Source organism: Marmota monax, unplaced genomic scaffold, assembly GCF_021218885.2.
Source record: "Marmota monax isolate L192 unplaced genomic scaffold, Marmota_monax_Labrador192_F-V1.1 WCK01_AAM20220418_F8-fsc00001, whole genome shotgun sequence".
NCBI classification, from domain to species: Eukaryota; Metazoa; Chordata; class Mammalia; order Rodentia; family Sciuridae; genus Marmota; species Marmota monax.
The window spans coordinates 25,595,037-25,655,984 of record NW_026693777.1 but is presented as its reverse complement, the minus strand read 5'-3'; the positions used below and the strand labels follow the sequence as shown (position 1 = coordinate 25,655,984).

General features: G+C 38.8%; 1 protein-coding gene across 2 annotated transcripts; it reads left to right on the top strand.

The window, feature by feature from the left end:
- Positions 1 to 401: 401 nt before the first annotated feature.
- Positions 402 to 27,543, top strand: LOC124104106 (dehydrogenase/reductase SDR family member 7-like). Of its 2 annotated transcripts, XR_009228412.1 has the most exons (4): positions 402 to 513; positions 863 to 1,015; positions 24,403 to 24,478; positions 26,405 to 27,543. XR_009228412.1 is itself a non-coding variant. In XM_046460745.2 (3 exons), exons 1-3 carry the CDS (start codon positions 501 to 503, stop codon positions 26,566 to 26,568), a joined length of 330 nt encoding a protein of 109 aa, XP_046316701.1. In that variant the 5' UTR covers positions 402 to 500; the 3' UTR covers positions 26,569 to 27,543. The 2 variants fall into 2 exon arrangements, 1 of the variants encoding a protein (XP_046316701.1); XM_046460745.2 differs by lacking the exon at positions 24,403 to 24,478.
- The last annotated feature ends 33,405 nt before the right edge of the window (positions 27,544 to 60,948 follow it).

The following is a 60,948-nucleotide window of genomic DNA, read 5'->3' as shown; positions in this document are numbered from 1 at the left end:
TCAGGGCCATGAAAATTTTGTATAAGTTGCTTCTTTAAAATACATGTTGAGGGGCTGGGATTGTGGCTCAGAGGAAGAGCGCTTGCCTTGCATGCGTGAGGCACTGGATTCGATCCTCAGCACCACATAAAGTAAAATAAAGACATTGTGTCCACCTATAACTAAAAAATAAATATTAAAAAAATAAATAAAATACATGTTGAGAATTAGCATAGAGGCTCAGTCTACAAAATTAACCTGTCATTTTCCATGTTCCCACATCCTATGTCTACCTGTTCCTTATCACTATTACAAAATCACATTAGCTGGCAGAAACCCAGTACAAGTGGCAATTGGAGAAAGTATTTTAAAAAATAAACATAGGATGATTAGTTCTTATCATACAGCAGCACTCGGAATATTGGCATTCCTCATCAATAGCTCAGTTTCAGAAAGTTAGAAGAACTGATTGAAAACAGGCTGGGATCTTTAGGGATCATCTAATCTGAATTCACCATTATATGAAGAAGGAAAGTGAGTCTGGAAAATGAATTTCTGTTTACTTAGCTTTAGTTTTCTTTTTGATACATGTAGATAAACTTTGGAGTGAACTATGAAGTTCTAAGGCCTACCTGAAAGTGAAGCTGGAAAAATTACCAACATTCTGAAATATACAAAATTACTGTTAATAATATAGCTTGTATTCATTTATTGAAAAAATTAGATATAAGGCAATTCCTTAGAAATTTTTAAATTTTAAACTCCATTAAATTAGGTCTTAATATTTTAGTGGTATTGTTTGAAATTTGTTTATTCCAGTCTTTGTTATGGATATAATCCATCACTTATTTTCTGCCTTCCAACCCTATTCCTTCCTCAATAGAACAGGAGCTGACGGACCTGGTGGTGTGGGTGACTGGAGCGTCCAGTGGGATTGGCGAGGAGCTGGCTTACCAGCTGTCTAAACTGGGAGTTTCTCTTGTGTTGTCAGCCAGAAGAATGCATGAGCTGGAGAGGGTGAAAAGAAAATGCCTAGGTAAGTGAACCTAAAATAGCAGCTGTGCTTCCTAGACTTGAGGTAGACTGCAAACTCAAGTGCAGCCTGGGAATTGCAGAGGGGAGATGGGCTTCTCCAGCCAGTGCACCCTGGCTCCAAACACTCCAAGTGCCTGGCCCCTGGCCCTTTTCTCCTGTCGCATCTTAGTTGGCTTCCCTTCACCTTTTCTGCCTCATTTTGTCAGCTTTCTACTCTTTTTTGCACTGACTCTTGGCATTAGGAAGTGACTGTCTATTCTGTCCAGTGCTGGTGCCTTTTTAGTGACAATATGACTTATATTTTTGCCTTCCGGAAAGAACAACTTGTTCCTTATTCCATGACATTCATATATGTGACCACTGAAACTGGGTAGGATGGATCCTTACTCATTTTGCTAAAATGTCAGATATTAATGCAATAAGGGAGCATATAACATTTTTATCATAAGATTTAAAAAAGGATTGAAATTAGGTGTAAAAAAATGCAACCAGAGCAAACAACTTTCACATTCTTATAAAGGGTGGCTGTGTTAATATTTTTTAATATTTATTTTTTAGTTGTAGGTAGACACAATACCTTTATTTCATTTTTATGTGGTGAGGATTGAAGCCAGTACCTCATGTGTGCTAGGTGAGCGCTCTACCACTGAGCCACAACTCCAGCCCCTGTGTTAGTATCTTTGCTGGTTTGGGTTTGGTGTTATGCTCACACTGAAATCAGCCTCAAGTAGAAGAGCTGTTCTTTCTCATAGGGTGCTTAGTACCTAAACTGAGACAATGTTGAATTTTCTACCACAAAGTATTTTTTGGTCATCTCTCTTTTTATTCTTTTTTTAGTCTTTCTTTTACTTTGCTGATTGAGCTAAACACCCTGTAATGAGAATTAATTGCCTGATTAAACGCTTTGCAAGCCACACAAGCCACAGGTCTCTTTGATGATGTTGCTTCCAAAGGCCTCTAGGGGTACTGGGTCATTTTTTTTCCCATTTATTTTTAAAATTTTAATTTGTTATATATGACAGAAGAATGCATTGCAATTCATATTACACATATAGAACACAATTTTTCATAGATCTGGTTGTACACAAAGTAGAGTCAAACCGTTTGTGTCTTCTTACATGTACTTAGGGTAATGATGTCCATCTCATTCCACCGTCTTTCCTACCCCCATGTCCCCTCTCTTCCCCTCCCTCCCCTTTGCCCTATGTAGAGCTCATCTAATCCTCCCATGCCCCACAACCCCCAACCCCATTATGAATCAGCCTCCTTAAATCAGAGAAAACATTCAGCATTTGGTTTCTTGGGATTGACTAACTTCATTTAGTATTATATTATCCAACTCCATCCTTTTACCTGCAAATGCCATGGTTTTATTCTCTTTTAATGCTGAATAATATTCCATTGTGTATATATGCCACATTTTCTTTATCAGTTCATCTATTGAAGGACATCTAAGTTGGTTCCACAGTTTAGCTACTGTGAATTGTGCTGCTACAAAAACATTGATGTGGCTGTGTCCCTGTGGTAAGTCCTTTGGATATAAAACAAGGAATGGGATAGCTGGGTCAAATGATGGTTCCATTCCCAGTTTTCCAAGGAATCTCCATACTGCTTTCCAGATTGGTTGTACCAATTTACAGTCCCATCAGCAATGCATAAGTGTTCCTTTTTCCCCACATCCTCACAAACACTTATTGTTTGTATTCTTAATAGCTGCCATTCTGATTGGAGTGGGATGAAATCTTTGAGTAGTTTTGGTTTGCATTTCTCTAATTGCTAGAGATGTTGAACATTTTTTCATATATTTCTTGATTTATTGTATATCTTCTTGTGAGAAGTGTCTTTTCAGTTCCTTGACCCATTTATTGATTGGGTATTTGTTTTTGTGTGTGTGTGTGTGTGTTAAGTTTTTTGAGTTCTTTATATATCCTAGAGATTAGTGCTCTATCTGATGTGCTCTATTTGTTCCCAAAATGTAGACTCTCTATTCACCTCACTGATTGTTTCTTTTGCTGAGAAGAAGCTTTTTAGTTTGAATCCATGCCATTTATTATTGATTTTTTATTTTAATTCTTGCACTATAGGAATCTTATTAAGGAAGTCGGGGCCTAATCCGACATGATGGAAATTTGGGCCTACTTTTTATTCTATTATGTGCAGTGATTCTGGCTTAATTCCTAGGTCCTTGATCCACTTTGGGTTGAGTTTTGTGCATGGTGAGAGATAGGGGTGTAATTTCATTTTGTTGCAAATGGATTTCTAGTTTTCCCAGCACCATTTGTTGAAGAGGCTAGTTTTTCTCCAATGTATATTTTGGCACCTTTGTCTAACATAAGATAATTGTAATTATGTGAGTTAGTCTCTGTGTCCTCTATTCTGTACCATTGGTCTACCAGTCTATTTTGGTGCCAATACCATGCTGTTTTTGTTACTATTGCTCTGTAATATAGTTTAAGGTCTGGTATTGTGATGCCACTTACTTCACTCTTCTTGCTAAGGATTTCTTTAGCTATCCTGGGTCTCTTTTTTTTTTTTTCCAGTTGAATTTCATGACTGCTTTTTCTATTTCTATGAGGAATGTCCTTGGGATTTTGATTGGAATTGCATTGAATCTGTATAGTGCTTTTAGTAGTATGGTCATTTTGACAATATTAACTTTGCCTATCCAAGAACAAGGTAGATCTTTCCATTTCTAAAGTCTTCTTTAATTTCTTTCTTCAGCATTCTGTGGGTTTTGTTGTAGAGGTCTTTTACCTCTTTTGTTAAGTTGATTTCCAAGGTTTTTGTTTTGTTTTATTTTGTTTTTGAGGCTACTATAAAGGAGGTAGTTTTCCTTGTTTCCCTTTCAGAGGATTTGTCAGTGATGTACAGAAATGCCTTTGATTTATGGGTGCTGATATTATATCCTTCTACTGTGCTGAATTAATTTACTACTTCTAGAAGTTTTCTGGTGGAAGTTTTTGGTCTTCTAGGTACAGAATTGTATCGTCAGCAAATAGTGCTAATTTGAGTTCTTCTTTTCCTATCCTTTAATTTCTTTCATCTGTCTAATTGCTCTGGCCAGTGTTTTCAGAACTATGCTAAATAGAAGTAGTGAAAGAGGGCATTGCTGTCTTGTTTCTCTTTTAGAGAAAATGCTTTTACTTTTTCTCCATTTAGAATGATGTTGGCTGGAGCTTAGCATAGATAGCTTTTATGATATTGAGATATGTTCCTGTTATCCCTAGTTTTTCTAGTGTTTAGATCATGCATGGGTGCTGCATTTTGTCGAATGCTTTTTCTGCATCAATATAGATGATCATATGGTTCTTATCCTTAAGTCTATTAATGTGATGCATTACATTTATTAATTTCCATAGGTTTAAATAGCCATGCATTCCTGGGATAAACCCTACTTGATTGTGGTACACTATCTTTTTGATATGTTTTTGTATTTGATTTTGATTTGCCAGAATTTTATTGAGAATTTTTGCATCTATGTTCATTAGCAATATTGGTCTGAAGTTTTCTTTCTTTGATGTGTCTTTGCTGGTTTTGGAATTAGGGTAATATTGGCTTATAGAATGAGTTTAGAAGTGCTCCCTCTTTTTCTATTTTACAAAATAATTTGAAGATATTGATATTTGTTTTTCTTTAAAGGTCTTGTAGAACTCAGCTGTGTATCCATCAGGTCCTGGGCTATTCTTGGTTGGTAGACTTCTGATGGCATCTTCTATTTCCTTTCTTGAAATTGATCTTTTTAAGTTGTGTATATCATCCTAATTCAATTTGGGCAAATCATATGACTCTAGAAATGTATCGATACCTTTGATATTTCTACTTTATTGGAGTACACATTGTCAAAATAATTTCTAATTATGTTCTGTATTTCTGTAGTGTCTGTTGTGATATTTCCTTTTTCATCATGTGTGTTAGTAATTGAGTTTTCTCTCTCCTTCTCTTTGTTAGCATGGCTCAGGGTTTGTTAATTTTATTTATTTTTTCAAAGAACCAACTTTTTGTTTTATCAATTTTTTTCAATTTTTTTGTTTCAATTTCATTGATATCAGCTCTGATTTTAATTATTTCCTGTTTTCTACTGCTTTTGGTGTTGATTTATTCTTCTTTTTCTAGAGCTTTGAGATATAATGTTAGGTCATTTATTTGTTGATTTTTTCTTCTTTCAAGGAATGAACTCCATGCAATGAACTTTCTTCTAAGTACTGCCTTCATAGGGTCCCAGAGATTTTGATATGTTGTATCTGTGTTCTCATTCACCTCTAAGAATTTTTTTATCTCCTTCTCAATGTTTTTTGCAACCCATTGTTCATTCAGTAGCATATTATTTAGTCTCCAGGTGTTGGAGTAGCTTTTATTTTTTTATTTTATCATTGATTTCTAATTTCATTCCATTGTGATCTGATAGAATACAGGGTAGTATCTTTACTTTTTCTATTTGCTGTTTAATATAATATATGGTTTGTTTTAGAGAAGGATCCATGTACTGCTGACAAGAAAGTGAATTCACTGGTTGAAGGATGAAATATTCTATTTATGTCTGTAAGTCTAAATTATTGATTGTATCGTTCAGTTCCATAGTTTCTTTGTTCAGCTTTTGTTTGGAAGATCTATCTAGTGGTGAAAGAGGTGTGTTCAAGTCACCCAGAAGACCACCCCACCCAGAGAAGGGGCCCAGCCGCCGTTGGCCCATGGCACACCCAGAGGAGAGGCTGGCGTGGGGCGCTGGGGTGCAGACCAGGGGAGGCACAGAATGTAGATGCTTGACTTGCGGGTCACTGGACCAAGCTCTGGACAAACATAAGGTCTCCCCAACACCCCCCACCTCATCAAACACCTTACGAGAAAAACTGATGGAACTCATCTTGGAAAATCCCACCAACCCTTAAAACCCATCAACTGGTGGGCGTTGGTACCAGCTCGGTTCTGCAGCGGATCAGGCACCTGGTTTCAATCACAGAGACTAAGAGTAGAGATGCTACAGGTGGAAGCTCAAGTCCTCTCACAATGGCTACCTCCACCACCCTGAACGCAGAGACTCAAGCTAGGAATAGACAACGCCACCTACTGGAGGAAAAGAAAACAGAGTTCTGAGAGACTTTTTTTTTCTTTCTCTTCTCTCTCTCTCTTTTCATCCATTCATCCAGTCTCCTCTACCCTTTCCCCCTCTGGTCTTCACAACCTCAACATGTGTGAAACCAAGAACTGTACATGAAAAAGGTCTTTAACAACTGAATCCCCAGAATAATATGATATAGAGGAATTTCATATGCCCCACCTCCCTCCCTCCCCCTTTTATTTCTTTTATTTTTTCTCTTATTTTCTTTTTCCTGCTCTCTTTTTTCTCTTTCCTTCCTTGTTAATTTTTTTCTCCTTCTTACTCGCTCTATCCCACTTGCAACCCCCTAAATTTTACTATTTATAAGTAGGGTAATCTTATAAATACAGATAGGAGTTTGAATCTATACATTCTTCCATAAATTACCCATCTATTGGTTAGAGCTCTCCAAAGTATTAAGTAAGATTAACCACATACTCCTTTCCCCCTAAACATAACATCCTACACCTGAAATTCAGTTTTCTTCATGCTACCAGAAATGATATGCCTTTCATGAAACTAATGACTATATATTTAAATGATAATTGAAACCAACATTTGTAGACATAGAGTCTAGCTATAAATATAGTAATATGCAAAACGTGTGCTTAGATGATGTACTATTGGTATTGGGAACTGTTAACATTGTCTTTCTCCACAAAAGAAAGACTTTGGAACTATACAAGAGCAATATAAATATATAGGGGGAAAATCAATAACACAACAGTTTCACAAAACAGAAAGAAACGTGAGCAGTATGAAAAGACAAGGAAAGAAAGGACCACAAGCAATGCAGGTCAATTCAACATTAGAAGAGGTAATATCTACAGCAGATGGAATATCAGATAAAGAGTTCGGGATATACATGCTTCAGATGATCTGGTGTCTCAAGGAAGACATTAGACAGCAAAATCAGACAATGAAAGATCACTTTGACAATGAATTACATAAACAAATCCAAGAAGCAAAAGATCAACTCTACAAGGAGATAGAGGTTATAAAACAAAAACAAACAGAAATCCTGGAAATGCAGGAAACAATAAACCAAATTAAAAACTCAAATGAGAGTATTACCAGCAGAGTAGAACACTTAGAAGATAGAACAACAGACAATGAAGTTGAAACTATATTTCAACTTGAAAAGAACATAGACAGCTCAGTGAGACTCTTAAGAAACCATGAGCAGAACATCCAAGAAATATGGGATAACATAAAGAGACCAAACTTAAGAGTTATTGGGATACAGGAAGGTATAGAGGTCCAAACCAAAGGAATGAGCAATCTGTTCAATGAAATAATATTAGAAAACTTCCCAGACTTGAAGAATGGAACAGAATTCCAAATCCTAGAAGCCTACAGGACGCTGAATGTGCAAAATCACAAGAGATCCACACCAAGACACATAATAATGAAGATGCCCAACATACAGAATAAGGAGAGAATCTTAAAAGCCACAAGAGAGAGGAAGCAGATTACATTTAGGGGTAAACCAATCAGGATAACTGCTGATCTTTCAACACAGACTCTGAAAGCTAGAAGATCCTGGAACAACATATTTCAAACACTGAAAGAAAATGGGTTCCAACCAAGAACCGTGTATCCAGCAAAATTAAGCTTCAGGATGGAAGATGAAATTAAAACCTTCCATGATAAACAAAAGTTAAAAGAATTTGCAGCTAGAAAACCAGCACTTCAAAACATCCTTTGCAAAACATTACATGAAGAGGAAATGAAAATAACAATGAAAACTAACAGTGGGAGGTAGTACAGAAAAGGAAAAACTAACCAAAGAGGAAAAAACAAATCATGTTAAGTAACAAAAATAAACAAATATGGCTGGAAGTACAAACCATATCTCAGTGGTAACCCTAAATGTTAATGGCTTAAACACACCAATCAAAAGACACAGGCTAGTAGAATGGATCAAAAAAAAAAAAGATCCAACAATATGCTGCCTACAGGAGACACATCTGATAGGAAAAGACATACACAGACTGAAGGTGAAAGGTTGGGAAAAATCATATCACTCATATGGACCTCAGAAGCAAGCAGGAGTGTCCATACTCATATTAAATAAAATAGACTTCAAGCCAAAGTTGATCAAAAGGGATAAAGAAGGACACTACATACTGTCGAGGGAACCATACACCAACAAGACATAACAATCATACATATATATGCCCCAAACAATGGTGCAGCTATGTTCATCAAACAAACTCTTCTCAAGTTCAAGAGTCAAATAGAATAATTATGGGAGACTTCAACACACCTCTCTCACCACTGAACAAATCTTCCAAACAAAAGTTGAATAAAGAAACTATAGATCTCAATAATAAAATTAATAACCTAGACTTAATTGACATATATAGAATACATCACCCAACATCAAGTGGTTACACTTTTTTCTCAGCAGCACATGGATCCCTCTCAAAAATAGACCATATATTATGTCACAGGGCAACTCTTAGAAATTATAAAGGAGTAGAGATAATACCATGCATCTTATCTGATCATAATGGAATGAAACTAGAAATCAATGATAAAAGAAGGAAGGAAAAATCCTATATCACTTGGAGAATGAACAATATGTTACTGAATGATCAATGGGTTACAGAAGACATCAAGGAGGAAATTAAAAAATTCTTAGAGATATATGAAAACACAGACACAACATATTGGAATCTATGAGACACAATGAAAGCAGTTCTAAAGGGAAAATTCATTGCTTGGAGTTCATTCCTCAAAAAAAGAAAAAAACAACAACAAATAAATGATCTCACAATTCATCTCAAAACCCTAGAAAAAGAAGAGCAAAACAACAGTAAAAGTAGTAGAAGGCAAGAAATAATTAAAATCAGAGCTGAAATCAATGAAATTAAAACAAAAGAAACAATTGAAAAAATGGACTGGGGCTGGGGATGTGGCTCAAGCAGTAGCGCGCTTGCCTGGCATGCGTGCGGCCCGGGTTCAATCCTCAGCACCACATACAAACAAAGATGTTGTGTCCGCTGAAAAACTAAAAAATAAAAAAAAATGGACAAAACTAAAAGTTGGTTCTTTGGAAAAATAAATAAGATCGACAGACCCTTAGCCATGCTAACAAAGAGAATAAGAGAGAGAACTCAAATTACTAGCATACAGGATGAAAAAGGCAATATCATAACAGACACTACAGAAATACAGAAGATAATTAGAAATTATTTTGAAACCTTATACTCCAATAAAATAGAAGATAATGAAGGCATCGATAAATTTCTTAAGTCATATGATCTGCCCAGATTGAGTCAGGAGGATATACACAACCTAAACAGACCAATATCAATTGAGGAAATAGAAGAAGCCATCAAAAGACTACCAACCAAGAAAAGCCCTGGGACGGATGGGTATACAGCAGAGTTTTACAAAACCTTAAAAGAAAAACTAATACCAATACTTTTCAAGCTATTTCAGGAAATAGAAAAAGAGAGAGAGCTTCCAAATTCATTCTACGAGGCCAACATCACCCCGATTCCTAAACCAGACAAAGACACTTCAAAGAAAGAAAACTATAGACCAATATCTCTAATGAACATAGATGCAAAAATCCTCAATAAAATTCTGGCAAATCGGATACAAAAACATATCAAAAAGATTGTGCATCATGATCAAGTAGGATTCATCCCTGGGATGCAAGGCTGGTTCAATATACGGACATAAATAAATGTTATTCACCACATCGATAGACTTAAAGATAAGAACCATATGATCATCTTGATAGATGCAGAAAAGGCATTTGACAAAGTACAGCATCCCTTTATGTTCAAAACACTAGAATAACTAGGGATAACAGGAACATACCTCAATATTGTAAAAGCTATCTATGATAAGCCTCAGGCTAGCATCATTCTAAATGGAGAAAAATTAAAGGCATTCCCTCTAAAATCTGGAACAAGACAGGGATGCCCTCTCTCACCACTTCTGTTCAACATAGTTTTTGAAACACTGGCCAGAGCAATTAGACAGACGAAAGAAATTAAAGGCATAAAGATAGGAAAAGAAGAACTTAAATTATCACTATTTGCAGATGACACAATCCTATTCCTAGCAGACCCAAAAGGTTCTACCAAGAAACTTCTAGAGTAGTAAATGAATTCAGCAAAGTGGCAGGATATAAAATCAACACATATAAATCAAAGGCATTCCTGTATATCAGTGACAAATCCTCTGAAATGGTAATGAGAAAAACCACCCCATTCACAATATCCTCAAAAAAATAAAATAAAATACTTGGGAATCAACCTAAAAAAAAGAGGTGAAAGAACTATACAACGAAAACTATAGAACCCTAAAGAGAGAAATAGAAGAAGACCTTAGAAGATGGAAAGATATACCTTGTTCATGGATAGGCAGAACTAATATCATTAAAATGGCCATATTACCAAAAGTACTCTATAGGTTTAATGCAATGCCAATTAAAATCCCAACAGCATTCCTCACATAAATAGAAAAAGCAATCATGAAATTCATCTGGAAAAATAAAAGACCAAGAATAGCAAAAGCAATTCTAAGCAGGAAGAGTGAAACTGGCGGTATAGCGATGCCAGATTTTAAACTATACTACAGAGCAATAGTAACAAAAACAGCATGGTACTGGTACCAAAACAGGCAGGTGGACCAATGGTACAGAATAGAGGACACAGAGACCAATCCACAAAATTACAACTACCTTATATTAGACAAAGGTGCCAAAAGCATGCAATGGAGAAAGGATAGCATCTTCAACAAATGGTGCTGGGAGAACTGGAAATCCATATGCAACAAAATGAAATTGAATCCCTTTCTCTCACCTTGCTCAAAAGTTAATTCAAAATGGATCAAGAAGCTAGGAATCAAACCAGAAACTCTGCATCTAATAGAAGAAAAAGTTGGCCCTAATCTCCATCTTGTGGGGTCGGGCTCCAAATTCCTTAATAAGACACCTATAGCACAAGAGTTAAAATCAAGCATCAACAAATGGGACATATTCAAACTAAAAAGTTTTTGTTCTCAGCAAGAGAAACAATAAGAGAGGTAAATAGGGGGCCTACATCCTGGGAACAAATATTTACCCCTCACACTTCAGATAGAGCTCTGATCTCCAGAGTATACAAAGAACTCAAAAAATTAAACAAGAAAACAAATAACCCAATCAACAAATGGGCCAAGGATCTGAACAGACACTTCTCAGAGAAGGATATACAATCAATCAACAAATACACAATAAAATGCTCACATCTCTAGCAATCAGAGAAATGCAAATTAAAACCACTCTAAGGTACCATCTCACTCCAGTAACAATGGCAGCCATTATGAAGTTGAACAATAACAAGTGCTGGCGAGGATGTGGGGAAAAGGGTACACTTGTACATTGCTGGTGGGACTGCAAATTGGTTCAGCCAATTTCGAAAGCAGTATGGAGATTCCTGGGAAAGCTGGGAATGGAACCACCATTTGACCCAGCTATTCCCCTTCTCGGACTATACACAAAAGACCTTAAAAGAGCATACAACAGGAACGCAGCTACATCAATGTTCACAGCAGCACAATTCACAATAGCTAGACTGTGGAATGAACCCAGATGCCCTTCAATAGATGAATGGATAAAAAAAAATGTGGCATTTATACACAATGGAATATTACTCAGCACTAAAAAATAACAAAATCATGGCATTTGCAGGGAAATGGATAGCATTAGAGCAGATTATGCTAAGTGAAGCTAGCCAATCCCTAAAAAACAAATGCAGAATGTCTTCTTTGATATAAGGGAGGTGACTCAAAACAGAGCAGGGAGGAAGAGCATGAGAAGAAGATTACCATTAAATAGGGACAAGAGGTGCGTGGGAATGGGAGAGAGAAGGGGAATTGCATGGAAGATGGAAGGAGACCCTCATTGTTACGCAAAATTACATATAAGATGGTGTAAGGGGAAAGAAAAAAGAGGGAGAGAAAAGTGTCACAGTAGATTGGGTAGAAAGAGGTGATGGGAGGGGAGGGGAGGGGAGGGGAGGATAGGAAGGGTAGCAGAATACATATACATAGTATGGCCCTATGTATAAACGTAGCTGTATAATCAATGTGATCCTGCAATCTGTACACATGGAAAAATAAGATTATGTACACCATTTGAATAAAATGTATGATATGACAATATCATTATAATATTTTGAGCAACTAATAAAAAATGTTTTAAAAAATTCACCCAGAATTATTGTGTTGTGGTCTATTTTCCTCTTGAACTTGAGAAGAGTTTGTTTGATGAACAGGGATGCTCCATTGCTTGGGGCACATATATTTATGTCTGATTGATAAATGGTTCCCTTGAGCAGTATGTAGTGTCCTTCTTTATCCTTTTTGATTGTCTTTAGTTTGAAGTCTGCTTTATTTGATATGAGGATGGAAACCCTTACTTGCTTCCATAGTCCATGTGGGTGGCATGATTTTTCCCAACCTTTCACCTTCAGTCTGTTGATGTCTTTTCCTATGAGATAAGTCTCTTGGAGGCAGCATATAGTTGGATCTTTTTTTTTAAATCCAATCTTCCAGTCTATGTCTTTTGATTGGTGCATTTAGGCCATTAACTTTCAGGGTTATTATTGAGACATGATTTGTATTCCCAGCCATTTTTGTTTATTTTTGGTATTTAACGTGACTTGGTTTCTCTTCTGATTAGATTTTCATTTAGTGTAATGCCTCCTTCTTCTGATTTTCATTGTTGTTTTTCATTCTCTTCATAGAATATTTTGCCAAGGATGTTCTGTAATACAGGATTTCTAGTTGTAAATTCTTTTAACTTTTGTTTATCGTGGAAGGTTTTTATTTCATCATCAAATCTAAAGCTTAATTTTGATGGATTAAAGATTCTTGGTTGGCACCCATTATCTTTCAGAGCTTGGTATATGTTGTTCCACGATCTCCAGGTTTTGAAGGTCTGGATTGAAAAATCTGCTAAAATACGAATTGGTCTCCCCCTATATGTGATCTGATTCTTCTCTCTTGCAGCCTTTAAGATTCTATTCTTATTCTGTATGCTAGGCATTTTCATTATAATGTGCCTTGGTGTAGATCTGTTGTAATTTTGTACATTTGGTGTCCTATAAGCCTCTTGTATTTGGTTTTCCAATTCATTCTTCACGTTTGGGAAATTTTTCTGGTATTATCTCATAGAAGAGATTGTACATTCCTCTGGTTTGAAACTCTGTGCCTTCCTCTATCCCAATGACTCTTAGATTTGGTCTTTTGATGCTATCTCATAACTCTCAAATGTTCTGCTCATGGTTTCTTACTATCTTCACTGTGTGGTCAGCTTTGTTTTCCAGATTGTATACTTTGTCTTCATTACTGATGTTCTGTCTTCCAAGTGATCTAGTCTGTTGGTGATGCTTTCTATTGAGTTTTTTATTTGGTTTATTGTTTCCTTGATTTCAAGGATTTCCAATTGGTTTTTCTTTTTCTTTATTTTTTCCCAGAATCTCTCTCTCTCTCTGTCAGTAATCTTTGCTACCTGTATTTGCTCCCTTTTCTCTTTGGGTGTACAATGGATGCCTATATTTGCTCCCTTATCTGTTTATTGGCGTCACCAATGGTTGCCTATAAGTGCTTTCTTATCTCTGTTGGAGTGATCAACTGTTGCCTGTATTTGCTCATTTAGGTCATTCTTTAATTCACAGATCATTTTAATTATGAACCTTCTGAACTCCTTCTCTGACATTTCATCAACTGCACTGTCCATGGGTTCTGTTATCCTGGTTTGTTTGGGGCACTTTCCTCCCTTGTTATTCCATGTTGTCTATGTGACTTTCTTTCTTGCAGTTTGGATCTGAGGCATTACAGTTTCTAGCCTATAATCTTGTAGTATCTGTGCAGATTATCTGCACCTCAATTTGGTGTTGAACTTCCCAACCCTGCTGGTGTCCCACGATGGATGCTACTGCAACTAAAGCTGGTGGTGGCAATAGCAGTGGAGGTGCCCCAAGATGGATGCCAGGTCTTTCAGTGATGGGTCTGAAAGGGCAGGCCTTACACTGGCTTTGGGATGCCTGCTCTAGCTGCTTCTAGGCCCTGTCTGTTTTCCCAAAGAAGAGACTACTGCATGGGGAAGGCTATGGAAATGGCTGCATTGTCTCAAGATTGAAGTGGGTTAGTCCTGGGCTCCCATGTGGTGGGCCTGGGCTCCCACGCAGGTCAGTGGAGACAGATCTGGGCCTGGCCTGAGTTTCAGCAGGTGTCTGCTGGTGGACAGAGGCAGTCCTGGGACAAGCCTCAGCCCCAGTGGGTGTCTAAGAGATTTACATATGTTAATGGCACTGAGGAAACAATCAAAAATTATCTTTAGTTCTCTTATAAGTTTAGGAAACAGTGCTAATAGCCACAAATAGACTTATTATGATATACAAGTGCATCTTGTATATAACATAACCTAATCAGTACATTAACGCACTAATAGGGATTAACTCATTTGTAAATTATAGGCAGGTATGGTGTGGCTGGAGAAGATGGGTCATTGGGGGGCATGCCTTTGGGTTATTGGTGAGTCAACACCTCTCTCTCTCTCTCTCTCTCTCTCTCTCTCTCTCTCTCTCTCTCTGCTTTCTGGTGCCATATCCCCAGCTGCTTTCCTCCACCACATCTTTCTGCCATGATGTTCTGCCTCATCTCAGGCCCCAAGTCAACTGTCTATAAACTGAGGCCTCTGAAATTGTGAGTCCCAAGTAAATGTTTCCTCTTCTAAAATTGTTCTGTTCAGGTCTTTTGGTCCCAGCAGTGGAAAAACTGACTAAAACATATGTGTATTAGGTTGGAGTTGTGGCTCAGCAGTAGAGCGCTCGCCTAGCATGTATGAGGCCCAGGGTTCAATCCTCAGGACCACATACAAATAAATAAAATAAAGGTATTGTGTCCACCTACAAATATATATTATATATATATATATTTTTTTTTAAACATATGTGTATCATCTATAAGGGATACATACATACACAAATAAGGACATATTCTTTATGTGTGGGATCATAAGAAAGCAAATTGAAACCAATAAAAAAATGTCATCTGCAAATAATGAATAATATCTCTCCTGAAAATGATGACATCTGCTTGTCTGCCTTCTTTCCTTTCTTCTTGGTGGGAAGATAACCTGTCAATTGCCAGGTCCTGCCCATGGGAAGCACCAGACAAACGTGTGGGCTTGGGTCACATGAGGAGGGCATCCTGAAGGGGATGGCCCAGCAGGACTGGAAACTCACCTTAGACACTAGAATTGATGAGTAAGAAAATGTATTGAGAGGGCTGGGAATGTAGCTCAAACGGTAGCTCGCGGGGCTCTGGGTTCGATCCTCAGTACCACATAAAAATAAACTAAAGATGTTGTGTCCACCGAAAACTAAAAAAAATAAGTAAATATTAAAAAGAGAAAATGTATTGAGGACAATCACACATGAGAGCCTGAGGAGCTCATCAGAACTAAAGGGCTCTAGAGAGACACAACCACCAGAAAGACATAATGTGGTGTTGGATTATTTTGCTGTGAAACACATTGTGACAATTGGTGAAACTTGATTGGAGTTTTTTGAGCAAAGATTTTTATTTATTTATTTACTAATTGTCAATGAATCTTTATTTTATTTATTTGCATGTGGTGCTGAAAATTGAACTCAGTGCCTCACACATGCTAGGCAAGCGCTCTGCCACTGAGCCACAACCCCAGCCCCTGGGCAAAGATTTTTTAGGAGTTCTTTGTATTGCTTCTTTAATTCACTATGACTTCAAAATTGTCTAATATTAAAATATTTAAAATATAAAGACATTTTTTCACATAACCACAATACAATTTTCACACTAATGAAAATAAACTACATGTGAATAATATTACATATCTAGCCCAACCTTAGTTTCCTCAGTTATCCCTAAAATATCTTCTCTAACTGCTATTTTTGAAGCATAATCTCAGTCTACTCTGTCCAATATTAGTATAGTCTCCTCATCTCTCTTTTGATTAGAATTTGCATGGAATAACTATAAGATGATAGTTTTTTGATTTGCATTTCTCTAATTGCCAGAGATGTTGAACATTATTTCATATGTTTGGTTTTTTTTTTAATATTTATTTATTTTTTAGTTTTCAGTGGACACAACATCTTTGTTTGTATGTGGTGCTGAGGATCGAACCCGGGCCGCACGCATGCCAGGCGAGCGTGCTACCGCTTGAGCCACATCCCCAGCCCTCATATGTTTGTTGATCAATTGTATTTCTACTTCTGTGAAGTATCTGTTCTGTTCCTTAACCCATGTATTGATTGGGTTATTCGGTTTTTTTGGTGTTAGTTTTTTGCGTGCTTTATAAGGACTCACTTCTTGATGATCATATCAGTCTGGGTTGTCTATCTGACTGCTATACCAGGTGTACTTTTCATGATCAGGGAATGGAGGCAGGGAATCCATGTCATATTGTCTATGAACCAGCAAGTCTGCAGGAAGGAATAGAAGGAAGAAGTGGACAGCTTTCATGGTCAGAGAGTGAGTCAGGCTAGGATGGTGTCAGAGGACATTTGTCTACTTCATTCCACCACTCATTCTGAGTTCCTCTGCTGAAGCCATTCTTCTGCCCATTTTTTTTATGGTGGTAAACTATACATAACATAAAATGTATCATTTTAACTATTACTTCAGTATGTAATTCAATGAATTTGGGCATAACCATATTGTTCTGAAAAATGTAATACAAAAGTGTACAACAGTCAGGTGTGGAGGTGCACACCTGTAATCCCAGCAGCTTGGGAAGCTGAGACCAGAGAATTTCGAGTTCAAAGCCAACCTCAGAACTGTGAGGTGCTAAGCAACTCAGTGAGACCCTGTCTCTAAATAAAATACAAAATAGGACTGGGGATGTGACTCAGGGGTCGAGTACCCCTGAGTTCAATCCCTGGTACCAAAAAAAAAAGTGTACAACATATTTTTGTTATTTCATACTGAAACACTACCCACTAAAGAATAATTCTCCATCATGTTCCACAGAACCTGGCAACCACCATTTCCGTTTCTGTCCCTATTAATGAGTATTGTTGATACTTCATATAAATGGAATTGTACAATGTTCAACATTTTGGTTTTAGCTGATTTCACTTAGCATAATGTCCTTGAGGTTCACACATGTTGTAGCATATCTCAGAACTTCATTCGGGTTGAATAATGTCTCATTGATGTATAAACCACCTTCTTCATCCATTCACTTGTCAGTGTACATGTGGGTTATGTCCATTTCAGGTAAACAATGCTGCTATAAACATTGGTATACAAATATTTGGGTCCCTGCCTTCAATTCTTCATGGTGTATGCCCAAAAGTGAAATTGCTAGATTATTTGGTAATTCTATGCCTAATAAGAGGGACAACCAATGCTGTTTACTCTAGTGGCTGCACCATTTTACATTCCTATCCACAACACACAAGGGTTCCAATTTCTCACATCCTCATCAATACTTGTTATTTCTGTTTTTTGATAGTAATTATCCTAATGAGTATAAAGTTATATTTCATTGAGGGTTTAATTTGCATTTCCCTCATGATCAGTGATATTGAGCATGTTTTCATGTGATTTTTGTCCACTTGTTTATCTTCTTGGGAAAAATGTCTATTTAAGTTCTTTGCCCACTTTTGAATAGGATCATTTGGTTTTGGGTTATGATGGTTGTGGTTAAGGTATAGATGTTCTTTATAAGTTCTGAATATTAATCAAGTATCATATATATGATTTAAAACCCTATTTGTGGGTTGTCTTTTCACTGTCTTGATGGCCTACCATTCTAAGTTCCCTTTTTCTTTATTCAACCTTCACCTTTTTTTTGCTGTAAGCTTTTGTCTTCTTGACAGAATTCTAACACTGGATAGTAAGAGTTTTAGCTTGACTTTTGGAGGTTCTGATTGACAGATGCTCTTGGAGCTACGGAGCCCACTGTTTTTGCTGACATCACTCCATCTGTCTGTTCTTGAACATAAAGTTTCCTTGGAACACATCTATGCCCATTCATCTGTATATTGTCTATGGCTGTTTTGGTAGACATCTTATGACAAAGAGGCCTGTCTCCTAATGTTCACATCCTTTTGCAGTCCTCAGTGAATGTGGCCAGTTCTAGAGCTTCTTTTAAAAGCACAGTAGAGTAAATGTGAAGGTATTGCTTCTATGTTTGGATTTTGGAAGACTGTGACTCCCTCTTGCTGTTATCCTCTCCCTTTGCCTTCTCAGCTTGCATGCATTAATATGAAAGGCCCCCATGGGAAGGAACTGAAGGTGGTGGCCTCTGGTCAACAAGCAATCAAGGAATTGAGGCTCTCAGTCAACCACTGCAAAACGCAATACAAATAACCACCTTGTCAATGAGTTTGAAAGCATAACCTTTCCCAGTTGAGCCTTCAGATGGATCACACCAGTGGCTGACATTGTGATGGTGGCCTTGTAAGTGGCCATGAAGAGAATGCAATTCAGCCATGTCAATATCCCAAAAACTATAAGATAATAAATGTTTGCTGTTTTAAGCCACTGAGTTCAATGCCAGCACAGGAGAGAGAGAGAGAGAGAGAGAGAGAGAGAGAGAGAGAGAGAGAGAAGGAATGAGAGAGAAAAGGATTTTGTTACTAAATTTACATTTTCTATTGAGGGCATTAATGAATAGGCCCACACTGCCCTCTACTGGCTGATTTCTATTTATCGATCAATAGTGTGATCAAGATGATTAGAATGGAATTTGGGGTATTTGTTCCTAATTTCAATGAAAGATAAATGGAAACCAATACATCTGCTCTCTATTGATATTTCCCCATGCCTATTAATCTGATTGGATAAAATGGTTCTCCTCCCCAAAAAGCCTTGATTTTCTAGTTTTAAGAATTGTAAGTTGAGGGCTGGGGATATAGCTCAGTCAGTAGAGTGCTTGCTTTGAATGCACAAGGCCCTGTGTTCAATCCCCAGCACCACCAAAAAAAAAAAGGATTGGAAGTTGAAAAAGTGAATTTCAATGTGTTACTCCAAAAGAGAAGGACAGAGAGACAGAAAGATAAGAGATTGAGATCAGAAAAAGGGAGAAAGCAATTGGAAGAGAGAGCCAATTCTCATCAGAGAAAATGGAGGCCCTTTTCTACTTTGGCAACATCAAAATCAATAATTCAAGGAAAGCTTGAAACATCAAAAATAATTCAAGGAAAGCTATCTTTGTGACATCACCAGCTGTTGTCCTTGTCTATACATTAGTTATAACTCTTGGAATAAACTTTAACTTCTGGAGACAAAATTTAAGTTCTCAGCTTGGTTGAATATAGTGATCACTTCTCCTTCATGCAAATGTTGTGCTTCTATGGAAGCAGACTAAATTATGGTTGGGAGTCAGTCAGCTATTTAACCAGACTTAATAACAGCATTAAAACTGTCTCAACTTTGGCTCAAATCTTAAATTACAAGAAATACAAACAATAATAAAACCATACTGCTGCATTGAATAGCTCTTAACCTAGCCAAGGGGGAAAAAAAGAAAGAATAGCTAGTATAAATAAAAGTATGTGCCAAAAATTACTGTGACAGGGACACCCAGATCCAATTTTATAAAAGAAATGCAGCCGGGTGCAGTGTTGCACGCCTGTAATCCCTGGGGTTCTGGAGGCTGAGGCAGGAGGATCACCAGTTCAAAGCCAGCCTCAGCAAAAGCAAGGTGCTAAGCAAGTCAGTGAGACCCTGTCTCTAAATAAAATATAAAACAGGGCTGGGGATGTGGTTCAGTAGTCGAGTACTGCTTAGTTCAATCCCTGGAACCCACCCCCCCCCCAAAAAAAAGAAAAGAAAAGAAAGAAAGAAATGCTAATGCAGGATGAGTCATCCTTTTTGGTTTGAATATTCCCAAACAGACTCCCCAACTCTTCCCTCTCTCATCTCTCCCTGAAGCAGCCTCAGATCCTAGAAAGAACATGGGCATGGACACAGATCTGAATTCAAATTCCAATTGTGCTGAGTGGCCTTGAAAAAAGCCCTGGTTTCCTGAGGGGCAGTATGAAAGATAATAGAAAGCAACTTTCACACTTTGGGGGAAATTAAATAAAATAGAGTATTTAAATCACTTAATATAGTATCTGGCTCAGATACTGAGATTCTCAAAAAAATTAAAAAAAAAAAATTCTCCTTCCTTCCAAACTCTTATTTTCACCTGAGTACTAGTCTATTCCAGGCAACTCACACAGGCCATCATTTCCAAGCAACGTGACTAAAACTCTCTCCCCCTACATCTTCTTTCTTTACTACTGCCATCATTGTTCACCTAATTGTCCAAGTAAGAAACTAGAGCATCTTCCTATATTCCATTATCCTGCTCACTTCCCTGTGTGCTTATGAAACACCTACTCAGCTTCAAAACTTGGTTCAGGTACCACCTCTTCTGGGAAGAGCCTGGATTTCTCTGCTCCCCTCAGACTAAGTTAAGTTCTTCTGCTCCCATGTTCCCACCTCTATTAGAGTAGGAATTACACCATACTATTGGGACTTGTTTCTCACCCCATCAGGCTGTGAGTACTTGTATCTTATTTAAAGTTTTAGAAAAAAACAAAACAAAAAAAAAAGGAGTGGGGCTTAAAAGGCAAGCAATGTAAAATGAAGGATCTACATAAAAAGTTCTACAAATAGTTTGGTTTCGAAAAGATCAATTTTAGCACTTGTGATGTGAGGTGTCCCTGAAAAGCTCATGTGTGAGACAATGCAAGGTTTAGAGGAGAAATGACTGAGTTATGAGAGTCTTTACCCAATCCATGAATTAATCCCCTGTGGGATTAACTGAATGGTAACTGAATGTAGGTAGGATATGGGTGGAGGAGATGGGTCATTGGGGGTGTCCCTTTGGGGATATATTATTGTATCTAGTGAATGGAACCTCTTCTCTCTCTCTCTCTCTCTCTCTCTCTCTCTCTCTCTCTTCTCTCTCTCTCTCTCTTCTCTCTCTTCTCTCTCTCCTTCCTGATCATGATGTGAGCTGATTCCCTCCACCACACTCTTCCACCATGAACTTTTGCCTCACCTCGAACCTGAGGAATAAAGCCAGCTGTATATGAATTGAGATCTCTGAAACCATCAGCCCCCAGATAAACTTTTCCTCCCCTAAAGTTGTTCAGGTTGGTCTTTAAATCAAGCAGCAAAAAAGTTAACTAAAACAGCAATAGTAACATTTTGAGCCAAATAATACTTTGTAATAAGAGGCTGTCTAGTCAGTCCACAAGATACCAGTAGCAACATTTCACCATCACCAGTCCCAATAACCAAAACTATCTCTAGGCATTGACAAATGTACCCTAGGGACCAGCATTGCTCTCATTGAATCTTCGGAATGCTGTGGTCTCTGAACAACACTTTCCAAACATTTGTGTCTTCTGAAACTCTCAAAGACATAAAAACCAGGGTTCTATTAAATGTAGAAGTCTACAAAAACACAAAAACATTTTTAAAAGTAGAGCCCAAACAGGACACAGTAGCACACACACACTTCCAAAAATTAGGAAGGTAAAGGATATAAAATTAACACCTATAAATCAAATGCATTCTATACATCAGTGGCAAATCCTCTGAAAAAGAAATTAGGAAGTCTACCCCATTCAAAATAGCCTCAAAAAAGTCAAATACTTGGGAATCAACAAAAATTATAAAAGACTTCTACAAAGAAAACTACAGAATGCTAAAGAAAGAGATTAAAGAAGACCTTATAAGATGGAAAGATCTCCCTTGTTCTTGGATAGGCAGAATTAATTTTGTCAAAACAACCATACTACTAAAAGCACTATACAGATTTAATTCAATTCCAATCAAAGTCCCAATGACATTCCTCATAGAAATAGAAAAAGCAATCATGAAATTAATTTGGAAAAACAAGAGACTCTTAGTAAGAAGAGTGAAGCAGGTGGCATCACTATATCAGATCTTAAACTACACTGCAGGGCAATAGTAACAAAAACAGCTTGGTATTGGCACCAAAATAAACTTGTAGATCAATGGTACAGAATAGAGGACACAGAGACAATCCCACATAAATACAGGTATCTCATACTAGACAAAGGTGCCAAAAACGTACATTGGAAAAAAGATAGCTTCTTCAACAAATGATGCTAGGAAAACTGGAAATCCATATGCAACAAAATGAAATTAAACTCCTATCTCTCACCATGCACAAAACTCAACTCAAAGTAGATCGAGGATGTAGGAATTAGACCAAAGACCTTGCGCCTAATAGAAGGAAAAGTAGGCTCAAATCTTCATCATGTCAGATTAGGTCCTGACTTCCTTAACCAGACTCCTAAAGCACAAGAAATAAAATCAAGAATTAATAAATGGGCCAGACACAGTGGTGACAGCCTGTAATCCTAGCAGCTCAGGATGCTGAGGCAGGAGGATCATGAGTTCAAAGCCAGACTCAGCAAAAACGAGGTGCTGAACAACTCAGTGAGATCATGTCTCTAAATAAAATACAAAATAGGGTTGGGGATAGGGTTCAGTAGTCTAGTGCCCTGAGTTCAATCCCCAATCCCCCCTTGCAAAAAAAATAATAAATGGGATGGATTCAACCAAAAAACTTCTTCTCAACAAAAGAAACAATCAGTGAGGTGAATAGAGAGCCTATGGATGGGAGCAAATTTTTACCACACATACATCAGATAGAGCACTAATCTCTAGTATATATAAAGAACTCAAAAAACTTAACACCAAAAGAACAAATAACCCAATCAATAAACAGACCAAGGAACTGAAAAGACACTTCTCAGAAGATGAAATACAATCAATCAACAAACATATGAAAAAATGTTCAACATCTCTAGCAATTAGAGAAATGCAAATCAAAGCTACTCTAAAATTTCATCTCACTCCAGTCAGAATGGCAGCTATTAAGAATACAAACAACAATAAGTGTTGGTGAGGATGTGGGGGGAAAGGCACACTCTTACATTGCTGGTGGGACTGACTGCAAATTGGTGCAACCTCTCTGGAAAGCAGTATGGAGATTCCTTGCAAAATTTGGAATGGAAACATCATTTGACCCAGCTATCCCTCTCCTCAGTTTATACCCCAAAGACTTAAAAACAGCATTCTACAGTGACACAGCCACATCAGTGTTTACAGCAGCATAATTCATAATAGCTAAAACTGTAAAACCAACCTAGATGCCCTTCAGTAGACAAATGGATAAAGAAACTGTGGTATATATTCACCATGAAATGTTACTCAGCATTAAAAGAGAATAAAATCATGGCATTTGCAGGTAAAAGAATGGAGTTGGAGAATATCAGGCTAAGTGAAGTAAGACAATCCCCCAAAACCAAAGGCCAAATGTTTTTTCTGACATGAAGATGCTGATTCATAATGGGGTGTGGGGGGGGGGAGTGCCACAGTCCGGCTGCAGCAAAATAACGGGGGTGACAAAGAACTTGTGTACTTGATACAGCAGGAGTGGGAGCCATTTATTGCAGGACATGAGCAGTATTTATACATTCCACACAGCTTATCTAATTAGCATAAACTAGATACATCAGTCAACCAATAAGGAATCTCTACACTTAATGGCTCTCTTTTGTTACTTTTCAAACCACTCCCTCTGGCATTTTGCCAGGCACCATCCAGACTTGTTTAGGAACTCTAATATACCCCTGGCAAAATGCCAGGTGTTATTTTTGACTTGTTTACAGACTCTAACAGGGAGTATGAAAGGAATGGAGGAACTTTGGATAAGGCAAAGGGGAGGGAGGGGAAGGAAGGGGGCATGGGGGTAGGAAAGATGGTGGAATGAGATAGACATCATTACCCTAAGTACATGTATAAAGACATGAATGGTGTGACTCTACTTTGAGTACAACCAAAGAAATGAAAAATTGTGGTCCATTTGTATACTATGAACTGTCATGTGTAACAAATTAAAATTAATTAATTAATTAATTTTTAAAAATGAGGGAGGCTGAGACAGGAGAATAGAAAGTTTGAGGTCAACTTCAGAAATTTAGTGAAACCCTGAACAACTTAGCCAGATGCAGTCTCAAAATAAAAATTATAAAAGGACTGTTGATGTAGCTCAGTGGTAGAACACCTCTGGGTTCAATGCTCTATCCCACAAAAAAAAAAAAAAAAAAGTAAAGCAGAACATAAGTTTTAAGGGCTGAAAAGGAATGTTCATATTTTTAACGATTTAGTATATACTTTTTTCCTCAGTACTGAGGATTGAGGATTCCCCACTGAGATACATCCACAGCCCTTTTTATTTTTTTATTTTGAAACAGGGTCTCCCTAAATTGCGAAGGCTGACCTCCAACCTGGAATCTTCCTGCCTTAGCCTCCGAGTCTCTGGGAATGTTGGTATGCACCACCATGCTCAGCTAATATATTTTCTTATATAAAAGATGTGTGAAAATTGCTTTTCAACTTCAAATAAAATATGCTATTCTCTAGAACAAACTAAGACATTTTAAGGGAAGTATGATACTCTTGTTTTCAGGTAATGATTTAGTATCAACAATGGGCCTTTTCTTTGGCCTAGACATAAAATGGGGGTGTGGAATAATGAAGCAATTGTACAGTTGGAAATAGTGAACTCACATCCCTCATAGAGAAAGGGTCATGCTACCTTCCCAACACAGGCCAAGAAAATTCCCATGATTCTAAGCCACATAGAAGACTTTCAGATGCCAAAAAATTTTTCCAGTCTCCTCCTTTATTCTCCCATCCCACTTCTCTATTTTCAAATGACCAAAGAATGAAGTTTCCTTTATAGGTCACCAAGCTAATAATGTCTAGTTTCTGCCTGGGGAAATTCCACCTCCCTTCCCATTGAAAATTAAAATTCTTATTTGATCAACATCAAAATCTCCATTTAAAGATGAATGCAGAGATAATAAGTTACTGGAGTTCTCCAAATGCTACCCAAATCAGGCAAAAGAATGGCATTGCAGAACTCTGTTTTCCAAGTCCTCCCACAGAGAGTAGTATAAAGTCTCTGAAAGCTGAATTCCAAGGCCAGGGGTTACCACAAAACTGACCTCTCTGATCATGTGCCCAGAGCTTTCAAAGACAGCTGAAAACACATACATTTTACATATAAACACAATGAAGAGGTGGAAAGACGGGATTCTGGTACCCAATGACTTAGATCCAGAATCCCAGCTCTGCTGTTCAGCAGCTGGTGACATTGGGACCCTCCACATCAACCTCTGTGTGCCTGTATCCTCATCTAACCAATGGAGACAGCAGCTGGGCCTACTTCTTAAGGCTGTTATGGAGAAAAAATGAGTGAATATTTATGATGCTTAATAATTAATTAATACTTGTAGAGGGGTATCTGACACATTCTAATATATATATATATATATATATATATATATATATATATATATATATATATATATATATATATTTGCAAACTATAATCCCTTCCTTCTGCAGTCCCTTCTGCTTTTTTCTGTGCTCATCTTGAGCATTCTTTCCAGGTTCCTATCAAGGTATTAGAAGGGAAGAGCCCATGTGTTCAAGGTGTCAGTCTTAAGTTCTTTCTCTGAGCAGTCTTTGAATTTCTGCTGGAGACCTCAAAAGGCAGATAAGTCACTAGGGCTTAAAGAAATGAGAAGAGTTGTATTCTCAGTTGGGGAAGCCCTCCTTTGCCTGGTCTGCACATTAATTCTGAGGCTGGCCCTAGGGAGAACAGTAATGCAATACGGTTTTTATTTTTATTTTTTTATGTTTTGGTGGTGCTGGGGATAGAACCCAGCTCCTTGTACATGTGAAGCAAGCACTCTACCAACTGAGCTATATCCCCAGCCCTGCAAATTTATACCTTTGAGTTCACAAATTAAGACAAAAAAACTAAGCAGCTTCAAATGTCTGTACTCTACCTATGGCAATTGTGACACTGCCTTGAAATGAGTCATCTTAAGCCTAAGTTAGAAGCAGGCATAATTTCCAGATGTCAAAAATATATTTTTCACTAAATAGAAAATCAAGCAAGATGGAGTGTGGTTTTTTAATACTGCTTATTTTACTAGCTGTTAATGTCTACTCACTTCTGATTTTCTTCAGATTATCCCCTTGTAAACTGTGGCCTAAATGCATTTAAATTGCCTTTGAGTATCCTAAGCAATCTTTACTGCCATGGAAACCAAACCAAGGATATGCAAGATGACTCCTCTAGGGCATAATCTGGTGCTCTGGATACTTTTGATTGGTTGCTCCCTGCTCTGCCAACCCCTCTCTGAAATGAAATCCTGTTGAATTTATTTTTATTATCCACAGGAGCACACAATTCACCAAGCAATGGAAAGTACCATTCACCTGTCAAAGTCCTTCCACAGACATGGGCAGCATCAGAGGCAGCAAATCCAGAAGTGTCAGAAAGCATGAGCAGACTCCTCCAGAAAGATGTAAGCAATTGCTCAGTTGCTCTGTTGATGGGGTAACCTGCACATTTTAAATTTTTATTGGTGAAGGAGAAAAGATTGTGGCCTGCTGTCCCAAAGAATGCTACCTAACACCTGGCTCTTACAATGTCAGGGGATCCTTGTACAATTCTGTATAAAAGGCATATGAAATAGTAACAACAAGGGACCAAATGTACAAATTATCCAATTCTTAACTTTATTGTTAAAGTATTTATAACCTTGATAAAATTTCTTAGCAGAGACTTCTTTTTCACAATTTGTAGAATAGGTTCTTTTTGAGATTAATGTTTGCAAACTAATAAATCCTTTGGATGAAAGATTAGACAAAGAACAAATATCATTTCTCTTGCCTGTTTCATCAATCCACAATGAAGATGAGAGGAAAATGTCAAGGTCAAGGCTGTCTATCTTTCTTGAAAAAATACCAAATGAGACATTAGCAACTGTCTCAGCCAGGTAAAACCACACCGTTCTTCTGCTTCCTAAAATAACTAGGTTCATGAAATGTGTACACAATTATTTGTGATTTTTGGATTCATCCCTTCTGTTTTTTGAGTTTCTTGAAATTCTCTGGCATGTGTCAATGTGTAGGAACAGAGACCAGCTGCTTCTCAAAATACGTAATATCACAACAATGAAAAGACACAAGCGCCAGAGTTGGACGAGATGAACCTACCTAACCTTCACTCTGCACACAAATGACCATGGCATTTAGATGTTGAAAGATTAAAACATTGACAACTAAGGTTAATCTTTATAATTAGAAAAATTCCTGTATAACCATTAGAAATTTCTTAACAAATATTTTCACAGACATTTCTAATAGGAGAATTGACAAGAAAAATGGACTGACAGTTTATGTCAGTGGATAGAAAATTCTTTCATAAAAACTTGAAAGGAGCCAGGCACGGTGGTGCACACCTGTAATCCCACCAACTCTGGAGGCTGAGGCAGTAGGATCTCGAATTCAAAGCCAGCCTCAACAAAAGCAAGGTGCCAAGCAATTCAGCGAAACCCTCTCTCTAAATATAATACAAAATAGGGCTGGGGATGTGGCTCAGTGGTTTAATGCTCCTGAGTTCAATCCCCAGTACAAAAAAAAAAAAATCAGATCTTTGACTCACCATGCCTTCTTAGAAGAATATATGCTAATGAAATAATCCAAAGAAGGAAACTGTAACATGGATGAATATGATTAAAATTCAGTGGATTGGAAACAACCTGAAGGTTCAGCAATGGGAGAAGAGTTAAGTCAGTGATGATATACCCTTGATAGTCAGGAGGATGCCAGCATTGCTACATGGTAGGAGTATGGAATAGATTATTATAGGAGGGAGGCCAGGGGGTGTATAGCTGCATTTAGGTGGATTAAATACTCTCTTTATTTAAACTGAATATTTTTGTGGGGTTTGTGTTAGTCTATTTTCTGTTGCTGTATCTAAGTACCAGCGGTAGGGTGATACACAAAGAAGAGGTTTATTTACCTCACAGTTTGGAAGCTGAAAGTCCAAGATTGAGCAGCCCCATCAGTTGGCCTCTGGTGAGGGCCTTCTGGCTACATCACAACATGGTGATAGCATCATGGTGGAAGTACGTGCAAGGAGGGGGAAATTACATTGCAAGACAGGAAACCAGAGGCTGGGAAGGGGCCAGACTCACTCTTTTTATAACTACCTGCTCTTACTTTCATGAGAACTCACTCTTTCAAGACCAAGCCCACTTCCAGACCAGCATTAATACATTCATGAGGGTGAAGACTCCATAACCATATAGTAGGCCCAGTCTCTTAAAGGCCCAGTCTCTCTTACACCACACTGGGGACCAAGTTTCCAGAACATGAAGCTTCAGAGAACACACTCAAATGGTACCGTAACAAGTTAGCCTGAGAGAAATGAAGAAGAGGTTCAGAGGATCTTAAACCAGCTCCACTGGGGCTGCCACTATTGGCAAACTACTACAGTGAATAAAATAATTATTAGACAGTTTATGTAGCAATATAGAAAAATACTCAATATATCTTGTTAAGGATAGAACAAAGTACAAAATTATAGCCATGCTGTAATTTCTACAGTTATGTTTAAAAAAGAAAAAAAAATAGTCTTTTGAGCCATGTCAGGAAAGAGACAGAAAAATAGTATGACTTTTTGAGTGGCAGAATTATCAATAAATATTTCATTCCATCTTCTACTAATGTTGTTCAATGCAAAATGCAAGTTAATATCTTACAAAACTATCTTAAGTGTTCAAAATTACATCTTTTCTTTTCCAATGTGTCTGAGATATTAATGGTGATTTAGCCACCTGCTTAGTGAGTATCACTTTGACACCTGTTATCATTTGGCAGAGTTAGACTCCATCTAAGCTCCGGGTAATGGGTCTACTTCTGGTGTTCATGGATCCACAGAAGCAAAGGAAAAAAGCATATCAACATGAAATCACCAGCCACAAATGCCTTTCCACCGGAACTATAAACATACACTTGCTCACATGAAGCTGGTGGGAGAGTAAATTGACAAACATGTTTGGCATTCTCTAATAAAACTGAAGATATTTATATCCTCTGACCTAGAAATTCTACTCCTAGGTATTTGCCCTGGAGAAACGATTGCCAAATATATACCAGTAAATATGCATAAGAATTCATATAGTAGCTCCAAAAACTAAAGTCAATTTGAATGTTCAACAATAGAGTGGATTTTTAAATGGGTAAAACTATGGTGTAATCAAGTAATACTATATAACCAGGAATATATTCTAATTACATTCAGGCTCAACACATTGGATGAAGCTCATAAATGTAATGATGAATGAAAGTAGAAAATCATGTTGTATGATTCCACTCATAAATGTTTAAGTCTTGGCAAAATTAAACTGTTATTAAGGGATGCATACAAAATGGGGAAAACTAGAAAGGATGGAAATGATTATCACAAATGTCAAGCTTGTGGTTACCTCTGGGAGGGCAAGGGAGAGGAGCTGAGGTGACCTCTGGGAGGGCAAGGGAGAGGGGCTGAGCTTAGAAGGGCACCTTGGGGCTTCTGACCTAACTGCCATTCTTTCTTAATGCAAACGGTGTTTTGTGGATTTTTTTTTTCCGGTACCAATGATTGAACTCAAGGGCACTGGACCACTGAACCATATCCCCAACCCTATTTCGTATTTTATTTAGAGACAGGATCTCACTGAGTTGCTTAGTACTTCGCCATTGCTGAGGCTGGCTTTGAATTCGAAATCCTCCCGTCTCAGCCTCCTAAGTCACTGGGATTACAGGCATATGCCACCATGCCCAGCTGTTTTATGGATGTTTACATCATTGTTTTACATTGAACAGTGGCACATTTGTGGTTTGCCATCCTCCCTGTACATTATAGTTTATATTAAAAAAAAAAAAAAAAGCAATGAGACCTTCACAAAAAGGTCAATGGGTCAGAAGTGAGGCTGTGGGGAAATCGCCTTCAGGTCACTGAAGCCGGAGGTAAAGGGAGTTGAATAAGTGGGTTCAGACCTGGATTAATGAAACAGAGCTACCTCGAGGATTTGGTTACTAAGGAGGAGCATTGTTCAGAAGCACTAGTCAATGAATCAAGGTGACCTTTTGAATTCCTCCATGAAAGGTCTAAACCACCAGGAATTATACCCTTGGAAAGGCTCTGGGGCAATGGAAACAAGAATTCTCCATAGTTCCTGGAGCCTGATGCACAAGGAAAAGATGTCCTGTCTTAGTTCACGTCTATACCCTCTCTTGCTTCTGTCTTCGCGCTTATTCCGTTTTGAGAATCTCAAGAGGGAGATGTGGGCCTACCCACAGACACATCAAGTTTGCAGTTTCTGGATCTGAATTAGGGTTGCCCATCACTGTCACACGGTATTACAACCAGCAAGGCCACCTGACTCACTTTCAATGCTTATAATATTGCCCAGGAAGAGTGGAAGCTAGGCCTTGGGGAGCACTCCTCCAACCGACTCAGCAAGAAAAATCCAAGCAATTGTTCAGGTGGTGGTTAATATGGAAGGACTGCCCCATGTTAAACATTCCATCAAGAACCAAAAGACTCTATTGATTACCTGCATTCCCTTTGAAGCTCAAGGCCTGAGGATTCTCACTGGATCATTTGCTGTTGTGTTCCTAGCACCTCATCAAACTTTCAAAGAAGCAAAAGAGATTGCTGAGTGTTCTTGTTGTGCACTGTTAAGCTTAATTTTCTATTGACTGGGTCATTTTTATAGCTCTGAGCTGTGGAGGTGAACATATAGATTTTTGTTTGATACAGATATAAATAATTTCTGTCTAGTGGAACAGATAACCTCAAGGGTTATAGATATAACTCTGTTTGACATTAACCAATTTTGTATAAACCCCAGAAATCTTATACTAGTCCTATAAAAAATAACTAGTATTTAGATATCAGGTCTCCCCTCAAAAGCTCATGTGTGAGACAATGTAAGAAAGTTTAGAGGTGAAATGATTTGACTGTGAGAGTTTAACCTAATCAGTGCATTAATTCCCCTGATAGGGATTAATGAGTGGTGAGGTAGGCAGGTAGGGTATGACGAGAAGAGCTGGGCTGATAAACCTTGGGCTTTATATTTTGTCATAGTGAGGAGAGAGCTAGAGCTCGCCCTCGCACGCTCTCTCTCTCCTTCCTGGTGTGATGTCCTGAGCCACTTTTCTCTGCCATACTCTTCCATCATGATGTGCTGCCTCATCTCAAGCCCTGAGGAACAGAGCTGGCTATCTACAGACTGAGATTTCTAACCATGAGCCCCCAAATAAACTATTCCTCCTTAAAATTGTTCTTATGAAGTCTTTTGGTCACAGCAATGAAAAAGTTGACTGAAATAGCTAGTTTCTCAAATGTTCTTTGGACCGCTACTAAAATCAACTAGATCTCCATTGGCAGGGCTGGGAAGAAGGCGTTTTCCTCTGTGAAGGTCCATGTGAAGAATGTACAGAGAATGGACTGGGAGTCAATATTTGCAAACCACAGACCCAACAAATACAAAATCAAAACCTAACACTGAAAAAAAAATCACATGATTCAAATGGAAAATGAGTCAAAGAGGGCTGGGGCTGGGGCTCAGTGGTAGAGTACTTGCCTAGCATGTGTGAGACACTGGGTTTGATTCTCAGCACCGAATATAAATAAATCATATAAATAAGTGAATAAAATGAAGGTCTATCAATGTCTAAAACATTATTTTAAAAAAAAAGAAAAAGAAAATGAGTCAAAGGCATGAGCAGGCATTCCACTGAGGATGTCCAAATAATCAAATACCCAACATCATTAGCCATCAGGGAAATTAAATTAAAACCTCAAGATGTCACTCTCAGCACTGGTGACAATGAAAAATGGCAACAACACCAACTGCTGGTGAGGAATGCAGAGAAACTGAGTTGCTGGGATACTGTTGATGGGAGTGTCACAGTGATGCCACCACAGGGAAAACAGAGTCACTGGGGGTTCTTTTTACAACTAAACATGAAAACATCAAGTGACCCAGATTTGCACTTTCAGGCAAAAGAAGTGAACTTGTGTCCAACCAAATCCTGTACGTGAATGTTCAGAGCAGATTCATTCACAACAGCCCCAAACTGGAAGCAGCTCATTTCATTGGTGGGTGAATGGTTGGAATACGACACAGGATTATACAGGAACAAAATATTGAGACATGCAGCAACCTGGATGGGTCTCAGGGGATTATATTGTGTTGAAAAACGCCAATCCAGGCTGGGGTTGTAGCTCAGTGGTAGAGCGCTTGCCTAGCACCTGTGAGGCATTAGGTTCAATTCTCAGCACCGGATATAAATAAAGGTCTATTGACAACTAAAAAAATATATATTAAAAAAAAAAGAAGAAGAAAAACACCAATCCTGCAAGGTTGCTTCTTGTACAAGTCTTTCTATTTAACATTTTCAATGTTAACATTTGATTTTCCAATATTTAATATATTTGGACCTTTTAAACATTTTTAATCCCCTTTATTTAATATTCTATATTTTAAATTATTTAACCAATTTTAAAACCTATACATCATAAATTTTCAGAATTGGAAACCAGATTAGTGGTTTCCAGATTTGGGCAACCAGAGTGGGAGGTTGGGACAAGAGGAAGGTGGATAAGAGTATAAAGGAAACAAGGATCCTTCTGATGGGAAAGGAACAGTTGTGTACCTTGACAGTGAGGAGGATACGCAAACTACAGATGTGATGGGAATGCAAAGAATAAGACATACACACACATAAACACACACAGAAAAGAATACAAGTAAAACTGGGGAAATCTGAACACAACCGATGTTTCAACTGAAATTGATGTCAATATACTGGTTGTGACTTCATATAATAGTTTTGCAAGTAGAACCACTAGGAGAAACAAGTTAATGGGTTTGTGGATTTCTATTACTTCATGCAATTGGAGGTAAATCTTCAATGACCTCAATTAAAATTCAATGAAAATAAGAATGCATCATACAAATGTAGAAAATATGCAAATGATAAAGACTGTGAACAAAATAAACAATGTTGTCATAAATAAGCAACTGCTTATACTTTGAAGTGTATTCTTCTAGGCTTAAAAGTATTTGTATTGAGCTGCGTGTGGTGGTTCATACCTATAATCACAGCATCTAGGGATGCTGAGGCAGGAGAATTGCAAGTTCAAAGACACCTCAGAAATTTACATGGCCCTAAGCAACTTAGCAAGACCCTGTCTCAAAATAAAAGTTAAAAAGCCTGGTGATGTAACTCAGTGGTTAAGTGCCTCTGAGTTCATTCCCTGGTACCAAAAGAAAAAAAAGAATTTGTATTGCAAATTATTGATATTGAACTATTGAAAAGCTAATTTTTTTTTCAGTTAATATATACTATGAGCAGTTTTCCATGTTATTAAATAGTAATATGGGGGGGGGGTGGTGTTTGTTTGTTTAGTAATATAGGGAATTGTGCCCTTGGACTGAAAGAGCTACATTGCCAGCTCTTTTAATCTTTTATTTGGGGACAAGGTCTCACTAAGTTGCAGAAGCTGGCCTCCAACAGCCAGTCTTCCAGCTTCAGCCTCCCTCCTGAGAGACTGGGATTACAAGTGTGCCATGGGCACCACACCCAACTTTGAACCATTATTTTTTTTTAATTTATTTTTTAGTTGTAGTTGGATACAAATACCTTTATTTTATTCATTTATTTTATATGGTGCTGAGGATCGAACCCAGTCCTTGCACGTGCTAGGTGAGCGCTCTACTGCTGAGCCACAATCCCAGCCCTAAACCATTATTTTTAATAACTGTATTTTATTTCTGTTTATGAAAGAAACCACAATTTATTTACCCCCAATCTTGCTTTGTTCTATTTCTGCTGAATATGAGAAATGTCCAATGAATATCTTTATAGATAAACCTCTGGTCACATCCCTAATTATTTCTCTCAGATAAATTTTAAGAAATACAATTATTGTTCTAAGGAATACCCATTGTTAAGACTTCCTGCCCTTATCACCAAAAGGTTCTGAAGCTAGACTGAAGTTCTGCTACAATCTAACAATTATTGAAAATATCCATTCCCCAAATCCTCAAAAACACTGGGGATTGCAGTCTTCCTAAAGTTGCAAATTTGATAAAACATACAGTATTTCTTTTTAAAAAATTGTATTCTTTAAAATATTTATCCAACTAAATTTTTTTTCTGCTGTTGTTATTAAACTACTTCATTGGACTGAGGGTATACCTCAGTGGTATAGCTCTTGCCTAACATATGTGAGGTCCTGGGTTCAATCCCCAGCACTATTTAAAGAAAAAAAAAAGTTCTTCTTTTGGAAATTGTGAAACTGACCATCCATTTTTCTGTTACAGTAGGCACCAGATTTTCTTTTTGGTTTCTAAGTATGCTTTATAAATTAAGGTTCTTCTCTGTATGTGCAACTTTTCCCCCACTTCTTTATTTTCTAATGTGCAGAAGTTTTATGTTTTTATGTATTCAAATATATTAAACGTTTACTTAAAGATTCTCCTTTAATTTCAAGTTGTGAAGTCCTTTCTCACCATCACAGTAGTTTAATGTCTTTATCATCTATATTTTCATCCTTTTGCATTTCCATTTTCTTTTTTCATTTAACCTTATTCACTAGTTATTTTACTATAAATTATAAAATGTACATCTGACAGGTTTACCCAGTTGTTCATATTTGTCTTTCAGCTATTTATTGATTAGCTTTACTTTTCTTCCCAAATTTTAAATATCAATCTTGTCAGGTACTCAGTTCTCGTGTGTTGAGGAGTTGCTTTCAGACATTTCTGTTTTGTTCCATTTATTGCTGCAATAGCCTCATTGGTTTCATTGACAGTACTGATTGATTGCATTATATATTGCAATGCCTCGCAATGCAAGCCTCCATTTTTTTATTGTTCTTTTTAAGTTTTCTTGACTCTTCTCATCAATATATCTTACAGATTTGTTTTTCTAACTTGAGAATCCAAATAAATGCATGTGTGTATATGACCTACATTTTCATTTCACCTACTAATAAATATAGTAAGGAATACTTTTAAGAGTTGACCTGGGCCCTGGCACTGATGCAAGTGTTTTATATGAAGGAACTCATAGAATGCTAGCAGTGAGCTGGAAATGTAGCTCAGTGGTAGAGCAGTTTCCTACCATAAGTGAAACCCTGGATTCACTCCCCAGAAACAACATATACAGCAAGACCATTAGGTATTTTATTATTATTATTATTATTATTATTATTATTGTTGTTGTTGTTGTTGTCATGTTTTACAGAAGAAAAAAATGGAAGCATAGAAAGGCATAATAAATTTGCCGAAGGTCACACAGCTATCTGGTGGCTGAGCTTGCTATTGCATGTAATTCTCTCACTAAACCCACTCTGACCCCACAACTCACTCTCGTAAACAGTATAGAAAGGGTAAATATTATCTTGATTTTTAAAAACTGTAAATAATACAATATAATCACTCTCTGTGGCACTAAAGCAACTAAAACACACATCAGCTTCATGTGCACATTCTGTAACAATAGACTTTTCTCCTTTGAAGTGATTGTCTTAATCCATTTTGCATTACTTTAATGAAATACCTGAGGCAAGATATTTTATAAAGAAAACATGTTTATTTTGGCCCACAGTTCTGGAGGTCCAAGGTCAAAGGGGCTGTGTCTGGAGATGGCCTTCTTATTGGTGAAATCCTCAGGTTGTTCAGAGCATCACATGGCAAGGGATAAGGAGCACCTATACATGTTCTCTTCCTGGGTTCTCTTCCTCTTATGAAAATACTGTATTCATTCATGTGGCTGCACCCTAATGACTCTATCCAATCCTCATTACCACCCAAAGCTCCCACCTCTAAATACCATGCACAATGGGGATTAAATTTCAACACGAACCCTTGGGGGACACATTCAAATCATATCAAAAAAGTGATGAAGGATGGAAATTTCTTCAAATTATAAAATAGTCATAAAAGCAGCAGCAAACTATCACCAGAAGGGCCCTGGACTTGGCAATGGAGAAACAATTAATTCTAGTTCTTCTTTTGTTGCTAACTAGCTTCACCTCACCCCAAAATACCTTCCTGATTAGTCTATAGCCCTAGGTAAAATTCCACAATTACGAATTAACTCCTCCAGTTTCACTTTTCAAGGTGTGACTAGCCCTGGTGACATAAAACTCTTTAGAGAATTGATCATCTATAGGGTAGTATCATTGGAATTCCTCCTAACCCGGAAATCAGCTCTACCATTATAGGGGTTGTTCTAGTTCAACCAGGAGTTGGGAATAGAAGGCCATGCTCTTCAGCAGCTGGAAAGGGTGGGGCTGTGCAGAGAAGGGGAGTGTGATGGGGAAACACAGATGACAGATATAAGGAGAAAGCAGCTCTGCTATTGCAGTAGGTAGGGAACTGGGAGTCTGAGAGCAGGAAGGCCAGGATGTGGGAAGAAGTTTCCCCAGGGCTGGTGCTAGATGCCACTGAGCAATCTAAGAGGAGATCTTCCTCTGGGATCAGGGAGGAAGGAGGGACTATGAAATGTCCTTCCTCTTGATGTTCACTAGAAAAGGCACACAAGAGGCCATGTCTGAACCCATAAACGTGCATACACATCGCCATAAAAACTTGTTAGGTTTTTCTCAAATTCTCATGCTTGTGAACTTCTTCAAGAAAACTCCTTGGAATATCATGCCTCTTTGCTACCAAATCTTCTGCTTGTTACTGTAATGTTGATTTTTAATTCTAAGACCAGGGGGAAGCAAAGTATGTCACCTTTTATGTAAGATACATCACATACATCACTTTTTTTTTAATTGTAGTTGGACACAATGCCTTTATTTTATTTATTTATTTTTATGTGGTGCTGAGGATCGAACCCAGCACCTTGCACGTGCTAGAGGAGCGCTCCACCGCTGATTCACAACCCCAGCCCAGGTACATCCCTTTTTATATAAATTCTTATGTGTTCACACAAATACTTTCTCTTTGTTTTATTGGGGTGTGCATGGAATCATTTCAACATTTTGCTGATTATAGGAGAAATTAATGTTTATTGTAAAAACTCAATGATGTGGAAAAAGAAGTGAAATTCCCCCGTCAGTCTACCACATATAGGGTGTCCCTACCAGAATTTTTTTTTAAGTATTGGAGTTGAACCCAAGGGTGCTCTGTCACTGAACTTCATCCCCAGCCTTTTTAATTTTTTATTTTAAGGCAGGATCTTGCTAAGGTGCCCAAGCTGGCCTAGAATTGTCAATCCTCTGTCAGCCTCCCAGGTAGTTGGGATGCACCACCACACCTGGTCTCCCAGATTTTCTAAAATGGGATCACACTGTTCTGCAACCAGCATTTTGACTTAACATAATATAATAAACATCTCATTGTGTCAAATGAGACACTCCACTTCTCTTGCTACATAGATTTCTACTATATTTGCTGCTTCATAATTTATTCAGCAAACTTACTGAATAGGCATTTAGGTCATCACATTTTTTTTCTATCAGATGTTATCTTTGTGCTCATAATTGCCAAAAATACTAATTCCCTAAGAAAAGAAGAGCTGAATCACACATAAATCAAATTCCCCTGCACATTTTCCCTGTTCATTTATGTTCTTTGCCTTGTCTTTCAGTGGTATCTGGGTTTTTTCAGGAACCCTTAAATTTGTCCTGTTGTGCTTTTGGTCCTTTTCACAGTTGGTAGAACACAGGATAAAAAGGAGTTCAAGAATTCTTCAGTTGAGGGCACCTTTTATTCTTTCAATCTTAAAGAAGTCCTTCTAGGATATCAGACACCAACTCCCGGCATGTGAAAAGTGTACCTGGAAAGACTAAGAAACTGATGTGACTCCATTTTTGAGAAACCAGCCTGTACCTCAGAGCAAAGCCTGTCCAAGGAAGGGGGCGTGACCCTTGTCCTTGGAAAAACCCACAGAGCACTCCTAGGCACGCTGCTGAGTTGTTTGTCTGCAAATAACTGGAGAGATCTGTGGCACCAGGTGTCCCTGACTCAGTTAAGCTAGGTGGGGATCCATAGCAACCCCCTAGCAACCACCAATCAGCATGAGACAGGGAAAATATCTGGGATGCCAGATGACCCTCCCAGTAGTTTATGGTGGTTGATAACATGTTGGGAAACCATGTAGTTCAGCATGCACTCCCTTCGTGGCTTAAACCAATCAGTTCAAAGGAATCCCCTTCTTGTACTAACCAATCACCCTTACCCAACTTGTTCCCACCAGTGAATGTGCTAATCATGTTTTAGAGTTGTTTTATGATTTTTCCGTGGTGTGTGATGATTTGCCAAGAGATGCTATGATGTATGTGAAGTCCCTGCCTTCCCCAAAGAGTGTATAAAACTGCTGCAAACCCTGGGCTCAGGGCCTCTCAACGTCACCAGTTGCTGTGTGCGCAGAGGACAGAGCTAGCTCGCAATTAACGCCTCTTTGCTGCTTACATTGATCTTGGTCTCTGGTGGTCTTTTGAGGGTCCCAAACTCGAGCATAGCAAGACCACAACCACAAGTGGGGGAAGCTCTGTGCTTGGTGCTCACAGCCATCTAATAAAATCTTCACTCATTGTTGCCATGAAAATGAGTCAGGAAGAAAATGCCCTGTTTTAGGCTGGATTACTGAGAGCACATGAAAGTATCTGGAAAGACCTCCTGATACCACAGGACTACACTTTGCACCGAACAATTTATAAAAAGATCAGAGTCTTGGGTGTCATCTCTTCTGGGGTCACTGAGCTGCACTCTCTCCCTCAGCACACATAAGTGTACCTTTAAATCCTGACAGATGTAATAAACAAGAGGTGGAGATTATGAGAAACCCAGCACAGACAATGTGGATGGTGCCAGGGCCATTCTCAAAGGGAGGTGGCATAACTACAGAGAAAATTACCATGTATTACAAAAATTTGTTTCTGGACTGCAGGGTGTGGTGAGTTGGGCTGAGAATTAAGCCATGGTCCCTACTGGAAGATGGATAAAGGAGAAAGAAAAGATAAAGGAGAAAGAAAAGGATGGAAAGAGGGAGGGAGGGAAGAAGAAAGAGGAAAAGAAGGAGGGGAGGTGAGAAAGAAAGAAAAGAAAAGGAAGGAAGGGAAAATATATGTACTGATTCAGGGATGAGGGTCTTCTAAATCTTCCAAAGTGGGGCCATGATTTTTCATAACATTATCAAAGTGTGACTGCTGAAAAAATTTACAAATTTAACTGAAGGGAACCCATCAAGTATGTGCCCATCATCAATTGAGTCTCCTCTCTTTCCCAGCAGAACTTGTAATTCATTGACTGCACAGAATCTTATCAGGGGCTGCCTAGACTTCCTGCAATACCCTAATCCATCTCCAAACTGGCACACTTTTGTGGTTCCCTACCCTCAACCTCCTTCCTCATTAAGATCTCAAGGATAGAAATGAGGTGGATGGATTGTGAGTGAGTGTGTGTGTGTGTGTGTGTGTGTGTATGCGCGCAGGTAAGTGCATGTGAGAGTCTTGTGTGAATTGATCATGCATGAGTGTGTATGCGTGTATGCAGGCACCATCTGCTTCACACCATATGGATGGGAACCCCTCTGTGGCTTGAAGTGGGAGCGTAGGCTCTAGGGCAGAAGTTCTCAACTCCAGCTGCTCATTAGAATCACTTGGGCAGCTTTTAACAATCCCCATGCCCAGGCTGCCACCTACATCAATTAAATCAGAATCTCCCCGGTGGGACCTGGCATCAGTACTTTTTACCAACTCCACAGTAATTCCAATGTTCAAGCAAATGGAAAACCTCTCTGCTCTGGGAGAAGTTAATATATTGGTTAACTGCTGAAATTAGCCACCTCCCCCCTCATTGTTACCATTTTCAGATGGAAGCTATGACGGCTTAGCAGAAATGTGGCCAAATTCTGACAGTGTCAGATCTGAACCAGTGTCTTTTTCAGCCCCGGGTTAAGCATCTGGCCAATGTAATCCTAATTCTCTTACACAACTAGTTTTTTTACTTGCAGTGCTGAGAACAGCTGGTTCCCCAGTAAAATGGAAAAAGTCTTAAATCACAGAGATGACCTGGGCTTGTGCTATCGGGGCTCTCCACTCTGCCTGTGGGTTCTTCTGTCCCAAATCATGTTTGTGTGCATATATGCATGTGTGTGTACAGGTATGTCTTCATGCATTTGTGGTATGCATGTGTCCATGCATATGTCTTCATGCCCATCTGTTTTCACACCCTTTCTTTTCTAAATGTTCATTACTGGGTTTGGCAGAACACAAGGAAGAGGTTAAAGAGAGCTGCTGCCCAGCCTTGTCTATTTTCCTTAATGATGGTTTCTCTGTGGCATTGTGTTACCTCATGAGAACTTTTTTTTTTTTTAGTTGTAGTTGAACTATTTCTTTATTTTTATGTGGTGCTGAGGATCGAACCCAGGTCCTTGCACATGCTAGGCGAACGCTCTACTGCTGAGCCACAACCCCAGCCCTCATAAGAACTTCCTTGCTAAACACTTTATAGATATTATCTTGCTCAAATTTTAACAATTTCATGAGATAGGTATATTTTCATTTTACCAAGAAGGAAACTGAGGAACATAGATAATAAACTTGCCTGAAGGCAAACTACAAAAATGTAATGGAATCAGAATTTGAATCCAAGTCCATTTGATTTCAAAGTCCAGGTACATTCTATTGTTTAGGGGGGTATTTTGTGGCTAATCATATGCCTTTTATCCACTGCTAAGTATTAGTAAAATGTACTCTGTACATTCTTAAGGAATTATCTTTATTCATCAGACTCATCATTACAGGTTATGGATCTCTATAGATGCACTATGGTTAAAGTTGCTAAACAGTGCTGTGTCCAAATTGGGCACTTAATAAATGTTTGCTGAGGGGTAGATGGATGGATAGATGGATAAATCAACACATGCATGTAGGGCTGGGGTTGTGGCTCAGTGGTAGAGCACTTGCCTAGCACTGTGTTCGATTCTCAGCACTACATATAGATAAATGAATAAAATAAAGGTCCATCAACTACTAAAAACAATTCTTTTTAAATGCATGCATGGATAAATACATGAATGAGATATCTAACTGCAACCGACATTATCTTCCCTATTAGATAAAGCTCCTCTAGGGGAAGAAATGTTGAATCCTTGCCTAACACTCACCAAGTATTCATTTAAGTGCAGAAAGAAATAGAAAATAAGTAGTAGTACAGATCACTAACTGCAAAATGATTGTGTTGGTAGGATTTGAAGAAAATAAATTGTAATTCGATAGAGTGAGAAGCACTCTTACCCAATCTGGCAGGGGAGGGATGGAGATACCAAAAAGTGGCTGAAAATTGAGAAATATAGGGAAATTCTTCAGGTTGTCTCTAATAAAAACATCCAAATGTTTCCATACATTTGGAAAATATGAATTTTAAAGCATGTTCCATTTTGCTTTTATTTCTCATGTTGAGTATATAAATTGTCAGGGTTAATCCCATCCACCCACAATCACAGTGTACTTCATTTGCAGAAAGGAGAGTAGGATTCTGTTCAGTGCACCAAGAGCCTGTGAACTTTGATAAGCACCCTTGGGGTTGAGAAGTGGAAGTATTCTGTTTCTTGCTGTACTCTCAACCCTTTCCTCTTCATCCCACCTTCTTATAAAAATCCCCACACACCCACCTAGGAATAACTACTGGTCAGCCCTTTGCTTCCAGCTCACACTGATAAGGGGCCTCACTCACACCAGTCCCTTTCACATGTCTGTGGCCATTCACCGAAGACCATCCAGTAGCCTAGTGTTGCCATTCCCTAACTTCCCAATTCCTGGCGATCTTCCTCATAGTTGCTCAGGGCCATGGTTGCACGCCCCCAGAAATTTATCATCTCACCAATAACAAACATGCAAACATCCCATTTTTCACCCACAATTCCCTCCTTCCAGTTTTCCTACTTGGCCTCATCAGGCTTTTTGATCTATGATCTGTCTACCACTTTTTTTTTTTTTTACCCATACTGTTATTACCTAGCCCGGGGACCCTGCCTACAACCCAGCTGGCTGGATCTGCCACCTGCCCACATAAGAAATAGGCAAAAGACAGAAAAGGGAAAAATGAACTTTATGCAGTTTGATCAAACCCAGGAGAAGCAGCTAGATCGCTCCTCCCCACTGGCCCTACAGAAGCAATGATAAATTACCAAAATAAAAGCTAGTTGATAGGCATATGTAGATCTAGTTATCCTGTGTTAAACTGGATGGCTATAGAAAGCCAACCTCCCCTCCCAGTTCTACAGTTGGGGGTGGGGTGGGGGGGGGGCGGCGTGGTGTCTCAGCCCTTTAGCTTCCTTTCTCAGCAGGAGAAATTTTGTTCTCAATGGTTGGGGTTGCGGGGAGATTCATTCTGCTGCAATACCAGCCTGGATTCCTAAGCCCATCATTACAATCATTCTATTGCAAATATTCTGGGCTTAATTGCCTTTCTCTCTTTCACACTATCTGCCTACACAACCTCTGTCCTGAATAAGCTCCACCATTCACCTGCCCTGAGTCAGTGCCTGAGCCCTTAGTGCTAGCATAAAAATGACAAAACCAATTCAGACTGGTACTGCAATCAAATGTTAATTACAGATTCCAGCAGGTGGTCTGCATAGCCTAGCAATCTTACTTTTGTTCTTTAGAAAGCTTGAGTTCCCTTCCTCTATAATTGCTATTTCTCTGACTCACCCTCCGAAGACTATTGCAGACATTGTAGGATTGTCCTTGTTGGCAGAATCCTAATTTTATTTGACATGGAATCATGTTTGGATTAAGCTCAGAGTATTTAACCTGTGTTAAGTGAACCCTCAAGGGAACAGAAGGATTTTCCAAGGGTATAAGGGCACAGATACTGAAGGACATGGAGAATAGGCCCCAGGGCACCTCCTCTATCTGCCTTCCTGCCACCTATCTGGACCTGCCTTCCTGCCACCTATGTGCAGGGAGACGTCTATGGTAAATTGGAGCTTTTGTCAATTAGAAGCCCAGACCTCAGCTGGAGGGAAGACAGGAAGGGAGAAAGGGGAGAACATAAAAGGAACCCCCACCTGACTGAATGGGCTAACCCCAGTACAACAGGCCCCAGGAACTTCCCTACCTGCCCTCCTGTCTCACCCTAAATGAACCCTCCAAAGGTGACCTGGCTCTGCTGAACCCTATAAAATTTAGACCCTTGTTGTAGCCTGTTGCCATTTTCTCTCCTGAAAATGCACCCCTCCGCTGCTTAATAAAAGCATCACTGATCTGTAGAGGTCTGTCCCCATTTTGGTTATTTTTGCTTTCCAGATCTGAAATCACCTTTTACAAAACTTTATAAATTTTTCTTAATCAAAAAAATGTCCTGATCCGGGATCATGGTTCAGTGGTACAGTGCTTGCCTCACATGTGTGAGGTACTGTGTTGTATTCTCAGTACCGACTACAAATAACTTAAAAAAAAAAGTCCCTACCAATTTTTTATTCTCAATTTCCCTTCCTACAGTTTATCCTTTTTAAATCTTACTATGTGCATTATTCAGTGTACTAAATCAAGCAACATTTCTTTCTTTCTTTTTTTTTTTTTTTTTTTTTTGTGGTGCTGGGGATTAAACCCAAGGCCTTGTGCAAGCAAGGCAAGCACTCTACCAACTGAGCTACATCCATAGTCTCATCAAGCAACATTTCTAAGTATATGAGAGAAGCTTTCTTTTTTCTTTTTTTTTTTAGAAAGAGGGAGAGAGAGAGAGAGAATTTTAATATTTATTTTTTAGTATTTGGCGGACACAACATCTTTGTCTGTATGTGGTGCTGAGGATTGAACCTGGGCCGCACGCATGCCAGGCGAGTGAGCTACCGCTTGAGCCACATCCCCAGCCCCGAGAGAAGCTTTCTTTAATCAAGGCACCATAAACCCATGATAGGAATTCATTTGTTTATAACAAATTTTTCATGAAGAGTGAAACACAGCCAGGCGTGGTGGTTCACCATAATCCCAGTGGCTCAGGAGGCCGAGATAGGAAAATCATTAGTTCAAAGCCAGCCTCAGCAATGGTGAGGTGCTAAGCAACTCAGTGAGACCCTGTCTCTAAATAAAATACAAAATAGAGCTGGAGAGGTGACTCAGTGGCTGAGTACCCCTGAGTTCAGTCCCCAGCATCAAAAAAAAAAAAAAAAGAGTGAAGCAAAGACACGTGTGTTGGTGCATGTCTGTAATCCCTGTGATTCAGGAGGCTAAGACAGGAGAATCACAATTTCAAGGCTAACCTGGGTAACTTATTGAGAATTTATCTCAAAATAAAAAACAAGAAGAGCCCACAATGTAGCTCGTAGTAGAGTACCCTGTGTTCAATCCCCAGTGCCACAATATAATAATAATAATAATAATAATAATAATAATAATAATAATAATAATAAAGAGAATGAAGCATGTTTTTAGAAATGGGATGTTTGGCCTATATGGGAATGTTTTGAATTCAAATATATTGTAGAATGTAGTAGTGGGAGTTAGGGTTTGGATATGAAGTATGCCCCCAAAGCTCATATGTGAGACAATACAAGAAAGTTTAGAGGTGAAATGATTAGGGTATGAGAGCCTTAACCTAAATAATGCATTAATCCTCTGATAAGGATTAACTGGGTGGTAACTGTAGGCAGGATGGGTGTGCTGGAGGAGCTGGGTGATGGTGGAGTGCCTTGGGGGTTTATATTTTGTTCTTATTGAGCCGAGCTCTCTTTCTGCTTCCTGGTGCCATGACTCAAACTGCTTTCTTCTGCCACATATTTCTGCAAATGATGTTCTGCCTCATCTCGGGCCTGAGGCATCTATAAACTGAGATCTCTGAAACTGTGAGCCTCCAAATAAACTTTTCCTCCTCTAATTGATCTTGTCAGATCTTTTGGTCACAGCAGAAAAAAAAAAAAAAAAAAAAAAAACTGAAACAGGAGCGCTGACAATTTCATTTAATAACTCATAAGAAACGTTGATGGTAGTATAACTTTCTTCATCTATGGAAGGGATTCAGGACTTTCTGTTGTAAAATTCGCATATTCAAGATTGAAAAAAGCAGGTCAGCAGACACCAAATCTACAGCAAAGCAGTTTATGAATTTTCACAATTCATAGTAGTGAGAAAGTATTGGATGAGTATTGTCTCTTATCTGTGTCTACTATTATGCCTCAACTGCATATTTTGTTGGATTCAAGGAAGAAAAAAATCCCATATTGACTTCCAATGGGTAAATGATGCAGTTTAGAGTAAAAGGAACACGGATGAGTTAATGTTTTAGTTGTTTGTTCAAACCCATAGGAAAACATTTTCACCAACATTTATCAAAAGATTACTGGATATTATAAGCCCACATTCATTTTTCCTTAGCCTTAGGGACATATTCCAAGGCAACCCTGTTAATAACAATCATTCATAATCCTTTTGTAAGCCTGAAGGACCCATTACTTCTTCCTCCTTTTCTCTCTTTAACTTGCTGTAAATTTTCATAGATTCAATTGCATTCTGAAAAGTCAAATTTCTGTTTACTTACAAGTTTAGAAAAATAATTTTGTGGGCTGGGGATGTGGCTCAAGCGGTAGCGAGCTCGCTCGCTTGGCATGCGTGCGGCCCGGTTCGATCCTCAGCACCACATACAAACAAAGATGTTGTGTCTGCCAAAAACAAAAAAAAAATAAATATTAAAAATTTAAAAAAAAGAAAAATAATTTTGCTAGATGCAACTTGGAACATAAAGCTGGCTTCATTCTCTCAGATGAGGATATGCAATTATAACAATTATAACCAAATGTATGACTATACACCACTTTTGTAACCATGAAATAAAATTATTAATCTATCTGTATTTAATTCTAGAATATATGCTTTTTAGTATATACCTTCTTTACTATCTAATGCCCTTTAAGATGACCTAAAAAGTTTGTGCATAACCAAAAGAAAACTTCTAAAATGCACAATTTTCAATTTTACGGTGTTTTAACAGGTTTAAACCAGCTTTTGCTTTATAAAAATGTACCTCTAAATGAAAGAGTGACTGGTATAATTAGTAGTCACTTAATAAAATGGCCTTCTTAATATTTTTCTCAGACATTGAGAAAATAAGTGATTCTAACATCTGATGAACAAATTTCTTTGTAAATCACATGGGCTCTAATTCTTTGTTTCAATCAGGACTGAAAGAAGACCTAACTGAGTGTGACAGATGACTAAAAAATAATTTTGATTATAAATAACTGGAATTTTGTAACAACTCTGAAAGAGTTCAGAGTTGATTAGTAGTGCATATCAAAATTCCTGTTGTTATCATCTACTGATTTATATGAACAAGTTTCCTCAGCATTTGAATCTATTAAAATATAGAAATAGACATGATTCTGAGACCGTATTTTTTTTTCAATCAACAAGGGACATTCACCCACCCATTTCATCAATGAAATTCTTTTAGAGAGTACTCAAGCAAAACTTTTGTGATTGTAATCCCAGTAACTCAGGAAGCTGAGGCAAGTTTGAGGCCAGTCTCTGCAACTTAGAAAGACCCTGTCTCAAAATTTAAAAAAAAAAAAAAAAAAATTAAAGTACTGGGTATAGAGTTCAGTTGTAGAGCACCCTGGGTTTAATCTCTAATTTAAAAAAAAATAGCCAATCAAAATATTCCTACTCCTCTTGCCAGTGATTGGTTTATGGGTGAGCATGTGATCAAGTCCTAATTGGCAGGGGGTGGTTAGGGGTAAGGGTTTCCTCCAAAGGAATTCACTTTCACTCTCCTTTTGTTTGATGCTTTCTTGTGAGCATGAGATTGTTTTTGCCAATGCAGTTACTCTGCCCCCACAGGGAGACTTTACAACTATGCTGAGGGGGATGGAATGAAAAGATGGAAAGGCTTGGGTCCTTGAGGATGTTGTGGTTTGGATATGAGGTGTCCCTTAAAACTCCTGTTAGGGCGCATGCCTGTAAACCCAGCGGCTCTTGAGGCTGAGGCAGGCGGATCCGAGTTCAAAATCAGGCTTAGCAAAAAGGCGCTAAGCAACTCAATGAGACCCTGTCTCTAAATAAAATACAAAATAGGGCTGGGGATGTGCTCAGTGGTTGCGTGCCCCCGAGTTCCATCCCTGGTACTAAACAAAATAATAATAAAATAAAATAAAACAAATCCTGTTAATGCAGAAATATTCAGAGGTGAAATTGTTACCACTGTTGACCGGTGACGAGTCCTTGCTTCCCCAATGTTGAAGAATAACACCAGAGAGCACGCCGAGGCAAGGTCAGAGTAGAAATTAGAAGTTTATTAAAGGACAGCAGAAAAGACTTCTCCCGGAGGAAGAAGGGGACCCAAGAGGTGGAATCCATGGAAGTGCGGTTGTCTCCCCTTTTTATAGTTTTGGTGATGGAATGTAAGGGGGAAGGGTTAGGACACAGGTAATCTGGGCAGGAAGGACTTCATTAACACTTCTTTGGGATGGACTATCTTCAAATCTGTCGGGGGCTGTTCCCTGGGTTCCATTCACATTCCTTTGGGGTGGACTTTGGCCTAGGGCCTTTCCATTTCATGAGTTGTCCTGCGTTTCCCAGAATCATTATCAGCATGGCCCCCATTTTAGATTTCACTGGATATGATATTAGACCCGATTTACCTAACTACACTGACTACCTAATTTTAAATCTGGCTTCAAAATGATTTGATTATATGAGTTGTAACCTAATCAGCCAATCCTATTTTGAATGGATTGACTAGTTAGTAGCTGTAGGCCAATGGGGCGTGACTAGGAGAGGTGGGTCAGCGGAGGTGCATCTTCCTGCCACTGCTTCTCTGCCTCTCTTTCTGCTTCTGGTCCTGCCATGAGCTAAGCAGCTTTCCTCCCTGGTGTGCTGCCTCACCTTAGAGTCAGCCAGACCTCTGAAACCATGAGCCCCAAATAAACTTTCCTTCCTCTAAGTTGTTTTTGCCAGCTATTTTGGTCCCAGCAATGCAAAAACTGATTAAAACAATAGTGTTGCTGAGCTACTGATACATCTCTAGAACTGCTCAGCTAAGGACTTAAAATTAATGAAGAAAAATAAACTTTTATTAGTTTAAGTTGCTTTGGGTTTCCTAATGCTTTCAGCTAAACCCTCTGAATTGACTCATCCTTTTAATATTGCACTTGTCAAACAGGAACTTCCTACTATGAAACCCATAGAATTTTTTGGAACCACACACCCTTTGCATCCTTTTGTCACAAAGGAAGAGACATCCCTCCTCCTACTGGAAACTACTCTACCACCCATGATCTGTCTCCTGTCTGAGGACCCTAATTAATCGAATGGCACCCTTTCATTTTGCATTTCTAATCTTTTATTATCCACACAAACCTTCCAAGCAGCACTTAAACATCCTTATACAGAGGTCTCAATTCATAATGGTTCAATTTAGGATTTTTTTTTTTTTTTTACTTTAGGATAGAGCAAAAGCAGTATGCATGCAGCGGAAATATGGAATTGTGAATTTTAATCTTTTTTCAGACTAACGATAAATTGGATGATACTCTTTCAAAATGCAGTGGCAACAAGGCACAGTTCCCAGTTAGCCATGCCACGGGGGTTGAGGGGGGACTTGACACAACACAAGCTCTATAGTGTGCTCTGTGGCTAAGCCATAATATTTGGTAATTTAGATATATTTGGTGCCTTTTTTACTTGGGAAATTTTCAACTTAAGATGGGTTTATTGGACACAACTCCATCAAAAGTTGAGGAGCATCTCATAGTCTCAACAAATAAAAAAAAAAAAAATACTCCTTTACCCCCTCGGTAACACATTCTCCTCTCACTCTTCCCTATTTTCCTGCTTAGGTTCATCACACTCATCCACACTCACTCTCTCTACTTTCCTTCCTTTCATTCATGTGCCCCTACCGATCTATAATAGTTCTTACAAAGGACATGAGTGACATTGTTTTGCTAAATCCAATAGACACTTCTCAATCTCATCACATTTATCTTCCTAGCAGCATCTGACACTGTTGCATACTGATAAATTCTTTAACATTCTCTTTATTTGGCTTCTTTGAGACCACACACTTCATGTTTTCTATTATCTTCGTAGCCATGATTTCTCAGACTCCTGTTCTGATCCCTTCTCCTCAAGTCACATCTGAATGATGGGTCTCCTCGTGTTTCTGTCTGAACTCTTTCCTCTTCTTGTGTTCATTTCATCATCCCAGGATAACTTCACTTGTTCAGACGACTATGACTTGGTAAAATATCTATTTAGTCTTTATCCCCGTTGCCTGACACACAATGCCTAAAATCTTCAAAATGTTCAAAGTGACATTGTATTTTTGTATGCTAGTGTGTTGACTGACAGATGGTTCCTAGGTAACTTCAGGATTAGGGATGGTCATCATAAAGATCAAGGCAGGATCTTTCAGCAGATACTCATCCACCTGATCACAGCTGCCCGCAACATGGCTGCCCTGGACGCAGCCAAGAAGAAGTGACCCTGACAACTTCTGGAACCTCCCACCTGATTGGTCATCTTATTGTGCCACATGGCTTCCCTCCCCCTCCTAGGAGGTCCTTTCTCATGTCTTCCTAATGTGTTCTCCAACCTACTGGAATGGGGGCCAGACTCTCTTTGGTATTGTCACAATCTCTGTAACCCTGAAGATTAGGCCCACCCTTGTGATCCCCAAAGACCCGGTCTGTAAATCAAAAAGGATGCTTAGGAGGCCCCACCCTTAAGCTGGTATTCCTATGGTACCAGGCAGCCTATTTGAGGATTAGGCATTGCCACACATGTGGTTGGCTCAGCCCTGGCTTCTGGCCTGGCCTGAGATTTTAGGGACACTTGAGTGAGGGAGATGTGCAGGGGCCACATTTCCCAAAAGGTAGGTGAGTCAGATCTCTGCCCCCTGCCAGAAAAAGCCTGGGGCACTGTGCCCAGGAAGAAAGTGGTTGTCAATATTTTTCCTATGGCAGTCTCCTATGGTAGTCTCCTCTGTCTGGTCTACCCTGACCTTGGAAGCCTTGATAATAAAGGCAAGAGCTTCACTCTTCTGGGAAAAAAAAAAAATCAAGGCAGGATTAGAAAGTTGGGACTTTCAACTCCACTCCCAACTCTGGGGAAGAGAGAAGAGCTGAGGGTTATATTGATCACTAATGACCAGTGGTTTAATCAATTGTGTGTATATAATGAAGTCTCCATAAAAACCAAAAGGACAGTGTTCAGAGAGTTTCTGGAGAGCCACGCACCCAGAAAGGGCATGAAAGCTCCACACTCTTTCTTCTATATCTTGCTCTATCCATCTTCATCTGGTGTTCATTAGAGTCCTTTGTAATATCCTATATAATAAACCATTTATATTTATTTATATAAATATGTTTCCCTGAGTTCAGTGAGTTGCTGTAGCAAATTGGTCAAACCTAAGTACTGGATAATGGAAACATCAATTTTTTTTTTAATTTGTTGTTGTACAAACATAATACCTATATTTATCTATTTTTTAATGTGGTCCTAAGGATCAAACCCTGTGCCTCACAAGCACTTTACCACTGAACCACAACCCCATCCCCTGGAAATACCAATTTACTGCCAATTAATCAGAAGTATACATGAAGACTTATTACATGTGATTGGTGTCTGAAGTAGGGGGCCTTCTTGTGAGATCAAGGCTGTGGAATCTGATGCCATCTCCAGGTAGAAAGATCAAAATCAAGCTCAATTTGAGGACACCACGCTGGTGTCCACTGTTAGAACAGACTGCTTGCTTTCCTGCTGCTAGGAAGGAATCTGTACATATGTTTGGGGTCATAGAAGTAATTTGTATTAATTGTTGAGTGAGAATACAGGTTGGGTTTTATTTTATCCTCTGTATTCAGAACTGCTGACTCTCAAACATATATTTCCAGGCTAATCTTGCTGAGATCCAGGTTTGTATAGCTTATTAATATCCAGTCTTTTCTGTTTAGATGTCTCACCAGCATGTAAGATACAAATTCTTAATCTTTACCCACTCAGGTATGTTAACCAACTTTGATTTTCTACATCAGTAAATGACATTTTATCTATTCAGAGGTTCTTGCAAGAATACCAGTTGCTTCATTCATATATACATTTATTTTGATTTCCTTCATTTTATTTATTTTTATCTGTTGCTGAGGATTGAACCCAGCAACTCGCATATGCTAGGTGAGTGCTCTACTGCTGAGCCACAACCCCAGCCTGCTGAGAGCCATAGCCAAGTAGGAATGACACATGGCATTTTTGGTTGAAAGGTGACACCAGCAAGCCATTGAGATGATAATGGTTATGTTAAGATGTGTATTCAATTGGATATTAGACCCCTGCTGTCCGCCTTGGCCTGCTACTTTGGAGCTCTCGCAGGGACTCCCAGAGAGTTCCCATTGGTTGGGGAAGTGCGGTAGGAGGGATTTCCTGTTGGTGTGTCCCGGGGGCAGCCTCCTGCGTGGCATTCGCGGGAGTTTTGGAAATAAAGTTTGTTCCTGCTTGAGTGGCTGGTGATTTTGTGCCCAGCCAGACTGCAGCCCCAGCCCCTGCTTCATTCTTTTTTTTTTATTATTTTTTATTTTTAGGTGGACACAATATCTTCATTTTATTTTTCTGCGGTGCTAAGGATCAAACCCAGCATGCTAGGCAAGCGTTCTACCACTGAGCCACAGCCCTAGCCCCTGCTTCATTCTTAATATAGCTCTTCAATCTCATCTGCCTCCCAGCAACACTTTAATCCCAAATAAAACATCATCAAGTCCTATAGATAAAACTCCTGAAGCATTTTCTGTATTCTCTGTTTTTGTCCTCACCACAATCTAAGTCATCAAGAATTTTTGCAATAGCTTTTTAACTAGTTTTCCTTCATCCTCTTTTTTTTTTTTTTTCTTTCTCCTAGGACTAGTAATTGAACCCAGGTCCTCACACATGCTGGGCAAACACTCTACCACCAAGGTACATTCCTAGCCCTTTTTGTTTGTTTGTTTTTTCAATTTCAAGATAGTCTCACTAAGTTGCTGAGGCTGGTTTAGAATTTGTGATCCTCCTGCCTCAGCCTCCTGAGCTGCTGGGATCCCACGCATGCACCACTCTGCCCTGCCCCTTCATCCTTTTTACAACCCATTCTTCACCTAAAAGCCAGGGCAATGATTGAGAACATAAATTTGGTCATACCATTTCCCAATTTTAAAACTCTGCAATGACTATCCATTGCACTTAGGTAAAAATCTTCCTTAATATTGCCTACAAAACATTGATTTCATAATTTATTTTTCATAGACCATCCAATCTTATCACATGCCTGTTCCCTTGGTCACTCTGGCCCAATCATATCAGCTTTCTTCAGTGCCAGGGTCTGGGTGAGGTAGTTCTTTGCTTACAAGGCCTGGTCAGTACATAACATTATTTGCTAGTCTTTTCTTTCCAGGCTAAATTCAAATTTTATTTCTTCAGAAAGTTCTTTCTAACACCCTACTCCAAATTGCACTCAATTGTTATATACAGTGTTTATCATTTTCCATATGTATTTTTCTACTTCTTCGTTATATCAAAGAGTGCTGCTATAAATATTTTTATATGTATGAGCAAGGGATTCTCTAAGGCAATGTTTCAAACTGTGGATCCCAACCTTCAGGTAAAATGGTAATATCATTTTTTTACAAGAAAGAAGAAATAAAAGACAACTTTTATATCAGGATTTTCTATATGTATGTGTGTGTGTTGGATTGTAGGGTAAAATAGACATTTCTTTGGGTAAAAGTAAAAAAAAAAAAAGTTGGAAAGCCACTATTCGAGGAGATATTTTAGGAATGGATATCTTAGGACACAGCATTCAGTTATAATTTCAAACACAAATAGGAAATCAAAATCCCATTGAAAATATACATAAAGATATATTTTGTACTTTGCCTTGGTTTCCTTGTGTTAGTTTCCATAAACATTTGTTCACATTGACAGTACCTTTTCTTTTTTTAAAAGGGGGAAATTCTTAGAGTAAAACATCTTACAAATAGTTTACAAGGGGAGAGTTATTTATGTAGAAATCAATGTTGTTTAAGCCCACAGACAGTGACAGAAACCAGGAGGTCTGAAGTTTTAGCATGTATTCTCTTTTTATAACTTTCCACGTCACCAATTTACATTATGGCTAGAAATAAATCCTCTGTGTTTATTTAAACACTACAAGTGCAGAACACATTTATTTTATTGTATAAAACTCTACTGGAAAAATTCTGGCTGCTTAGAATAGTAATCCCCAATCCATGAACAAAATGCCATCTCCATGTGCTGTTTTCTATTCTGGGTTCCATTCCGTTCACTGCTGCCCTTTAACCTACCTTTACTTCATAGCAAAGATCTGTCACCAAGCCAATTCTACCAAGCCAGAGCAGACAGCTACCTCTGTGTGGGACTTGAAGGCAATCTACCCTGAAGCATCTATCCTACCCCTGACTTCCCACCATTAGAGTGACTTATTTGGTATTAGCCAGATGACCCTTGTTAAAATTCTAAGGCCTTCCTTAGGAGGAATTCACATTTTTAATCATTATCCATTGGCCAGTGAATTGGTTTAGTGGATTAGTTTAAAAAGCAGGATCAGGACCTTGAATGAATGGGATAGAAATAACTTAGATTCTAGGACAGGCAGAATGAAGTGGGAGGTGAAAAGCATACCTTTAGGAAAGGGTAACTTGAGTTTCTCCCATTGACTGTGTAGAAAGAAAGAGCTGGAGAAAAACCCTCCCCACTTAGCATAAGCTCAGTGGCATCTTGGAAGCATCATGAAGCGCAGCCAACATTTTAGCCGTTTTCTACCTCATTCCCATGCGTCAGCCACTGTGAGATTTCTAGCATAGTCGCATGCTTGCATTCAAACATCTCAAAAGTCAATGTTTGAAATATAAAAACCATCCAGGTTTAGATTTAGATAACCTTCTGGTTTAGGCATCACCCTTTTATTTCAATTGTAATATTTTTAAGACTCGCCTGACCCTTTTTGTAACCAGTTTTGTTTTTTCAATCAACTCCAAATAGATATTCCACTTGAGCAAAACCAGTACTGCCCTGTAGCTTAAGCCAACGATGAGAAAAGGAATGCGGGGTTTAAAAAGCAATTAAAGAAAAAAAAACAGACAGAGAACAGATCTGTTTCTTGGGACATATCAACCTTACATCACTTTGTCAGAGTCAACTTTTTACTGAAGAAGACAAATAGCAATTTTTTGTTACAAAAATATCTTTCCATCGTTGATATATAGAAGGGGGGTGTTGGTAGAATAGCAATAAAGAGAATTTACATCCAGGTGGATATTGCTGAGCCAAGATGCCATTGTAGGGACTCAGTTGTGAACAGGCCACCTGCCTCAGGCTTTCCAGATTAGAGATGAAAAGGGGTTCAGGAGCTCTGGATTTGGAGGTAGGCTGGAGAAAGGCAGAGTTCCTCACTACAGAGCTACAACTTCTTCTGCCTCCCCATGACTCACTCTCTGGCAGGATTTTGATTAAACTCATTCAGAATGAGGTGTAAATGACAAAACAAGTTCCTTATTAGATTCTGTCCCTCCTCTTACTAGAAATTCATGATGCGTGTTATTAACATATTGAGGTGCTGAGAAGTCCCACAGAGAAGAAGTCTGTTTACTTGGTTTTACCCAACATGTCCAATTTATTGGACTATGGACTCCTCCCACCCTCAGAACAACATATTGGGAGATCTCATGTTATGAGAAACATGCGCCTTGCTAGACATGTCTCTTGCTCATTCTTTTAACAAATAGTTACTGAAATCTAGTATCTATCAGTAACTGGTAAGTAAAATTGGCAAGTTCATGGAGCTTACATTATTTAATTAATGTTTGCCTCTCCCACAATTTGTTGTACAATTAATTAATACACATTAGTAAAAGAATCACACAAGTAAGGACCTCGAAGAGCCAGGGCAACCCTGAAAGGTTCTCTTCCAGATGGCTGAGGAGACCTTGAGGCAGGTGCAAACTAGATGAATAGGGAGGAGGCAGAGGGGAACAACATTCTAGGAAGCAGGAACAGCAGGTACAATGACATGGTGCTGCTCAAGGAAGCAAAGTGAGGGCATTCTTCCTGTTTGAGGTTGAGGAGATGGGTAGAGGTCAGATCTTACCAGGAAGTTGGTAAGGGAAGGATTTGTTTTGGCCCAAGGATCCTTCTCAGGGTTGCTGAAATCATACCACCTCTGTGTGTTGGGCACTGGCCAGGTCCCAGGTAGAGGCTATGTCACCACAGCATCAGGCAAGTAGTGCTCTCATTTTTCAGAGGAGGAAGCAAAGTTCAAAGAAGTATGTGACTTGTCAAGAGCTCACAACTACTCAGGGGCAGAATTAGGATTTAACACAAGTCCTCTGAATCCAGAAAAATCTCCTGAATATAGCTGCCTGCTCAAAAGGCCTGTGCCACCAGCCATTCCCTCTCCAGTGCACCTAGTCCCTGAGGGTTACTATAGTATTATTCCAAACCCCTGGGGTTGAGGGCATAGCAAGGGTTTGACAAATGCAGATGCCATGCTCAATGTTAGAAAGCATGGAAATAGAACACCAAAAGGCACTCTTCAGGACACACACTAGGATTCTGAGTATAATGGTGGACACAATTCTCCATTTTATACTTTAAACTAGCCTATTATCCCAAGCATAGAAGGGAAGACCAGAGTGGCCTTTGAAAGTCCTAATTTCTCTGGGGTTCTGAGCCCTGAAAATTGGCTGTGTCCTTTAGACACATGTCCTTTAGACATGCCAGAAGCATAAGTTTGTACTCCCCACCCTCAAGAGGTTCTATGAACCGCCCCCCCAGGGGAAGAGTCGATGATGTACATGTGACCTCAGAAGAGTCACAGCTGCCAAAGAGTGCTTGAAGCTGAGGGTACGGAGAGGAGAGATGAGTTTAAGACCTTTGGAAAGATGTAGGAATCTGGCAGCCTGCTTCATCCACCAAGTAAAGCACGTTGTCAAAAAGCCCCACCTCTGCCCTGCTTCCTCTCTGGACTTTCTGTAATACACAGCAATCAGCAAGGCTAGGAGCAATTTCCCTGACTTCCTCTATACCACAAACTTGTATGCATATGTGTAGGCGTGTACCTGCGTATACACACTTGATCCTTTCCATCTCTGCATATAGCATATTGCACCTTGTGCCTGCTGTGACCCTAATAGCCAACTGAGTGCCAGAAATCCTGGAGTCTCTTATATCTGAGGATGGTTCAGGTTAGAGATACCACATTGAAATGTCATCTTTTGAGGCTGAAATAATACTCAGGTTCCCCCTCAGGGTAACCAAGTAAAGACCCACTGGCTTACACAGGGGGATACTAGAAATTCCAACTAATTCCTATAGATACTCCCTGCACTTCAGAACACCACTACCCTCAAAATAATCCTTTTGTAGTGCATAGGCCTTAATCCCATTTATCTCTGAGTTTGACTCATGGCCTTACTGTGTGACACTGGCATGATACTCAACCTCAGTTTCCACAAAATGAAGATCTAATACTTTCTTCCTGGGGTTGTTGTAAAGATTAAACAAGCTTATATAAGTAAAGCAACCCACACAATTTTGGGCACATGATAAGCCCTGAATAAATGGTAGTAATCATTTCCTCAGTGATTACCAAACAGAAGCCAAGGGCCTGAGGTGGGTAAGCAGGAAGGACTACAGAGACTAGTCTCTGCCCCTGGTGACCCCACCCCTTCCCACTCTGATTTCCAACCAAGACTGAGGATCCCTGAATGAACTGACAATTGACCTAGATACTCCGTTGTCTCCCTGTAGTAGGTCAGGAAATATCACAACAGTCCTGCTTTCACTTGTTCTTAGCTATCTGGTCTTAGGCAAATCATTTATACTCCCTGCATTTCACTTTTCTCATGTGCAAAAAGAAAAACAACAGCCAGGTGTGGTGGCGCACACCAGCAACCTCGGCAGCTAAGCAAGGCCCTCAGCAACTGGGCAAGATCCAGTCTCAAAATAAAAAAAAAAATAAAAAGGGCTGGGGATGGGACTCAGTGATTAAGTGCCCCTGGGTTTAATCAAAAAAAAAAAAAAAAAAGGAAAATAATCATGACACCTACCCCATTTGTGCAGATTAATGAGATCATATAGAAAAGTCACCTTAGGGTATAGAGTTATATTTTATGATAGAGAAGAATGGTTGTTCAAAAATTTAGCCTCCACTGAAAAACTTTCAGGACCAATGAGTTCATAGAAAGGTGAGTATAGTATTGAGAAGTTATAATTGTTTAAAGCTTTCCCTTTACATTGAATAGGTCTCTGTTCATTAACTCAACCCTGAGGACTTTATAGAACAAGCCCCAGACTCCCTTAATCAGAATTTCTGTGGATAAGACCTGGGTTTGTACAGTTAAACCCCCGACAGGTGACTGAGGGACAAACCCAAGGCTGTCCAACTCTGGCCTGTAGACCAAGAGCAACTTGAACCTGGAGCCAGGGCAGAACCTTCCTGGGCTAGCACTGATATGATCAAGTTCTACAGATGACAAATGAAAGAAATATATCCAGTCTGATTCAAATTATCTTTGCATAGGAGCTTGACTAGAGTGAGAAAAGGTATAGTGGAAAAATCTCCAACTGGTTTAGTCTCTCTGGGTTTATCTAACTTATTCTCCAAATGTCCAAACTTTAATTTATGTCCCCAGTCATCACCCTCAGGTATCACCAAAGCAATCTGAGAGGAAACAAGAAGGGGGGCCAAAGTAGAGTTCACTGACACTTTCATGTTCTGGAGCTGTCAAGCAATGTGCTCAGAACAAAGGGGAGAGTGAGTGAGGAGACTCCCTACCCCTTCTGTGCCCTCCTTAACTAGAAACCTTAAATGGGCACATTTAAAGCAAGAGAAATTTTAACCACTATTCAGTTTGTGGGTGCAGAAAAGATTCAACTCATAGATCAAGAAAGTATTTTACCATACAATATGTTTTGTATAGTAATTTATTTAAAATCTAAAAATTTAAGGAAAACATACTGACTTATAGCATCCTTTTTCCATGTTCCTCATCTTGGAATTTTTAAATACTATCCTGCATTGCCATTTCACATAAAATTGTGTTATTTCTCCAGGAAGACTGGGAGCTCCTTGAGGGAATGGTCCATCCAATCAACCTGATAAAGAATTCTAGGTGCTTGATAGGTGCTCGATAGGTGCTCGTCAATTACTTGATGCAATTTGGTACATTGAACTTCATGTTGCTATAAACCTATACCCAAGAGAGGGCTGGCTGGATTGGAAAGTACCACCCCAGAACCTTCTGTCAGACTATGAGAAAATATTCCTGGGAAGCCCCCAGAAATTTCTCTGGCTGATTTCTATTGCTGCTTACTGAGGTAAATTCCCCTTGCCATTACCTGAATGACAGGATATATGGGTTTCTAGAGACCAGGCCTATGGGATCCACTTTCTCTTCTGCTTTTCCTTACAGGCAGTATATACAATGTCAGCTAAAGTATGCATTTTTTTTTATATAAGGAAACTTAAGTCACAGACAACCACTGTCACTTTACTGAATTCACTGAGTACTGGTTTTGGGTAATAAGCAGCCTCTTGACTGCCACCATGGATGAGATCCTTCTTAGCTCAGTCTTTTGAATCCCAACCTGTCTTGAGAATTTATGCTACTTCTATTATTATTATTATTATTATTATTATTATTATTATTATTATTTTGTGGTGCTCAGGATTGAACCCAGGGCCTTGTGCATGTGAGGCAAGCACTCTACCAACTGAGTTATATCCCCAGCCCCATCTACCATTATTTTGACATTTCTGAAAGTATAAAGTAATTTCTGCTCAAGACCTGAGTTTTCTATCCTGGAATTTTTTTTTCTGTTCTTATAGTAACTGGAGTCCAGCATCAATTATGCTCTTAAGTGCTCTTGTGGGGTAAGGCCTGCAATTAAGACTCAATATTATGTGCTACCTTGACATCTTGTAAAGTTGAAGGGCCTAACGGCAAGTTCTCCTCCCTCCTGTGCTCTTTTGGATAAGGTCTCCTTGCCAAACAACCTTTCTTATCAAAGAGACCAGGCACAGTTCCTGCTTATCCCTGAGTAGTGGGTTTCAGTTCTCTGCCAGCTGCAGAATTATTAAAAACAACCCAATCATATTCTCCCTTCAGGATCAGGAGATACCATGTCCTCTCAAAACTTCAAATCCTGCCTCCCACAGCCCCTACTTGTTCACTCTGTTCCTAAGTTCCTGCACTCATGTGACCCTGCATGGCATGAAGTGTGCTCCTCCCTCAGGCTGTGAGTGTATGTGACTAATAAACTGCTGTTGGTCTCGCCTGCCCAGTGTCAGATGTCAAGTGTTCAGCTATCCCCGTAATCCTGAGCAAGAATCCCTCCCTCACTGACGGGGTAAAGAGGAGGTGATTCAAACAGCTCTGGCCACCACAGTCCTGAAGTGAATCCTACGAGTATTAGTTATTTTGCCTCTTTCTCAGTGCTCCTAAGCTACACCTGTTCTCTGCAGATTTTTAGATGCTGCCTTCCGGGTGCTATGTGCTACATTTTTCCATACCTTGCCACCTCTAGGGCTTCACCCTCAGCAAGTTACCAGCTCTTACAATACCAACAACAATCCGGAAAACTTAGAAGCAACTTCTTTGATATCAGTAAAAAGTGATTGAGTGTTGCCCTTTTCTTCTCTAGCAACATCAATATTCTCCAAACCCTCTTTACTGTTTTACTATATCACCCCACACCCCCGCCACCCTGATGATTATCCACATATATTTCTGAGAGTAAAGGGAGTTTTTGCTATGGAGACTCAAATGTCTCAAATGTCTGTCCAAAAATTAGTCAGATAGTAAATAAACCTTTTTTTTAATCCTCTTCTCTGAGAAGTCATTTTTTTTTCACTTTCTTACAACCATTCAGCTTACTGAAATATGCTCATGTAGGTTACATTATGAACTGATCAATCTCCATCTAACCTTCAGTGTCGATGTGGGCCTTGACATGTCCTATGGAACCATGAGAGAAAAGAACACTCATTTAATGTTGCCTCTACTGAATTGGGGTGGGTTCCTCCAAAACTGTAGGATATAGATCTCCCTTCTAATATTTCATGACCATGTGACCAGTTCATCTGACGATTAGGAAATGAGATTTATTTATGTTAGTCAAAAAATATAGGTGATTATTTAACTTTGGATTAGGGAAAGCCTAAATTTAAAAGCACAATATGGGGGCTGGGGTTGTGGCTCAGCAACAGAGCGCTTGCCTAGCACATGCGAGGCCCTGGGTTTGATCCTCAGTACCACAAATAAATGAATAAATAAAATAAAGGTATTGTGACAACAACTAAAAATATATTTTTTTCTTAGAGAGAGATAATTTTAATATTTATTTTTTAGTTATTTTGGCGGACACAACATCTTTGTTTGTATGTGGTGCTGGGAATCGAATCCAGGCCGCACACATGCCAGGCAAGCGCGCTACTGCTTGAGCCACATCCCCAGCCCTAAAAATATTTTTTTAAATAAATAAAAAATAAAAATAAAAGCACAATATGGAAAAAGGTAATAGACTTAACTTGATAAAATAGATAAATTTCTTCAGGCTAAAATTAAAAGCTCTTAAATGAAATTAAAAGTCAAACTGAAGGAAAGACAAAATATATATGTCAAACCATTCATAGTCTTGCTGTTAAGAGTTCTTACAACAAAGATAAGATGAACAGTCCAGTAGAAGGCTAACTGTTCCAGTAGTAGAGTCATGCAGATATTAGTAGGCAATTCACAAAAGAATAATTACAAATTACAAACAGAACTACCAAAGATGTCCATCCTTCCTAGAAAACAAATAAGTGCGAATTAAAGTAAGACTAAGGTGTTATGTTTTTCCCATCAAACTGGCCAAACTCCTTGTGAGTCTT

What these genes read in the sequence shown, in the direction of transcription:
- LOC124104106 (XM_046460745.2), top strand. An exon ending in GGTGAAAAGAAAATGCCTAG is followed by an intron (nt 1,016 to 26,404) that starts GTAAGTGAACCT and finishes TATTATCCACAG; the next exon opens with GAGCACACAATTCACCAAGC.